Raw genomic sequence first — 63,009 nt, forward strand, 5'->3', positions numbered from 1 at the left:
TGACTCACTTGGTGGATAAATGAGCCCACATATGTCTCTTTGAATCCTTTATAGGAATAATAGAGATTCAACTCTAATTTTAGAGGGAGATACTCTGATTACTAATTTGTCTTGTGAACAGACGGTGCAAAAATTTTCACTAGACAAAAAAATTGTATGATTCTTTACTGCATGTTCATGTGAATTTTTAATAATTCTATGCATCATTGTAGATCCTAGGTGACCTAAATGGTTATACCAAAGTATAAAGATTTTTGGATCAGAGAACTTCTAGTTTGATATTGCGTAAGTTTTAATTACTTTTATGATTGTATAATATAATTTAGATGATAAAACGAACAATTTTTTCTAACACATGCCTTATTTTGAAGGCACTATTAGTTATACATAGATATTTTGTACCATTTTTATTCATGATTCATCATCATAACCATTATTTCTTATATTTTTGAAACTAAGTTGATTTCTTTTCGATCTATTTGAATATAATACATCATTGATGTTTAATTTAGTCTCATTTTTTAGTAAAATTATGACTTTTTCGAAGTCTTCAATCAGATTTATTGATCTCGGTATAGTGTTTATTTTAGCTTCAATTGGTGATAAAATTAAGAAGAATTTATTTTCTATAAGTGTTGTGTGCGTTGTTGCACTATCCATCAGATACATGTTTTTATCATCATCTTTTGAAGTTAATATTTTAATTTTGAAATCCATTTCCTTTCATTTTAAAATTTACATTAGTAATTACAAAATTTGAAAGGAAAAAATACATAGTATAAATTACATAACATAATATACATGATTTCTTAGTTTTGAAGGAATTTTGAAATTTGAAAATTCACCATATCAATATGATCCAAATTGTTAACATAATTTGATTCGATTTTCTTATCAATATATTTGATAGACGCTTGATATAAATCCATCAAATGTTTAGGTGTACGATAGGTCCGTGCCCAATGATCTTTGGAGCCACATCTATAACATTTACTTTCATGAAATATAGAAAAAATTTTCTCTAACATAATTTCTTCAGTTATTTTTTTCCCACATAATCTCATTCGAGAAACTATTATGAATATTATAGAGTTATATTCACTTACAGATCTAAAATCTTGTAAGCATAAATGAGTCAATTCATATTAGGTCATTGACAATGTTATTAACCTATAATGATCAAATCTTTCTTTCAGGTTTCTTTATAACTCTAGTGATTTCATAAAATTCACGTATTCTACTTATAATCCTTAGTGAATGTGGTGACGAAGGAGAATAGTAGTTTTGGATTTATCCAACTAAGATGTTTTATTTTCATCTTTTATTATTTCTCTAAGACTTATATATTCTAAATGGAGAACCATATCCAAAACCCATTCAGTGTAATGCTCTCCATCCAATCGAAGGGTAACGTATTAAAGTTTTACGAAGTTTGTCATTTTCACTATCTACAGATTAATGAAAGTAATAAAAATTAGTAATATGATGAAGAAAAAATCATGTTAGAATTTGAAGTTCATATTTATCTCATATTTACAAAACTTATAGTTTTGTAATTAATATTCAGAATATTATAATACATAAAACTTTAAATAATATTTCAAACTTCAATTTCATACTTTTCATAACTTATGCAAACTTCAAGTTACAAATGAGATATAGTTATAATAAATACTTTGATGAAACTTGAGACTTTGAACCTATATATATATTTTCACAATTTTGTAAACTTCATGTTACAAATGATATTTAAGACTTCGAGTCCAGATTTATGATTTTTGCAAACTCTAAATTACAAATAAGATACAATTATAAATGAAAAATTAAACAGTGGAATAACATAATTTAAAATATGTATAGTTTTTATTTTACAAACATGACAATATCATAATTAAGATATCTATATTTGTAACATATAAACAAAAATAACAACATAATTAAAAAATTATAATATATTTGAGTGATTGATACCGATAACATGTTATGAATATATTTATAATGCTTTATGATTGCTGAATGAAAGATAACATATATGTAATTGAAATTGTTTTGAAGCTTGAGAAGAAATGGAAGTAAGGAGCTAGGCATTAAGAGAGAAGAGAATCCACAAAAATGTTACAAAATGGATTTTTTTTTTTAAATTAAATCATTTCTTGACAGTTAAAATTTCATAGCCACTATTTTAAATAAAAAATAAGTTTAATATCAACATATTTGTAGATATTTATTATACATTTTATCATTTCTACATATTTTTAAATATTTATTTATTTTATCGCTGAAATGTTAGAACAAAGTTCAAAGTAAAAAAAGTATAGGCTCAGCCGTTTGTGTCAGTAGATTAGATCAGAAAGCACCAACGGAAACGTACGTCTGAGATTCAATCTTGGAATTTCACGCCTTTCACCCCAATCATAATTCACCCTTTCATTAGATCGCCTTTTCGCGAACCTAAAGACCACGTTTCCATCTCTGCATACGTATTCATCAGGCCTCTACTCTACGTCAAGTCGTCTGCCACCTCTGTAGCATTTTTCTTTGTATTTCTGTTTGCCCCTAACTTTTCAATTAATTACTCCATCGCCCATTTCCTTTAAATTTCAGCTAAGGAGGTTGGTAATGGTTAGCCAGCGGAACATTATTCTGATTTTTCGAAGTTATAATCATTGCAATTGCTTTATCTTGCAAGCCAAACAACGTGCTCAAAACAAAAATGGAAAACGTGGTTTTCTTTTTAAATAGAATAAAATGATATGTATAAATAAATTGTATAATTTTTTTTTTATATAATTTGAGATGACAAAAATTATTATATGGGTGATATAATTATTTATTTTTTATTTTAAAATTATTTAATTAAATAATAATATATTATATTATACATAAAAGGTTATATAAGCTATTTATACATATAATATTTCTATTTATAATAAATTGGGTTTAAAATTGGATTTAATTCTAATAGTTTCATCCTTAATTAGTGGAGTTGAGTTTGAGTATGAAGGTAAATTTGTTTTTTCGAACCGTTTTAAATATATAAGTTTGAATTGGTTTGAATGAAAGATAAAGTTAAATTATTTTTGAATTTTAGTGGGTAGTTTCGCATTGTAACTTATTTAGTCTTAATTAATTTATAAAATTTGTTCCTATAGAATCACCCCAAAATGGACCTACTCCTTTTATTACTTTAATCACTATCCAATAACAGTATGAAAAAGACTTGAATATTTAATTATTTATCTTACCCAATTAATAATAATAATAATAATAATAATAATAATAATAATTTATAATCATCAAATTTAAAAAATTGGGCAGTTATGAGGATAAAGGAGCCTCCTTACATTTCAATCATAGGGTTAAAACCCAATTTTGTAATTGATTATATCATCCATCATGACTGTCTAAGTCATCATAGAGAAGTTTGGTGAGAAAATTGAAAAGTGGTGAGAAATTTTCTTGGAGGTTTTGTAGGGAAAACTAGGCATGTTCATTCATAACTTTCACAAATTTGGTAAGTGTTCTCATTTGCATTCAACTTTTTCTTCTTGTTCTATACTCTTGCCTTATCTGTATTGTCAAATTATCTGTATTATCAAAGATAAATCAAAGATAAAGTAATTCCCAATCATATGATATTATATTATCTGTATTATCGAATTGTATATCAAAAGTGTATACACATAATATTACTTTTATTTCAATTAAAATATGAGTTTTTCATTATTATTATAAGAGTAATACTATGCGTACTTACTTTAAATATACAAATAAATATGTTATCATATGATATAATGTTCTTTTATTCTTTATTTAAAATAATCAAATCATATGATGATACACATCAAGTATATATTTATTTGTGTATTTAAAGTGAGTAAACATAGTTTTATTGTTATTATAATTATTATTTTAAATTTAGATAAATACCAAATTATTTTCTATTTTCTTTTTGATTTACAATCACCTACAAATCTTGACTATTTCAAAAAAGTGAAGCCACTATTTGGAATCTTTAGCTCCACTCACATAGCCACTTTAGGAATTGCCTAATGCCTTTTACATTGCAACCATGAAAAGGATGAACTGAAAAAAAAGAAAAAGGGTAAAAATCATTAATTTCTTTTGCCTGGAAAAAAAAAATCACATTATTAGTGTCTTTTTAGAGGTTTAGGCAGAGCAATATATATATATATATATATGTATGTATGTATGTATGTATGTATGTATGTATCATTGTTTACTATTAGTTGATGCTTAAAGAAACATTCTTTTGTGTTTTATGTGGAATTTCAACTAAAATTTGATCTTTAATGTTAATGAAAATGATGGTTTAGAAATTTTGATTATTTGTATAATCTTTTATTAGATTTTTTTTTTTTTTTTTAAGTATGATGATGCAATTTAGAGTTTTAAAGAGAAACCACTTAAAAAAAATCTAATTTTATTAAAGTTAAACAATATTAATCAACATTCTATAAATTATACGAAAAGTAGCCATGATCACAAATCAATACTTGTTTTCCCTCGTTTCTAATTTTAAGAATCCCAACCTATCAAACACTTTTTTGTTTAAATATAAAATTTCATCTAAAATTCATTTAAAAATGGAAAATAAATTAATAAGAAAGCTAGTAGTTAGTTGATGGAAATTGATTATTAGTTTTATTAAGATATGATTTATGTGTTAAAATTGTTTAATTTTGCTACAAAATAATAGATTTTTAATCAGTAGAAACTTTAAGGTTTAGGGTGAAATTTTTTAATTTTGATTAATATATTAAAAGATTTTTTAGTAAAAATTGATTGTTATATAATAAAAAAATAGCTCCTTATTAGTTTATTAATTAACTAGTTGAGTGAAACGATGATTTTGAAAAAAAAATAAAACGATTTTTCATTAGTTGGATGTGAAAAACCCAACAAGTGTAATTATGTGTATTTATTATTTATCACGCACTATATATTAAAATAGGGGGATAACTAATAAACGGAGTGCCTATAGGGGTGCAAAAATCATAGACATGATTCCTACTTAGGGAAAATGGATATCGATGACACACACAATTACTATTCATTTTTATGAATAATGATTACATGAGAATAACCGTAGCACGGTGGTACCTACTAGGTTTTTCATGTTTGAAGAAGGAAAAATAGTCTTATTTCAAAAAGTCACAATATTGATTATAAAAATTAGATATTTTAAAGATAAATGAAAATATTCATTAACTTAGTAACTCATTTTGGAGATGAATTTGATTGATAAATTAAAGAAAAATCACATATTTTGGAGTTGAATTATCTCGATAAGAGTGATAGACGTTTTGAGTTGAGTTAACAATAGTTAAACTAGTTTTGTATACTTGGACTATTTGGACAAAACATATATTATAAGTTGTGTTTGTATAATAATCTTAGAATGATGATTAATATTGTTTAACCTCAACAAAATTATATTATTTTAGTTAATTTCTGGTTTTAAAATGGGCTCTTTGTGAAATGATTGTGTTTTTCATTTTTTGAATTATGTAAAAAAATTATGAGATAATGGAGAAGGGAAAATTGAAATTATGATAATAGTGGGTGATTCAGTGAAAAATAAAAACTAGAGGGAAATAAAAGAATGCACAAAAGACTAAGGGACTGAAGAAATTAATCGTTAGTTAGAAGAAGAAGACAAAAACAGTGATATGGGCACCTAATGTAGCTGCCTTGCGGGTGCGCCTTTCATATTTAAAATAATGAATAAATCAAAGTTATAAAAAATAAAATTAAAAAAAAAAAAAGAAATCAGAAAAAACCAAAGAAATAAAATAATAGTTATATGGAGGACATTGCATTGCAGGCAAAACCAAAACCAAAACAGAAGAACCAGACCTTCCTTCCATTCAATGATGCCTTTTGAGTTTCTAGAGAGAGAGTTGAATGATGAGAGAGACAGCCAAGCCATAGAGTGAGAAAGGAAGTTTGTTTAAGATTGAAGAAGAAGAGGAGGTTTAAGAGAGGGTTTTAGGTCCACCAACTGGTGGTTAGAAGATTGAACTCTTAACCAAACATATCTCTTCAACACCACTCACAAATCATCAGCTAACAACACCAAGGAAGAAGAAGAAGGAGAACCAGAAGCTACTTGAGCAACAACTGGTTCAAACTACAACTGGGTTTGAAGCAAGAACCAGATAAAAACTAAGCAAGCTCATAAAAAAGTGAAAAGTCTTTCAAAAGAGAGAAACTTTTTGAGAAAGCAAGAACTGTGTTCGTGTTAATCTTTCACGTGAGGATTGATGGAAAGGGAGTAAATGATTAGGAAAAAGGATCAAAAGTGAAAATTGAATTATTATTTCTGTTATTATTACTTAGCTTGTTCTTGGAACCCAAAGACAACACAAAAAAAAAAAAAGGTTTTATTTTTCTTCTTCGTTGTTGTTGTTGTATTATGTTCAATATTTTCAATGAAAGGTGTTGTGTTGTGTTGTTTTACTGGGTTCTTGGGATCAGAAAGCGTTTTGTTTTGTGAAGATTGTGTTATCAGCGGATCTGGTGGTGTCTCCAAGCGTTTCTGTTCCCCACATCACCCACAACGGTTGCTTGTTTCCAGGTAATTTTTTATTCTTATTTTCTCAACTCTTTCTTTATTATCTTTGCTTACTGCTCATGGATAGCTATTTATTTATTTTTCTCTCTCTCTCTCTCATCTTCCCTGGACAAGATGATGCTGAATTTGATGGTGATCATAATAAAGTAAACTTCAGTATTTTTAAAAATTTTCAAAATCCGTTAGGATTTACTTACAGATTATCGATTTGTTTTTCTTTATTGTTTTCTCTTTGTTCTATTATTTCCCTGGAGGATGTTTTATGTTTTTTTCATATGATTTGCTTTCAAAATTCCAACTTTTTCCTTGTCCTTTTTTCTTCGTAATTCTGTTTTAAGGAGATTTCTATTTTTGTTTCTAGTTTTAATTTGGTACAGTTGATGAAGAAAAAAGATTCATGGAGAACTATTAGTTCTGTGGGCTCAAATTAACTAAAGAAATTATTTATATTATTAACTTGTTGGATGTTTTCTCTTTGCTGATGCATACATGAAGTATTTTCTTTCTTTTGATCATGTATGTAGTTTTTTTTAATCATGCATACCAAGATTGATCTTTTACTCTTGTTTCTCAGTAGTTTATAATTATAAGCTTGAGATTATGAGCTCCCTTAAGCCACTAGTTATAATCTCCTTTTCATGATAATGGATATCAGTGGCTTTATTTGTATCAGTTTGGGTTAATTTGTTTTGTGTTCAGGAATTCCAATATTGGAATGAGTTTCTCATTTTAGAAATTTGAAATGGCTCGTTTAAGTTTGTTTAAATGGCAGATAATTTGTTATGCAAAATCAGATCTTTAAAAGTTGTTTATTTGATTGTCAAAGATATTCATAATTATAGATGACTGGAAATCAATTTAATATCCATTTTTAGCTCCCATAGTTAGCATCTAATCTGAGTTGAACACTGTTGCAGGAACCTGTTGATATAATACAAATATGGCCACTTATTACACTAGTTCAAATAACCAAAGGGAGTCTGCTCCAATGATCTATTTAAGGGATTCTTTGCCGGGTTCTTATTCAGAAGCACCAGTTCTTCCTGGTAATGTTATGATGTACATGAATTCAGGGTCATACCCGGATTCGCTAGTTTTAAGTTCTCAGCAGCAAAATAACTGCATTGATATTCAATCTGTGGAAACTTCAGAATCAACTCCACAGCAACAAGAAATCTTCTCAAATCTTGGTGGTTCACGAATTGGGGAGCATGAATTCAATGCATGGAGGGACCATAGAAATGAGATACTAGTTATGCACCCAATGGGCGGTCCTACCAATATTCTTCAAGGTGGACAGAATTTGCAGGGTCAAGGATTATCCCTTAGCTTGGGGACACAAATTCCATCTGGAATCCATATGCCTTCCATCCCCTATAGAAATCCCAATTCCGGCTTTGCTTCATTTTTAATTTCTAATTCATCCATTACAGGTGAGGGTGGCAGGAATGGCTCTTCTAGAGATGAACAAGCGAGAAATGTTGAATATTTGCCACCTACTTTCTCTGGTGGCAACCAAGAGAATAAAGGTGATGTATCTCCCTATGGAATGCCAAGTGTTGCGAGAGCCATTCCCAATTCCAGGTTCCTGAAAGTGGCACAACAACTTTTAGATGAAGTTGTTAATGTTCGTAAAGCTCTGAAACAGCCTGACGGTGAGAAAAGCCAAAGCACACATGAGCAGCGGATGAGAAGTTCCAAGGATGGGGGTTCAAGTAATACAACATCAAACCCTCAAGAATCCGCTGGAAACACACCGAATGAGCTTTCACATGCTGAAAAACAAGAATTGCAAAACAAGTTGACAAAGCTTTTGTCCATGTTGGATGAGGTAAGATCAATACATAGTAGTTCTGTAAGCCTTCACTGAGGGAAGATTTTCCCTTCCCCTTGTTTGGTGCCTTGGATATGTGCACCTTTCCTGAAAATCATCAGCTTTTCAACCAAATCCTTTTAAGAAGGTTGGAAAGCTGATATATTGACACTGGAATTTTAAAATTTAATTTAAAAAAGTGAGAACTCAGTGCATAGATTGATAGAAGAAAGAAATTTAAGATACATGGTTGCCTGTAAGTACTTTTGTTGTTTACTGATGCTGTTGAGGAAATAGAAACCGCCACTTATTAAAGCCAATACTATGGAATTTTCCCTAAGATTGTAGATGGTTTTCATTTGGATGACAGAATTTCAAACTTCTGAGTTTCTGATTGAGAGCTTCTTATTGGTAGTGCTTTGATAAGGGAGTTGAAGACTACCTCTTATTAGGCCCAATACTTCTATGACTTCTATCAGAAATGTTTGATTTGATTTTGTTTTGGTCTATTTTTATTTGGTGGATTGTTACAATTAAGCTACCACATCTCATGTATTTTTATTTTTCTGCGCATTGCTTTTGTGCTCTTACTTCTATGAGATCTTATAATGACCACCCTATCGTGACAGGTCGACAAAAGGTACAAACAGTATTGTCACCAGATGCAGATTGTGGTTTCTTCGTTCGATTTGATTGCCGGCTGTGGCGCTGCTAAACCATACACTGCATTGGCTTTGCAGACTATATCTTGCCACTTTCGGTGCTTGCGTGATGCTATCACTGGCCAAATTCAGGCAACCCGTAGAAGCCTTGGAGAGCAAGATACTTCAGAAAACAGTAAAGGTGTTGGAATAACTCGCCTCCGATATGTGGATCAGCAGCTCAGGCAACAACGAGCACTTCAGCAACTTGGTATGATGCAACAACATGCTTGGAGGCCACAGAGGGGGTTGCCTGAAAGCTCCGTTTCAATTCTTCGTGCCTGGCTGTTTGAACATTTCCTTCATCCGTAATCCCCACTCAAACTTTTCTCTTATTTTCTATTTCATGGTATGCTTGTTCCTGCACAGATCTCTTACTACTTCTATGTACTAATTGCTATGTTTGATGTCTGCCAGTTACCCAAAGGATTCTGATAAAATTATGCTGGCAAGACAGACAGGCTTGACTAGAAGCCAGGTAAAGGAGCCTAATCATCTTATAATCAATATTCAAGGCAGACTTGAGAATGTGTTGTCCAGAGGGAGTTTAGTTTTAATTTGAAAAGGCTTTTATTTGACTATGTTGATTATTGGTGCACGGTGAATGTTTAGTTGTTATTTATTGATGCAACTTAGAAGCACCAAAATCTGGTTAATCATGCTGAGAGTATCATGGATTCAGAGTGAAAGGGAACATTGTCATAATAATTTCATTAGTTCAAGAGTATATCATGCATATCATTGGAAGATTTAACGGACATCTTTGTAACTTGATGAAGTATGTTGTCTTGCTTAGGTTTCAAATTGGTTTATAAATGCACGTGTTCGTCTTTGGAAGCCCATGGTTGAAGAGATGTATAAAGAAGAATTTGTCGAAGCAGAGATGGACTCTAATTCATCGTCTGAAAAAGCAGCCAAAGCAAATAAAGGTGATATGATGACCTCCGAGGACAGGGAGGAAGATTTGCAGCAAAGTGGGAGTTCAACAGCAACTGAGAGGTGCAGTACTGGACAAATGACAGATTCCAAATTTGACCATGTTCCCGATGTAGAAATGGCAGGTTCCAGTTTCCATAATGGGACACGTGGACAGGCTGAAACTGAGTATGGGTTACTGAAACTGAGGGATGAACAAGGGTCTGGTGTTGATGAATGTAGTCTCTTTCCGGATCCAATGGTTCATTCAGAAGGGGGCAATGATAGGTACATGGCAGCTGCTGCTGCCGCATATCACATGTCAGAGTTGGGGCGGTTTGGGAGTGGAAGTGGAGTGTCTCTCACATTAGGATTACAACATTGCGAGGGTGGTAACCTACCCGTGTCAGGTGGAACCCATCATAGTTTCGTTGCAATGAGAGGAGACGACATATACAGTGCTGCAGCATCTTCTGTAGGGGCTGAATCAGCAGAGTATGAATGTATAAATAATGGAAACAGGCAGTCCAGGTTCAGTTCTTCTCATCTATTACACGATTTCGTAGCTTGAAAAGCTATTGCTTTCATGCTCACACGGAGGAAGAAAACTCAGGCTTTTGACTGTATATTTAGGTTCGTCAATCTTTGCCTTTGTGAATGGAAAACCAAAGATTTGTAGTCTTCTGGATATGGAGACATAGCACAGTCGTAATATATGAAGAAATTGGCTGGTTAGCATATTTGTAAAGATAATATACATAATTTTTGTTCAATATGTGGGAGGTAAAGGTGTACAACTAGTTATAACTTTGGTATTGGATTTAAAAAGGAACAGAAAAGAAAAAGATTCCCTGATTTAAAATAAAATTGTTTAAGGTCCACTTATTGTCATTCGATGTTTGATTATAACCTCTAAGATACTATAATTGCCTGATAGTGTTTATAGTTTTTTAATTTTTTATAATTGAGATTTTCTTCTAATTTGTTAAACAGATAAATTTAAAATATAATGATCGGATTTATAATCATTATATTAGATAAGATAAGGTTTTACAAGTATAATAGAAGTTTGAATCAAACTTTCACCTTGGATAGAGTCTAACTATGGTTGGTGTTCATAGTTGCCTAGTCAATTTCACAACCAGTGACAGAAAGAGAAAGGAGAAGGAGACAGATTCCATTGGCTTTTATATTAAGTACTGGAAAGTTTTGAAGCTTTCTCTTCAAGTGTGAATGCTAGAGCTACTCCGGCTTCCTATCTTACCTACTTTGTTAAAATAAGCAATGTTTTTGCTTGTTTTTCACAGCTTTATTATCAATCAAGGTTGTTAGTTTTATAATTTCATCTTCTTCGTCAAGAAGGTGCCGTTTCCGCGTCCTCCAAGAAAATAATTTCAGAGGTGGAGGAAGGAAGAACTCTCAAAAATAAGAAACTTCCCACTTTGGCGTATTTCTGAAAGTACTAACATGGCTGAGACTTTGTGAAAATTGTAGGCGATAACAACCAACACAAGCAAACTTTTCTCAGGATTTTCCTTTGGCATAGCCCCTTAAGGACAAATGACAGGAAAGTGGAGGCTAAGCCATGTATATGTTAAAAATGGTTTTGGGTCCCAAATACTAAAAGCTGACAACATGTCAACTGTTTCAATTTGGAAACACCAATTTTTTAGGCCAAAGAGCTATTTCCCACCCAAGTTTAGGTGTGATCCAAGTCAGACCCATGAATTTTGAAAAATTCGAAATCTCATCTATTGACCAACTGAAGTTAAAATTTTCTATTAAAAGTAGAGGTAAAATCGTTATTTCACTAATAATATTAAAAAATATAAAATTTATTATATTTTTTTCTCCTAAATTTTAAAAACTAACATTTCACCCCTCTTAAAATTTTTTAATTTTAAAAAGTTATATTTTTCCTCTTAAAACCTTATAATTTTTTTCTTCCCCTCTGACCACTTTCTCTAACTATCTGGAAAGGACGATGACAAAACTTCTTTGTCAACAAAGAGATCTAGGTTCTAGATCTCTTCCTCAACAAAGAGATCTGGGTTCTGGATCTCTTCGTCTCTGACAAAGAGATTTGAAATCTCTTTCCCTAGATCTCATTGGATCTCTTCGTCTCCGATAAAAAGATTTATTTTAAATTTGTTTACGTGCATCAATCAATGGTTTAGGTTAGAGAGGGGAGGTCGTTGACGCCAGAGATGATGGTTGGAGAGGTGAAAAAAAAAATTTGAGGGGAAAATGTGACTTTTCAATGTTAAAAAACTTTAGATAGGGTGAAGTTGGTAGTTTTTAAAAGTTAGGAAAGAAAATTAATGAATTTTATATTTTTTTTAATATTATTAATAAAATAACAATTTTACCCTTGTCTCTAACAGAAAATTTTAACGGCAATTACATTATCGGTGGGATTTTAGATCTTTTAAATCTCGTGAATGTAACTTTGAAATCGCACCTAAACTTGGGAGAAAAATAGTCCTTTGCCCATTTTTTGTATGTGGGTTCCCTATCCTTCAAATGGCATTTAAAGATGGACATTAAATCAGGTCTAATTAAAACATAACCTTCCACCCAGTTATAAAGAATTAAAAAAATGAACAGAAATATTATTCTGTCAAAGTCATTACAAAAATTGTCAAAATAGTATTTAATATTTAATATTTTAAAGATGATTCTGTCAAAATTAGTATTTAATATTTTAATTTAACATTGTCATAATTTGCTTGTTTGCTAGGTTGGATACATCAAATTTCTACCATGAAAAAACTTCCTACTTCCCATTTCTCTGAGTAAAGTTTGTACCTTCCCTGTGTACAGGCACTGTTAATTCTAACAAACAATGCTGAAATTGGCTGAAACAAAACATTTTGACTAAGCAGTTTACTAAAAGGCTGCAGACATTTTCAAGCTTCCAGAGTTATGTAGCAGTTTTTTTTTTTTTTCCTGACGGACACATAAAAGAGTTCTTGATCTACCATAAAAAATGATCATCTCAGAAGTATCTAATTACCTGGGTTGTTGACTTGTTCTATGAAACTTGCTTACCTATATTTCCAAATTGTAAAAATTTTGATGGGGTATAAATTCTGATTGTTACTCTCCCTGCTGTTTGATCCTATGATGCTAGCATCTACCTGAAAGATGTAAAAAAAAAACTGGACTCAGAAACAATTTTGGGAACTGACTGCAGCATAGAAAAAATTGAGAATACTAACCTTCTGTATAGAAGTTTTATATCTTCCCTTAAGAGTGGACTTTCCAAAAAAGGATCATCACAATTATTCACATCGACAGTCTCCAATTCAAAGTTCCTACGACCACAGAACTCATTCCACTCAAACCACATCCTTGAAATCAATTCTTTCTTGAAGCAAGTGGTATGGTCTTTCTCTTCATGAGTATCAGCAGACACCAATCTATACGCATATACTTTCTTTTTCTGGCCAGGTCGGAATGCACGGCCTATTGCTTGGCGGGTAACTGATGGATTAAGATGAATATCCAGAATGATGATGCGGGATGCGCCCACCAATGAGATTCCTTCGCCACAAGCCTTGATTGATCCAAAGAAAACTCTTGAGTGAGTCGAGCTGTTAAAGCACTCCATGGACCACTCTCTATGCTCAGCACTTGAATCACCTGAGATCGCAAAAATTTCATGCCCTAGACTCCAGCCCTTGGTTTTTACAACCAATCTCTCTAAAAATTTCAAGGGCTGCAGGTACTGACCGAACACAAGTAACCTTTCACCAGCTGACTCACATAAGCTCAACAAATTAAAGAAGAACTTAGCTTTCACACCTTCTCCTAAATCTAGTTTCTCTAAAATCTCATCCATCTGATAATCTGTTGGGACACAATCTTCAGGGAGAGAATTTAATTCCGGATGCAGAAAAACAGAACTTCCAATAGCAGACATCTTAAATATCTTGCCCTTTCTGCCCAAAATTTTCAACTTAGGAAGCTCACTCTTCTGTCTGGAACTCAGGTTCAGTACCACAGTGAAATCAACAAGTCCAGGAAGCTCATCCAAGACATCACCTTTATAATAATGAAGAACCTTACTGGTCATCTCACGTAGGTCTTGTATGACACTCAATTTCCTTTTGAAATCATCTTCCTTGAGAAGTGAGTGCTCCACTGACTCACAGAAAGCTGTGTCCACAACTGCTTTGGATTGCTTCCTTGCAGGTATTCTACTCATTATGCGACTCACAGCAGCTCGGGAGGTATCCAGTTTCAGAAATTTTGGACGAACTAGATTCAAAATGTTGAACACCTCTTTCACATGATTTTGGTAGAGGGTTCCTGAAAGTACAACTTTGCGAGGAGTCTGTACTCTGGCAAGGGATTGCAATACATCTGTATTGTCATTCCTTGGAGTATGCCCTTCATCCAAAATCAGAATTGAAGGCTTTTTGAGCAGTATCTCTTGACAAGTGGTTGCTATCTCACTGGTTTCAGAGTCACAAACAATAGTGGAAAACTGTTTGTACCCTAAGAAAAGAATGCTCTTCTGCTCTACCCACTTTTTCAACACTTCCAATTGCTGAGCCCGACTATCAGCTTTCACAGTGTAAAAATCAAAAAGTGGAAAATCTTCTATTTGCCATGTCTTAAACTCCTTTTTCCATGTAGATAAGATTCCTTTAGGGAGCACAACAAGCGGTCTAGCCTGTGGGTATTTGCCTAAGAAACTTTGGATGAAACTGATTATCATAAATGTCTTTCCAGATCCAGGAGCATGAGCCAAAATGCAGCCACCAGGATTTTCTGTCAACAGATTATTACGAAGAAAATTAAAGCCTTCCACTTGATGGGGTTTCATTTGCTTCATATGTCTTGGATGAGTAGTAATGTCAGTCTCCAAGAAAACATCTTTAGACAACTTAACTACAGCAGTACTGCTTGAACCTCTGCCTTGGGCATTCCGTGATTCATACATGTAAGTTCTACTGCTCCTTTTGACCTATTAACAAATAAAATTCAAAACCCAAGGCAATACAATTTCTGGCAGGGATACTGAGCTTATAAGCCAGTACAAAATTGAAGCAATAGTGTACATTAAAAGGTGCAGGTGTGTAAGACTAAATGATAAACAAAAATAACTTACCTTATTGAACTGAACCTCAATGATGGTCTCAATTGCTCTCTCAATAATTCCACAAATGCGACAAACATAGCCAAGGTCATCCTTCAAAATGAATGAATGATCACAGTTGTCTTCATCTTCACCACTATGTTCCTTGCATGAAATATCTTCGACCACATCCTACCAGAAACAGCATAAAATCACAGTAAATATTGCAGCAACGTTGCAAAGAATGAATGGTTAGGATAATGTAAATATACAATTGGAAATATATTATTCAAAAACGTTAGTCAAAGACCCAAACAATATAACTAAATTTAAGAAAATAGCAGAACCTACTTGTCTGCACACAATCCTTGAGGAGAGCATACCTCGCACATCCCTTTGGATACTTACCATCAACAGTAAGGATGTCAAATATCAACGTTAATAATGAGTTCTTAGTCATCTCTACAGAAAATTCTAAGCCTAATTATATGGAAATTTGCACATAAAAAGAAAAAGAATTTATGCAATCTATCCTTAAGAACATAAATAAGCAGACAGGTCCTTTAGTTGCAAAATGATTATAAAATATAAAAAGATAAAACATTAAGAAAACTGCAAAACAGAGTACCTTAGAAAACTCTAATGACATATACATTTGCTGCCAAATTTCCCCCAGACCATCATCTTCAATCTTGGTTTGGTTATCCTCATCTTCTTCAACGCCGACATAAACACCCCTATCTTTCTCGATGGCAATTTCACCATCCAAACTTACTTTATCGTCTCTTTGCACTGTTTTCTCCGCACAAACCTGGTCCTATGTTTGGTAATTACGATATCAGAGTTTCAGATTGGATATAAAGGACATTGGATCAATAAAATAGATTAACTAAAACTAAGGAATGGTGCCTCCTTATACTTCAACAAGCACAGACAAACATATAATTTTACAATTTTCATTCTCATATTACTTCTTTAGAAAATAGCAAAATTTACATGTTACCTTATTCTCTTCAACACCAACACTGTTATCTTTCTCATTATCACTTTCACCAGTCAAACTTACTATTTCTTCCACTTGAGTGGATTTCTCTGCATGGCCCCTATCCTAAATTTGGTAATCACACAGATGCTTTCAGATTGGATGTAGAAGATATAGGAACAATGAAATATATAAAAAAAATCAATGAACTAGTGCCATATAATTTCACACTCAGTGTTCTCATGGTTACTTTAAAAACTAAAGTAAGAAGTCATATTCAAATTTATCTTTTGAGAGAATAATTTGGGATTCATAATTTCAGTGCTCATAGTTAAGTGACGTAATGACTTATTGATGCTTGTCTGCATTCAAATTCAAAGGAACAAGATTTATACTTACAAGAGAAACATACCACTGCGTCCTCAGTATGAGATTGCCCAGCAGAAGGCTGTACCAAGACAACCTCACGAAGAGGACTAGAAGGTCTCGTTTCTTCCTCATCTTTATCATCAGAAAGAATGATTAATGGAACATCAATAGCCACACACTCATCCTCCAAATCAAACACATTAGGACGAGCTTGTTCAATTGTCAACTTTGACACTGGTTTGCTTAAGTTCTCTTCATCAATTGCAAACAACTGGAAGAATAAAGGATTGTTTCTGAAAAGCTGATCCCATGTCCGAGCCTTCAGATCCATAAGATCTCTTATGTCTTTTGTGACACTTCCGAAACAACCAAAATCCAAGTAGTTCAATCCAGAAATGGCCAATCGATCCGAGTAATAGTTAACTTTCTGAGAAATCTCAAGTGTCTTCCCTTTCGCTTCATCTTCCGACGTAGTAGAGGAAGCCGTTACACTGAAATCTTTTGCATCTTCAGAGATTTTCCTTCTCTTGAGTACCTTGGAATATGACTCTATCAACAAATTTGTAAATTATATTTGAAAGATTAAGCTTCAAAATATTTGAAAAATACCGTGACACTTATCGTAAAAGAACAAACAATCAGAAACAGCAACACTATACATGAAAGTATCAACTGATTCTGAAGCATATGGAAACAATTTCCACAGCCAAACGGAGCTCTAGCATGCATGCCATATAACATGCAAACATAAAATAAAGCACCGAGCGATGCCACAGTACCTGTACCGCTACCGGTACTGTTACACATATTTTGGCGGGAAATTGAAATTTTTAGCACTATTTTATTCCGTCTATACAAAATTGCCACCTATCCTAAAGCTTTCACAAATATACCACAACAGTACTCACCTTCCCCAAAATACCCCTCTTTAATCTTTCATGCATAGATTCTCTCTCTTCTTCTCTGCAACTTTTTTCTCTTTTCTTCCTCTTCTTCCAAAGTGATAAAGGAATCACTCTCACTTCTTCTTTATCTTAACAAGCAAAAGCAGGAAATTACTTTGAAGAATTCTTCAGATTAAGAATTCTTCAAAGTAAGGATTTAAAAAAAAAAAGATCAACCCACAAAAAAACTCAACCACATCCATTTTATATCTTAGAAGAAATGACCATCAAGAAAGATCATTTAGTAAGATTTAACTGAAAAAAAAATTAACATTTAAAGATTAAAACTGAAAAAAAAAATTTACGATTAACCGAAAAAAAAAGCAAACGTAGGCGTGAAATTCTGGAAATTATTCCTCTGCTGTGTATTTAATATATTACTATATTAATTTTATATTATTATAATATATTATAATATTATATAATATAATATTATAATAATATATATTATCTTATATTATTATATATAATAATATATAAAATATATATTATTATAATATTATAATATATTATACCCAAGGTTGGCGATTCCACCAACCCAGGCATATTTTATATATATATATATATATATATATATATATATATATATATATATATATATATATATATTATATAATTATAATTATATTATATATTAATTATATTATATTATATTTTTAATTATAATTATATTATTTAATTATATATTATATTAATTATATTATATTATATTTTTAATTATAATTATATTATTTAATTATATATTATAATATAATTATATAATTATAATTTATATTAATATAAAATATATTATAAAATATAATATTATAATTATATAATATAATATATTTTTTATATATAAAAGGTTGGCGGAATCGCCAACCCTTGGCGTCGCCAAGGGTTGGCGATTCCGCCAACCTTTATATTAATATATATAATATATTAATTTTTTATATTATTATAATATTATTATTATTTATTATAATATTATTATATTATAATATATATAAAGGGTTGGCGGCCGCCAACCCTTTATATTATATATTATATATATATATTATTATATTAATATATTAATTTCAAATATTATTATAATATTATTGTAATATTAATATAATATTATAATATAATAATATATAATAATATAATATATAATTATAATATTATAAATAATATATTATATTATATAAAATAAATTATATATTAATATATAATATAATTATATATAAATAAATAATATTATTATATTATATTTAAATAATATATTATAATATTATATATATTATTATAATAATATATTATATATAATATTATAATAAATAATATATATATATATATAATATTATTATATATAATTATATATTATAATATATTATATATAATAAAATATATATTAATATATTATTATATATTATAATATATTATTATTAATATTAATATATTATATATAATATTTATATAATATAATATATGTATATATTATTGCTTGGGTTGACGGAAACCCTTATCAGTTTATTTTATATATTAAATTATATAATATTATATTATATTATAATATAATATAATGGGTTGGTGCCTGGTGACGCCAACCATTTGCTTGTAAAAAGGTGTTATGGGTTGGCGGAAACAAAAGCAGGAAATAAAAATGTTGAATTCTTTTGGAAAAAAAATGTTGAATTCTTCAGATTTCAAAAACAAAAGCAGGAAATAAAAAATTCTTCAGATTAAGAATTCTTCAAAATAAGGATTTAAAAAAAAAGAGCAACTCACAAAAAAACTCAACTGGAAAAAAATGACCATCGAAGAATATCACATTCAGTAGGATTTAACTGGAAAAAAAATTAGTATTTAAGAATTAAAACTTAAAAAAAAATTTGCGTTTAACTTAAAAAAAATAAAAAAAGCTTGACGTGAAATCTGGGAATTGTTAACGCCAACCTAGCCTGTACATAGAAGGGTTGGCAACGCCAACCCTTATATGTATATAATGTATTTATATTAATATATATTATTATATAATATATATTATATTATATAATATTATAATAATATATATTATATTTTAATATTATTATAATATTATATTATATATTATAATAATATAAATAATATATTATTTTATATTTATATTAAAATATATTATATATTATATTATTATAATAATATATTATATTATTAATAATTATATAATAAAAAATATATATAAAATAATATATATATATAAAACCAAGGTTGGCGGAAACGCCAACCCTTGGCGACGCCAAGGGTTGGCGTTTCCGCCAACCTTGGCCTGTACATATATATATATATATATATATATATATATATATATATATATATATATATATATATATATATATATATATATATATATTATATATTATAAATATATATTATTTAATTATAATAATATTATATATTATATTTAATATATTATAATATATAATTATATTATATTATATTTTATATAATATATTTTATAATATATTAAATATAATATCATTAAAGATAATATATTATATATAATATAATTATAATTATATAATTAATATATTACATAATATTATTATGTAATATACATATAATATTATTATTTACATTATTAATATAATATATACATTATATTAATATAAAATATTATATATAATATATTATATATATTTTATTCTCTGCAATATATAATAATATATATTAATACATATTATATATTATAATATATAATATTATTAGATTATAATATTATAATATATTTATATATATATATTATAATATATAATATTATATTATAATAATATTTAAATTCAGGGGTTGGCGTAAAATCCAACAACTTTCATCTTTTTAATTTGTTAAATTAATTTGAAATTTGATACAAATATAAATTAATATTATATTATATATTAAATATTATAATATTAATATTACTATAATATTAATATTAAAATTAATATTATAATTAATATATATATATATATATATAATTTTGTTACCAAGGGTTGGTGGCATCGCCAACCCTTGGCGTCGCCAAGGGTTGGCGATGCCGCCAACCTTTGGTTTATATATTATATATATAAAATGACAGCCTTGGTTTATATATTATGTATATATTATATTATAATATAATACTGTAACCTTTTTATTGATATGGGTCCCATCTCTTTGTAAAAGATAAAATGCAAGCATTGACATACGCACCTTTTTATGAAATAAAATAAAATATATTATATATTATATAAAATGGCAAATAATATATACATATATTATATTATATAATATTATATATTATAATATATAATAATATAATATAATTATAATATTCTAATTAAAAATATAATATAATATATAAAATATATTATATATAATATTTATATTATATTTTATAATATTATTATTATATTATATATTATTATAATATAATATAATATTATATATATTATTAATAATATATAATATATTATATATTATATAATATTATATTATATTAAATATTATAATATAAAATATTATATATATTATTATAAAAGTATATATATAATATAATATATTATATATTATACTGTTGTGGTATAATATATATAATAATATTATTATATTATAAAATTATTATAATATAATATAATATTATTATATTGCACGCCAGCTCTTCTCCTGCTTTAATATTGCTTTAATATTTATGGGTTGGCGTGCGCAAACCCTTCCCTTGCTTTTTAATATTTTATCAGTTGGCGTACGCCAACCCTTTACCTATTTTTTAAATATGGGTTGGCGTAACGCCAACTCTTGGCGTTACGCCAAGGGTTGGCGTTACGCCAACCTTCAAAAATAAAAAAAAAGAATTAATTTTTTTTTTTCAGTTAAATGTTTAATTTTTTGTTTTTCACTTAAATCTTTAAACGTCAATTTTTTATCTTTCTTCAGTTAAATACTACTACATCATCTTCTCTGATCATCATTTTCTATAAGGTATGTACAGTGGATATATTTGAGTTTTTATAGGTTATTCTTTTTTTTTTAAATCTTTACTTTGAAAAATTCTTAATACGAAGAATTCAGTTTTTTTCTTCTTGTTTTTGTTTTTGAAGATGAGGAAAAAGTGGGAGTGATTCTTTTATCACTTTGGAAGAAGAGGAAGAAGAAAAAAAAAATTGCAGAGCAGAAGAGAGAGAATTTATGCATGAAAGATTGAAGAGGGGTATTTTAGGGAAGGTGAGCACTGTTGTGGTATATTTGTGAAAGCTTTAGGATAGGTGACAATTTTGTATACACGGAATAAAATAGTGCTAAAAATTTCAATATCCCTATTTTGGCTACCAAGTAAAGGATCATTTGGTCAGGGTAAACAATAAGCTTACACAGTTTACAGTAACGTTACCGTAGCAAATCCTAAAAACAATAATGTGCATTCTAAAAGTCAGGTAACATAAAAAAGAGATGAAGACAGTACCTTCTGGAGATGCTGAACCCAGCGGAGAAACCGTCAGTGGCGGCACCATCTCTAAACAAACTTAACCTGCAGTAACGAACTACACAACAGGAGCAGTAAGCAAGTTAATCTTTTAGAAATCAAATGTTGAAATAAAGTCGTAAAAGCCCCTTGTTTCTTGTATACATATATGATATATGTAGAAACACTGACGTGAAACCTTGACGGCTTCTTTTTGTTCCGGAAGAGGAAGCTGGAGAGACTCAGGAGGGTGACAAAGTGAGTTAGAATAGAGGGAAAATGTGAAAACATTTTTCTCTTTTAGGACACAATTTTTTTCACTTTCAGAGGAGTCCCTAAAAGTAACAGACGCATGAGCTTCCATTAGAGGGAATAGAATCTTGAGTAAGAAGAAATTGTCCCTCCTAACAACAGTTCCTCCGCCGTGTATGGAAAACGTACGGCAGGCCCAAGAATTTCATATAGTATAAATGGATTACTTTACCACAATACCTTTTATCTATACCCAAAAGACTTACTCCTACTTTATTTCTAAATTCCTATCTATAAAGTTTTAAAAATTCAAATATTTATCTATAAATTATTAAAATTAACAAAATTTATTAGTTGTAAAGACAAATTTGTTATTTAACCAGTAAAACAAAAAAAAAAAAATAAAACTTTATTTTATTTTTCTCTATAACCTTAAAAATTAACAATTTCTTTAAGATTAAATTTTGAAAAGTTACATTTCCCCTTGAACAATTTTTCGACAAATAGTTGGCTTCTCTGACATTCTCTATCCCTTCTGGTGATGTTCCTCCCTCTCTAGCAACTTGAAAGTTGTCTCTCTCCACATGATTCATTTAGACCAAGACTCATCTTCTCCAATGAAGATGAGTCCAAAAGAAGGGAGAGAGAGGTTCAAAAGGTGCCAGTTGCCAAAGAGGGAGAGGTTTTGCTAGAAAATTGAAACCTTAGGGGAAAAATGTAACTTTTTAAAACTTAATCCTGAGAAAATTGTTAGTTTTCCAAACCAAGAGAGAAAAATGTTATAAATTTTTATATTTTTTTAATATTACTGATTAAATAACGATTTTACTCTTAAAATTAATGAATTTTGTTAACTTTAACCGCTCAATTGCTCATGCCTGGGTATTTAAAATTTTAAAACTTTGCAGGTGAAAGTTTCAAAATATACTAAACCCTTGGTGGGAACAAATGTTTTGGCCTTTATCTAATTATAAACTTAGGTGAAGTATAATAAGATAAATAATACTAAATTCATTTTAAACAAAGTTTCAATTTTTTAATTTTTGGTTTTTCAATTTTAATATATTTAAACTACAGCGAATATATGATTAGACAAAGTCTTTAAATAGTTTATGTTTAAAATAGATTAATTTATCCTTATTATTGAATTATAAATTAAATAATTAATTATAACTTATGTAAATAATCTAAAGGGAAATTAAATTAAATAACCTATCATACCTTAAACTAAGCAAAAATGCCCCATTTTCTATTTCCTAAGCAAAAATGTTTCCTTTTCAAAGCCTCAAGCAAAATTTCAAATTTTTTTTAAAATATCAAGACTACCCTTCACCACTTTTATATAAACTCTCACTTTTATAACTTTTTCACATCCTTCAAACTCTTACTCTTACATTCATTCTTACTCAATATTTGATATTATAGTTTCATTCAAAAGGAAGAAAATTCATATTTCTGAATTCGAATAAAAGAATCACTTCATGAGAACAAAATATTCATATAAATCTTAACTCAAAACTTAATTTTATTTATTAAATCAAGTTTTTATATTATATAACAGGGGGTATTTTGATATTTGATAATGTATTAGGGTCTTCAATGAAAGTTAGAAAAATATGAAGGTATTTTGATATTAAACAATGTATTAAGGTTTTAAATGAAATGTTAGAAAAATATAGAAACATTTTGATAAAATATAGGACCATTTCGAAACAAGATAATATATGAGGGTGTTAAATGAAATGTTAGATAAACATGTAAAATAACTCTAAATTTCGTTGACATGATTGTTGAATATATAATTTACTCTTATTTTATTTTGGAGATAAGTGTTAGTGATTATTACAATTGAAATATTACCAAAGATAAGGAAAATTTGAATTTTGGAAAAGATTTAAATAAATTTAGGATATTGATATGAAGTAAAATTTGATAGGATATATTACCCATTAATAAGATAATGTAATTTGAATATTATCGGATAAGACAAAATTTGATTTTGAAAAAATCTAAATAGATTTAAAATATTGATATAGAGCAAATTTTGGCATAGTGTAATTTGAATAACAAAATCGAGGAATGACAAAAAATTGAAATTCATAAAACATTTACAAATTTTGGATATAAAATTTATAAACTATAAGTCAAAAAACCTTTGAATAAGAAAAATTGAAAAAATAGACTCATATTCAAAAACTTTACGTGAAAAAACTTTCAAACAGGAAAAAACTGATAAGAAATATGAAAAATATATGTCTAAAAACCCTAGATTATGAAAAAAATATTCATTTGCTCCTTAACAAATTTCAACCCCCCACTAGTTTCCATTGGTAGCATTGTTTAAAAAATAAAAAAATTTTCCCTCCCCCAAGTCTCCAGGAGGCTCCCCTAGGCTTACTGTGCAACCTAGAGGATTTTATCCACCTTGGGGTATCTTGGCCCCCACCCCCCGAGGTTGCACGCCAAACAAATTAATTTATTTTTTCCAACCCCAAAATTATCATTTATTTCAACAACAATTAAATATACACATATTATAACACAATAGTCCTCAACAAATTCAAACAAAACAAATAGAAATCGGCACATAAAATCCATTGTTTAAAACCAAAAACCCTAAACTAATAACAACCAAAATTTTCATCAAATCGGTAAAATCTAAACACTAAAATGATTTAAATAAGATAAGAGACGACATACTCACATTCTTTGTCATTTCTGTCATTGGAAAACACAAAAAATGCCAAAGAAAATCCAAAGAAATCGAGTGGCCGCTTAACGCCTTGGGGGAAAAATGGTTAGGGATATGAAATTTTTTTGTTTATATATGAGGGTAATTTTGCTATTTCAAATTAATGAGGCATTTTGGCTTAATGTTAAAATTTTGGGACAATTTTTATAGAACCCTAATATTTAGGACAATTATTTAGTTTCCCTAATCTAAATGTTGATTTCAACTATTATCTAAGTTATGATGATTAGCTTTTTTAAAAAAATTTTGAATTATTGACTTATTAGATTTAACAAAATTTTTACATTTTTAATTGTTTTTTGATAAATTTTAAAATTTCAATTATATCATTTATTTTAAAAATAATATTTTCTATTAATTCTTATTATTAAAAGAATATAATTGATTATTTAAAAATTAAATGATAAAAGTGGAGTAGATTAAGTTTAATATTATCACATATTGAGTGTAAACATTGGATCAAATATGTAATTAAAATTTTAAATAAAAATATAATTATTAAAATAATTTAATTATTAAAATATTAAAAAAATTTTAAATAATATTTCAATATACAATTTGAAAAAAAAAAAAAGTGAACCCCTGATCTCTTTTCAATTTTTAAAAGTATTACATAATGATTTTGCAATAGAAATTATTTTTTCTTAAATTGAATAAGTTGTATGGAGAAAACCCTTAGATTGTAATATATTTTTGAACAATGTTACACGTACCTATTTTAAATACATAAATAAGTATTCATATGATGTGTTATTATGTAATTAGACGTTATTTTATTGAATCTTACCAAATATGCAAGAATTAATTTTCACATGATCATTATTTAATCATCACAAGATTTTTTAAATTAATACATAATAAAATAATTAGTTTTTGAATTATTTAAAACCATGAAAATTTTGGATGTATTTGATACTTTTTCCAGAGGAAAATTTATAAACCCTTTGGACTGGTGTGAAGGCACTAAGGGCCTTTGATTTAAGTTCATTAAATATTATTTTAGTAATTTATATTTTATTATTAATATTAATTTTTAATTTATTAGATAATAAATTTTTTTGATAATTTTCATTACAGTAATGATTCATCAGTTAATATAAGAGATAAGGCCAAAGGACTATTTCCCCCGTAAATTTTAGTGTGTTCTCAAAGTCACATATATGAAGTTTAAAAAACTAAAAGTTTTATCCATATACTAACTTCTGTTAAAAGAGGTAAGAGTAAAATTGTTATTTTATTAATAATATTAAAAATTATAAAATTTATTATATTTTTCCTCCTTGGTTTTAAAAAATAATATTTTCACCTATGCCTAAAGTTTCTTTTTTTGTTTTCAAAATTATCGTTTTAATATATGTTGGTTAAAACGACGTCGTTTTAATATATATTGGTTAAAACGACGTCGTTTTGTAGCAAAATTTTTAATTGAAAAATTTGACGAGTAGCTCGAGCTCGTATAGGACTGGCTCGTTTCGGGCTCGAGCTCAAACGGTTTTGGTTCGAATCCAGCCCAAATCATGAGGCCAAATAAGTAAAAATAAATAATAAAATTGGCAAAGCAAAGCAGGACAAATATTTTATCAATTGGAGCAGGTGAATCATGATATAATATTCAACTCATCTGCTATTCAAATTAATAATAGAAAAATGACAGTTGGTCCTGGCACATCCATCAAACATTCAAAACATTAACACTTACAAGTTTTCTGTGGTTAGAATGTCATTTTCAGATTTATACGACCAAATATATGATTTTTGTTCTCTTCGATTTCATATGTTGAGTGATTTCAGAATGTTTTGGCGAGCGGTCGCTTTACTAGTTTTGCTGGACGTTGCTCTTTCAGCTTCTATCATCGAGGAATTACCAGGATTTCACGGTCATCTTCCCTTCAAACTTGAAACTGGGTAGGCCTTAAATTTTAACCTTGTATATATTTTCCTTGATTTCTTCTTCATTAATTTATATGCATGTTAAATTTTCAGGTAAGATAGATAATAATAATAATAATAATAATTGTTGTTGTTAATTTTAAGTGCAGGTATATTGGAGTGGGTGATCTTGATGAAGTACAGCTTTTCTACTACTTCATTGCTTCTGAGAGGAGCCCAAAACAGGATCCTCTCCTTCTGTGGCTCACTGGAGGTCCTGGTTGTTCTGCTTTCTCTGGACTTGTATATGAAATTGGTACGTATCTAAATCCTTACTATTTTATCTTTGGCCAAAAGACAAGGTTAGTTGAAAGGACAAATTCTCACCCTTTAAGTTTTAAGAAGGCCAAAGGTCTATTTCTCACCTAAGGTATGTTGTTATTTTAAGTTTTCTTTTATTAATTTTGAAAGTCCTATTTATCCATCCATGAACGGTTAAAATTAATGGAATCTTAACCCCTTAAAATTTTATCTCTTTTCCCCCCAAACACTGAAAACTAACAATTTTCCCCCTTGGCCAAGTTGTAAAAAATGGTATTTTCCCCCTAAGGTTTAGTTTTCAATCCCCGATGCCAAATTCAATACCATCGTATGTGACGAAGCTTTCCCATCGCATTACCATGCTCCGACAATATCTCTTCCCTCCTCTGGAACGTCGACTGATGCAAATCCGGTTTGAAAAGACGAAGACGAATTCCTCATCTTCATCTAGGAAGACGATCTTCTTCCTAGACGTCTTCTTTTGGGAAGGCCTCGATTTCATTTGGGAAGACCTTATTTTCATCTCTTCGCCTTTTCAAGCCAAATTTGCATTGACTGACACTCCAAAGGAGGGGAGAGAGACAACTGGAGCATGGTGATGCATCGGGGAAGCTTCGTCGTCGATGATGACATTGAATTTGGTGTTGAGGATTGAAAACTAAACCCTTGGGGGGGGGGGGGGAATGCCATTTTTTAAAACTTGGTCTATGGTGAAATGGTTAGTGGGTTTGGGGGGGGGGGGGGGGGGGGGGAAGGAGATTAAATTTTAATTTATTTTTAATATGTTTGATAAAGTAACGATTTTACCTTTGAAATCGTTAATGTTAACCGTCCATTGGTGGGTAAATGAAATTTTCAAAGTTAATAGGGGAAAATTTGAGATAGCAACATACTTTGGGTGGGACATAGTCCTTTGGCCTTTTGAAAAACTAAATTTTCATCCATCATCTACTTTTACTAGCAAATTTCGTTTAAGTGAAAACAGATGTAGGTCATTTTAAATAGATACTTTTATTTTCTCTGTATTTTCTTTTGTTTTTCCCTTCTTTTTTTATTTTTCTTTTCTCCTAATTTTCTGTCTCCTTTTCCAAAAGTTTAGAGGATAAACTATAATTTTATAAAATCTTCGAACTGTTAACGACATTAATAGGGGATCTTTGGGAATTCAAAAAAATATAGGGGTATTTTTGAAAATTTTAAAATTTTAATATATTTCTCAATAATTTAAAAAATAACAGTTGCAACCCAAAAGCTCACTAAAATATAACATTTTAAAGTTAGTTAAACTTTTTATATTTTTATAAGTTTAAGTGATAAATTTTTTAAATTTGTCATTTATATTAAGTGTTAACTATAGTTTTGTAGTTTTAAAAAACAAAATAGACATTTCTAAAAAAAATTTAAATTCATCAACAAAAGTAAATGATATGCAAGATTTTAGTTTTATGAACTTAAAGGGTGGGTATTTGTCATTTCATCTAACCTTGGGTGGGAAACAATCATTTGGCCTTTATCTTTTCCTTGAACATGAAGAAATTATTTCTTTTACAAGTATACATTTGAGTGGGTGACAGAATTAACTAGGAGTTCAAGAGGGTTGAAACATGGCCATTAATAATGAAGAGGCCAAAAGACTTCTTCCCAACCAAGGTTTAGTCTATTGACAAAGTTTGCCCCTTTAATTTTGTAAAATCCAAATACCTTGTCTTTAAATATGTGTATAAATGTCGACAAAATAAAAAGTTCTCCCTCAAATACTATATCTAATAATATATGAGAGAACTTATTTATCTACTGATGTCCTTGATTAGACCTATATTTTTTGTAGGTCCATTATCTTTCAACTATGTAAATTCTAGTGGAAACAAACCACAATTTTCTTTGAATCAGTATTCATGGACAAAAGTATATTTGGATCACCCACCAATTATTGTTTTTCTTTTTTAAATGAAAATATATATGGTAAAGTCAAGTAATTGATAGATACGATGTTTCTAAGGTTGCCAATATAATATTTTTGGATCAACCTGTTGGTATGGGATTCTCTTATGCAAAAAATTGGAAAGGATATAGTGTCATCAATGATACACTATCAGCCACATACACATACAATTTCCTGATAAAGGTAAGACGTTATTTGTTCCAATAAAAAATTAACAGTGTTATACATGCACACTTTTGAGTTTACAATTAAATAAACTTTAAACTTTTAGCTTTTGACCATTAGACTCTCCACCACTTGCTCTTTTTTGGGTTATGTTTTATAGTGGCTCATGGCTCACCCAGAGTTTCTTGCAAATCCCCTTTATATCTCTGGAGATTCTTATTCTGGAAAAATCGTTCCAATAGTTGCCAAGAAAATATCGGAAGGTAATTTATTGATATGCATGTCTATACTGTTGGAAACACTCTATATTATTAAACTGTTTTTCATTCTACTGCAGGTAACGAGATCGGAAGCGAGCCAATGATGAATCTAAAAGTAATAGTAATGATCCGATAATTTAATTTTTTTTTTTAATCATTGATGCAAGCTTTATGTTGCTTTAAAACTCAGTTTCTCATTGATAATAATTAACTGTCAAGTAAATAGTAAAAATAACAAAACTATATCCTCAATTTAGGTATCAATAATGTTGAATTACTATATGGTTAGTTATTTTTAAATTAATGGTAAAATAAAAGTTAATGATATAATAATATATTATTATTAATATCCAAACTGAGGTACGATAAGCAATATTTAAGCTAATTTTCCTACATTATGACAAAAGAATTTAGAGTGGATATTGATAATTTTGATGGTGTACTCAGGGATACGTGCTTGGCAACCCAGCTACAGATGTTAAAAAAGACTTCAATGCAAGAGTTCGGTTTGCTCAGCTGAAGGCACTCATATCAGATGAACTCTATAAGGTGTCTTCTCCCGTAAATGGTCTTAGAATTTCTTATTTTACAGTATACACGGCCGTAGTTTTACAGTATACAACTCTCAAAATTTTCAAATTTATTATTTTGGAAGTCGACAGAAAGAAATTGCAAGGGGAAGTATGTTGATGCAGATCCAAACAACACACTATGCATCAAAGATCTTCTACAAGTCTATGGGGTAAACTGAAATTAGTAGGTCTTATAGTTGTTTTATTTTCTAAAGATATAGAGATAAATTTTTGTGTTTGAATTTTTTAGTGCTTAGAAAAAGTGAAGATGGCACAAATATTGGAACCTCAGTGTAGTACTTTATCCCCAAAACCAAAGTCGACAATAAAGTGGGATTCAAGCATTCTCATAGAGGATTCTGAATATTTTCTATCCTTGCCTCAACCTCCTCCTGAGCCATGGTGTCGGGTAAATCTCTTACTTCCATTAATCTTTTAATCAAAACAAGTAATCTACATTACTTCTAACTAACTTTCTTATTTTTTCAGAATTATAACTATCTGTATTCTTATATATGGGCTAATGATAAACTTGTCCAAAAGGCTCTTCACGTAAGAGAGGTACAAAAATTCAACAACTAATCTATTGGTTAATTATAAATATGTAAGTATAAACTTAACAGTGAAAATTACAACTATCAGGGGACTATAGAGAAGTGGATAAGATGCAATGATTCCTTAGTTTACACAGAAAATGTCATATCTGTCTTCGATTACTATCGATACCTTATCAAAAAGGGGTATAGGGCTTTCGTTTATAGATAAAAATAATTTGCAATTTTATATTGGTAATTGGTAATGTTACTATTAAGATTCAACCACATAAAACATTAATTTACTTTCTCCAAGCACATATATGCAGTGGTGATCAAGACATAGTAATACCATATGTGGGTACACAGGCTTGGATAAAATCTTTGAATTTGACAATTCAAATATGATTGGCAACCATGGTTTGTCGATGGCCAAATTGCCGGGTTAGTTGTTTTGTCAAGCTAATTTTTTTGTATATGTAGTATTACTCTTTTATATAAAACTATGCATACATATTTTTTCTATATAGGTACACAAGACAGTATTACGAAATTCCATCTAGCTTCACATTCACGGCTGTGAAGGCAAGCATAATCTAGAGGAGAATCTTATATATGTTTTTAATTATAATTTAGTAAATTAATTGTTATTTGAATTATGAAAATATTTTGCATTTGACAGGGAGGGGGTCACACAGCTCCAGAGTACAAGCCTAAGGAATGTTTGGCTATGATTAGTAGATGGTTGGCGTATTTTCCCATCTAGTTATCAATATTGATGGGTGTTTTTTTCGGTCCTAATTTAATTAAATATTATACCTTATAAGGGTGACAAATTCAAATTTAAAATTTTTTAAGAAATAAATAAATCTTATACATTGCTACCTTCTTTTTACTTTTAGTTCATATTTCTTCTTTCTTTTACCAATAATTTAGCGTTACTTGAGTTTGAAAATTAATTCTTTAATTAAATGATTATGCTATTTAACGGTTGATGAAAGCGGTCCATAATTAATATGATCATCTCTTTGGCAATTACATTATTAATGAAAAGATGTGTATGAAGAACAAGAGCCGTGTATAGAGTCCCATGCTCAACATTCAGAGGGCCAAAAATATGCAGTCATTGATATGTTTGTAGTTTCATTACTCATCATTTATTCAATAATAATAACCATTTTCATGTAAAAACTAGAATCTCAGGACTCATAAATTCAATAAAATAACTCATCTAAGACGCAGGCAATTTAAAGATTTATAAGATTTGCCTCGCAGGTGCAGATTTAGATAAATATTCAAGATTGGCAACTAGGCCAAAGGACTAGTTTCCACCTAAGTTTTAATACAAATACAAATATACATTTGTGGGATTTCAAAAACCCAAACACCAATCTATGAACTAATTTTTATTAAAATTTTCTGTTATAGTCAAGGGTAAAATCATTATTTTAATAATAATATTAAAAAACATATAATTTTATCTCATTTTCCCTCTAAAATTTTAGAAACTAGCAATTTCACCCTTGTCTAAACATTTCTAGTTTTAAAAAGTGTCTATTTCCCCTTACCCCTAGTTTTTTTTCCCTCTTTGACCACCACCCCATCTTTGGCTACTCTTCCTTTTTCCTCTGTTTAACCAATTGTCTCTCATTGTCAAAATGGTTGGCTGATGCATGGGGTGGATGAAGATACACTCCAGAGATCTCTTCATCTAACTAAGAGAAGAAGAGATCTTTGTCTCTATGTCGAAATGAAAAGATCTCCAGGAGATCTGGAAAGAAGCATTGCATCATCATTGAAGGCAGCTTGAGCATTGGAGAGAAGCAAAAGTCGACAGAAAGAGAGGTCATCGGAGTAATCTAAAGTTGAAGAGGGGGGTTAAACTAAAGTTTTCAAAAGTTTGGGGGGGTGACCGAAATGGAAAAAAGATGGAAACCCTAGTTTTGGAGGGGGGATGTGACTTTTTAAAATTAAAAAATTTTAGACAGGGGTGAAGTTGTTAGTTTTTAAAACCTAGTGGGAAAAAAAACAATTATATATATTTTTAATGTTATTATTAAAACAACAATTTTACCCTCCACTTTAATTGAAAATTTTAATGGAAATTGGCTCATGGTGGATGTTTGGATTTTTGAAACTCCGCAGGTATGTACTTGTCTTTGTATTAAAACTTTGGTGGGATATAGTCCTTTAGCCTTGACAACTATTAATTAACTATTGTCTCTATTGAATCATTTCCATGACCAAACCAAAAGAAAAATTATTATATTCTTTCAGTGGAGAGTCCATGGTTTCCGCAACTTTTGATAATGTCAAATAACAATTGGTAAATTGCATAGAAACCGTCCTAAGTAGAAGAGGCTAGCCACTAGCTAGTTGTTCATCACTTCTGATATGAAACTTCCATCTCCTGATTTTATTTACTGGATGGCTTTACATGGTAAATGTATATGGATATATAATATATGTATATATTATAGGCTAAAAGACTTATTTTTAACAAAGTTTAGTGCATTCCCAAACTTTTATCTACTAAGTTTTAAAAACTTAAATATTCAACTATCTATTAAATTTTGCAGTTAGTAACAGGGGTAAAAATGTTATTTATTGATTTTATTTAAAAAAAGAAATCTTAATCCCTTTTCCTACCTTAGTTTTGAAAACTAACAATTTCTTTCCTAGCTTAGTTTTAAAAAGTTACTTTTTCACCCCATCACCTTCTAGGGTTTACATATTTTAAGGTTGAAATTGCCCTTAAAAGTTCAAAACAATGCACTTACACTCCTAATAAATGCATTCTCTTTTATTATCTGTGATTCGTCATAATGGATTTCCCAAGACATGTTGGTAGAGGAGGTTAACGACTCGCACAAGCTTGATATCCCAAGACATGGTGGAAAAGGAGACAAGCAACCACCCCACAAACCAGATTTCCCAAGAAACTGTGACAAGGGCAACAAGGAACTATAGAAACACAGACATTGCATGGACACATGTTGGAAGAGGAAGTTGAGGACTCACACAATTTAGGTATCGATAATGTTGAATTATTATATGGGTAGTTATTTTTAAATGAAGAATAAAATAAAGGCCAACGATATAATAATATATTATTATTAATATCTAAATTGAGATATGCCAAACAATATTTAAGCTAATTTTCCTACATTATGACAAAAGAATTTAGAATGGATATTGATAATTTTGATGGTGTTCTTAGGGATACATACTTGGCAACCCAATTACAGATGTTAACAAAGACTTCAATGCAAGAGTTCCGTTTGCTCAGCTAAAGGCACTCATATCAGATGAACTCTATAAGGTGTCTTCTGCCATAAATGGTCTTAAAATTTCTTATTTTACAGTATACATACAGCATAAATTTTCAAATTTATTATTTTGGAAGTCGACAGAAAGAAATTGCAAGGGGAAGTATGGTGATACAGATCCAAACAACACACTATGCATCAAAGATCTTCTACAAGTCTATGGGGTAAACTGAATTTGATAGGTCTTATATTTGTTTTATTTTCTAAAGATATAGAGAGACAAATTTTTTAGTGCTTAGAAAAAGTGAATACGGCACAAATATTGGAACCTCAGTGTAGTACTTTATCCCCAAAACCAAAGTCGACATTAAAGTGGGATTCAAGCATTCTCATAGAGGATTCTCTATATTTTCTATCCTTGCCTCAACCTCCTCCTGAGCCATGGTGTCGGGTAAATCTCTTACTTCCATTAATCTTTTAATCAAAACAAGTTATCTACATTACTTCTAACTAACTTTCTTATTTTTTCAGAATTATAACCATCTGTATCCTTATATATGGGCTAATGATAAAACTGTCCAAAAAACTCTTCACGTAAGAGTGGTACAAAAATTCAACAACTAATCTATTGGTTAATTATATATATGTAAATAGGGTTAGATTCGAACAAAGCCGATCCCAAACTTAACTGAGTTCAAACTCAGCTCAGTTAATAAATAGTCGAGTCTAAGCCCAAGCCCGAGCTCAAGCTTGACAAGCCAAAAAAATGGTTGTTCAAACTCAAGCTCGTAAGCAAGCGAGCTACTCGCGAGATCAACTTGGCGCTCATTGGAATGAGCCGATTAGATATGCAACTCAGGCTCAATTCGAATTCATTTATATTGATATGTAAAGCTTGAGCTCGGGTTCGAGCTCGTTCATGTCAGACTCATTTCGGGTTTATTCGAATTGAGCTCGAGTTTGAGCTAGAATAAGCTCGATTAAAATTCAGTCTTATATGTAAGTATAAACTTAACAGTAAAAATTACAACTATCAAAAGACTATAGAAAAATGGGTAAGATGCAATAAATCCTTAATTTACACAGAAGATGTCATATTTATCTTTGATTACCATCAATACCTTATCAAAAAGGGGTATAGGCCTCCCGTTTATACGTAAAAATAATTTGTAATTTTATATTGGTGATTGATAATGTTACTATTAATATTCAATAACAGAAAGCATTAATTTAGTTTCTCCAAGCACATATATGCAGTGGTGATCAAGACATGGTAGTACCGTTTGTGGGTACACAAGCTTGGATAAGACTTTGAATATGTTAAATTTATTGGATTATTATTTGAAAGAAATTTAGATACTATTGTTATGTCAAATTGAATTATTTTAGAATAAAATTATAGAAATAAGTAACATTCCAATTTGTATGAGTTTTGACACCAGGGTGTTACAAGAGGGTTGTATCGCGCCAACCCTAGGGCTTGATTTCCAAGTGTGAGCATGACCTAGAAGACTTGCAAGCCTAGAATAGCCTGTTACAGTAACGGGTTGTGCACCCGCAAGCCATGCCAAAAATGGGGATGGCTAATATTACCTTTTAAATTTTTTGGTTTTTTTAATTTTTATATTTTAATTTCAAAATTTCAGAATTTTATTTTTCATTTCAATGTCATTGTATTAATTTTTTTTTTGAAGTTTTTCCAATTTTTTTATTTTTAGTTTTTTAATTTCAATTTTCACATCATTGAATTGTTTTATTTTTTAGATTTTTCATTTTTGGACTTTTTATTTCAAATTTTTAGAATTTTTTTGTTTCAACTTGTCAAACTACTTCAATTTTAAATTTTCAGTTTTTTTTTTGAATTTTTTGAGATTTCCTAATTCAATTTTTGTGTTCAAGTTCCACAATTATAAGTATGTCTTTTTCTTTTAAGTTGATCCACAGAAAGAAGAAGATAAACCGATAAATGACAATTCCTTTAAACCTAAAAGTAATTGTATAATGGTTTCTTGTACCACAGGGATGTAATTGAAAATTAGAGAGGGTTAACAATCTCTCTCATATACAAAAGGCCAAACGACTATTTCCCACTCAAGGTTTAGTGCAAACTTAATTTTTCACTCAGTAACTATTAAAAATTCAACTATCCAACTTACTGTCAGAAATAAAATTTTTATTTAATAAAAATATTTTAAAAATTATAAATTTATTACATTTTACCCCATCAGATTTCAAAACTAACAATTTTATCCTACCTTCCCTTACCCAAGGTTTGAAAAAGCAAAATTTTTCCCCTAGGGTTTTTGCAGTAGCTACGGGCAGCCAGACACAATGACATTGGCAGCGTTCTCCATCCCTCTCAGCTTCTCTCTCAATTGTGCACCATTTTCGACCATCTTCTCCTCTCATTGATTGCGTGACTAAGAGACTCAAATCTCATCTCTTCGTTGCACTATCGGTGAGGGGAGAAAACCATTGATGATAGTAAAAAATGGACTACGCTTGAGACAGAAGCCATGAGGGAGGGAGAACGCTGTTGTCTTTGACTGCCAACAACTGTTGTAAAAACTCAGAGGATAATGTAAGTTTTTCAAAGTTTTGATAGGGTCGACTTGGTTAGTTTTTAAACCTAGGGGATGGAAATGTGATAAATTTTTAGTTTTTAAAATATTTTTATTAAATAACAAATTTACCCCTATCAGTAATAGTGAAATTTAGCAAAAGGGTGGGTATTTGGATTTTTAATAGTAAACAAATAGGAAGTTGTGTTTGCACTAAACCTTGGGTGAGAAATAGTCATTTGGCCTATATAAAAATAATAAAATTATGTGGATAAATGATGACATGTCATTATGTGATTGAATATTATTTTATCTTTAATTTATAACTATCTAACCATATAATAAAACACTATTATTTGTGTATATAATACTGTTTATATAAAAAGGAAAATTAGCAAGGAAATAATATTAACACTTTCAAAATCTAATGAAAACAGAACGAGAAAGATGTCCTTCTCCCCACTAAATAGGGGTAATTTAGTCATTTAACTATTTTATTATCTTTTGTACATTTTCATGTTAAGGGTGACACAAGTGGGAAGAGGTCAACAAATAAGAATGCAAAACTGGACGGAATTATATGGAATTTTCGAGAGTAATATTATGCTTATATATTTTAAGTATATAAATATATACATATTTATAAGTGTCATTACATAATTAAATATTATTTTATCTTTAATTTAAAATTACTCAATCATACGATGATATATATAAATATATTTTCATTATACCGAGGTTGATATTCAAAATTGGCAATGCAAAGTAGAAAAAATATGTATCAGTGGGAGCACGTAAATCACGATATAATATTCAACTTATCTACTGTTCAAATTAATGATAGAAATGACTTGTTATTGAGCAGTTGGTCCTTACGCATGCAACTAACGTTCATGACAGTAACAGTTTAACAAGTTTTCTGTGGAGAGAAATGTAATTTCTAGATTTATACAACCAAATATAAGATTTTTGTTCTCTTCGATTTCATATGTTGAGTGATTTCAGAATGTTTTGGCGAGCGGTCGCTTTACTAGTTTTGTTGGACGTTGCTCTTTCAGCTTCTATCATCGAGGAATTACCAGGATTTCACGGTCATCTTCCCTTCAAACTTGAAACTGGGTAGGCCTTAAATTTTAACCTTGTATATATTTTCCTTGATTTCTTCTTCATTAATTTATATGCATGTTAAATTTTCAGGTAAGATAGATTATAATAATAGTAATAATTGTTGTTGTTAATTTTAAGTGCAGGTATATTGGAGTGGGTGATCTTGATGAAGTACAGCTTTTCTACTACTTCATTGCTTCTGAGAGGAGCCCAAAACAGGATCCTCTCCTTCTGTGGCTCACTGGAGGTCCTGGTTGTTCTGCTTTCTCTGGACTTGTATATGAAATTGGTATGTATCTAAATCTTTACTATTTTATCTTTGGCCAAAAGACAAGGTTAGTTGAAAGGACAAATTCTCATCCTTTAAGTTTTAAAAAGCTAAAATTTTATTTATCTTCCACTTTTGTTAATGAATTCTGTTAAATGAAAGGAGATATAGGTTATTTTACATAGAGACTTCTAGTTTCTCTGTATTTTCTTTTTTTCCCTTATTTTTTTATTTTTCCTTTTCCCTAATTTTTTATCTCCCTTTCCAAAAGTTTAGAGGGCAAATTGTAATTTTTTTAAATCTTCAGTGTTAATGACATTAGTAGGGGATTTTTACTTCTCAATATTTTAAAAAATGACAATTACAATCTAAAAATTGACTAAAATGTAAAATTTTAAAATTAGTTAGATTTTTTTTATTTTTATAAGTTCAAGTCTTAAATTTTTTAAATTTATCATTTATATTAAGTGTTAACTATAGTTGTGTAGTTTTAAGAAACAAACAAAGCAGACATTTCTAAAAAAGTTTAACAAATTCATCAACAAAAGTAAAAGTTGATGATATGTAAGAAAACTTAAAGGGTAGGTATTGTCATTTCGTCAAACGCCTTTACCTTTTCCCTGAGCATAAAACACAAAACTTTATATTACTTTGGTGAATGAAAATATTATTTCTTTTACAAGTATACATTCGGTGAATGAAGATATTAAAACACAAAACATTTATATTACTAGGAGTTCAAGAGGGTTGAAACACTGGCCATTAGTCAAGAGGCCAAAACACTTATTCCCACACAAGGTTTACTCTATTCATGAAGTTTCCCCCTTTAATTTTAGAAAATCCAAACACCTTGTCTTTGGATATGTGCATAAATATCGACAAAATAAAAAGTTCTCCCAAAAATACTATATCTAATAATATATGGGAGAAATTATTTATCTAGTTGTGTCCTTGATTAGACCTATATTTTTTGTAGGTCCATTATCTTTCAACTATGCAAATTCTAGTGGAAACAAACCACAATTTTCTTTAAATCCGTATTCGTGGACAAAGGTATATATGCATCAACCACCAATTATTATTTTTCTTTTTTAAATGAAAATATATATATGGTAAAGTCAAGTAACTGATAGATAGGATGTTTCTAAGGTTGCCAACATAATATTTTTGGATCAACCTGTTGGTACGGGATTCTCTTATGCAAAAAATTGGAAAGGATATAGTGTCATCAACGATACACTATCAGCCTCTGATACATACATTTTCTTGAGAAAGGTAAAATGCTATTTATTCCAATAAAAAATTAACAATATAATACGTACACATTTTTTAGTATACAATTAAGTAAGCTTTAAACTTTTACCACTCTCCACCACTTGCTTTTTGTTGGGTTATGTTTTATAGTGGCTTATGGCTCACCCAGAGTTTCTTGCAAATCCCCTTTATATCACTGGAGATTCTTATTCAGGAAAAATCGTTCCAATAGTTGCCAAGAAAATATCAGAAGGTAATTTATTGATATGCATGTCTATACTGTTGGAAACACTCTATATTATTAAATTGTTTTTCATTCTATTGCAGGTAACGAGGTTGGAAGTGAGCCAATGATGAATCTAAAAGTGATGATCCGACAATTTAATTTTTTTTGTTTTTTTAATCATTGATGCAAGCTTCATATTGCTTTAAAACCCAGTTTCTCACTGTTAATAATTAACCGTCAATAAATAGTAAAAATAATAAAATTATTTCCTCAATTTAGGTATCAATAAGGTTGAATTATTATACGGTAGTTATTTTAAAATTAAGAGAAAAATAAGGGTTAATGATATAATAATATGTTATCATTAATATCCAAATTAAGATATGGCAAACAATATTTAAGCTAATTTTCCTACATTATGACAAAAGAATTTAGAATGGATATTGATAATTTTGATGGTGTACTCAGGGATACGTGCTTGGCAACCCAGGTACAGATGTTAACAAAGACTACAATGCAAGAGTTCCGTTTGCTCAGTTAAAGACACTCATATCAGATGAACTCTATAAGGTGTCTTCTCCCATAAATGGTCTTAGAATTTCTTATTTTACAGTATACATGGCCGTAGTTTTACAGTATACAACTCTCAAAATTTTCAAATTTATTATATTGGAAGTCGACAGAAAGAAATTGCAAGGGGAAGTATGTTGATGCAGATCCAAACAACACACTATGCATCAAAGATCTTCTACAAGTCTATGGGGTAAACTGAGATTAATAGGTCTTATAGTTGTATTATTTTCTAAAGATATACAGATAAATTTTTTGTTTGAATTTTTTAGTGCTTAGAAAAAGTGAATACGGCACAAATATTGGAACCTCAGTGTAGTACTTTATCCCCGAAACCAAAGTCGACATTAAAGTGGGATTCAAGCATTCTCATAGAGGATTATGAATATTTTCTATCCTTGCCTCAACCTCCTCCTGAGCCATGGTGTCGGGTAAATCTCTTACTTCCATTAATCTTTTAATCAAAACAAGTAATCTACATTACTTCTAACTAACTTTCTTATTTTTTCAGAATTATAACTATCTGTATTCTTATATATGGGCTAACAATAAACTTGTTCAAAAGACTCTTCACGTAAGAGAGGTATAAAAATTCAACAACTAATCTATTAGTTAATTATATATATGTAAGTATAAACTTAACAGTGAAAATTACAACTATCAGGGGACTATAGAGAAATGGATAAGATGCAATAAGTCTTTAGTTTACACAGAAGATGTCATATCTGTCGTCGATTACCATCGATACCTTATCAAAAAGGGGTATAGGGCTCTCATTTATAGGTAAAAATAATTTTCAATTTTATATTGGTGATTGGTAATGTTACTATTAAGATTCAATCACAAAAAGCATTAATTTACTTTCTCCAAGAACATATATGCAGTGGTGATCAAGACATGGTAATACCATATGTGGGTACACAGGCTTGGATAAAATCTATGAATTTGACAATTCAATATGATTGGCAACCATGGTTTGTCGATGGCCAAATTGCCGGGTTAGTTGTTTTGTCAAGCTAATTTTTTTGTATATGTAGTATTACTCTTTTATATAAAACTATGCATACATATTTTTTCTATATAGGTACACAAGACAGTATTACGAAATTCCATCTAGTTTCACATTCACGACTGTGAAGGCAAGCATAATCTAGAGGAGAATCTTATATATTTTTTAATTATAATTTAGTAAATTAATTGTTATTTGAATTATAAAAATATTTTGCATTTGACAGGGAGGGGGTCACACAGCTCCAGAGTACAAGCCTAAGGAATGTTTGGCTATGATTAGTAGATGGTTGGCGTATTTTCCCCTCTAGTTATCAATATTGATGGGTGTTTAATTAAATATTATACCTTGGAAGGGTGACAAATTCTAATTTAAATTTTTTTGAGAAATAAATAAATCTTATACATTGCTACCTTCTTTTTACTTTTAGTTTATATTTCTTCTTTCTTTTACCAATAATTTAGCGTTACTTGAGTTTAAAAATTAATTCTTTAATTAAATGATTATGTTATTTAACGGTTGATGAAAGCGGTCCATAATTAATATGATCATCTCTTTGGCAATTACATTATTAATGAAAAGATGTGTATGAAGAACAAGAGCCGTGTATAGAGTCCCATGCTCAACATTCAGAGAGCCAAAAATATACTGCCATTGATATGTTTGTAGTTTCATTACTCATCATTTATTCAATCATAATAACCATTTTCATGTAAAAACTAGAATCTCAGGACTCATAAATTCAATATAATAACTCATCTAAGACGCAGGCAATTTAAAGATTTGTAAGATTTGCCTCGCAGGTCCAGATTTAGATAAATATTCAAAATTGGGAACTAGGCCAAAGGACTATTTTCCACCTAAGTTTTAATACAAATACAAATATATATTTGTGGGATTTTAAAAATCCAAACATCAACCCATGAGCTAATTTCTGTAAAAATTTTTTGTTATAGTTAAGGGTAAAATTGTTATTTTAATAATAATATGAAAAAATATATAATTTTATCTCATTTTCATTCTAAAATTATAGAAACTAGCAATTTCACCTCTGTCTAAACATTTTTAGTTTTAAAATGTGTCTACTTCCCCTTACCCTAGTTTTTTTTTCCCTCTCTAATCACCACCCCGTCTCTGGCTACTCTTCCTTTTTCCTCCGTTTGACCAGTTGTCTCTCATTGTCGAAATGGTTGGCTGATGCATGGGGTGGATGAAGATACACCCCGGAGATCTCTTCATCTGACAAAGAGATGAAGAGATCTTTGTCTCTTCGTGTCTTTGTCAAAATGAAAAGATCTCTAGGAGATCTGGAAAGAAGCACCGTGTCATCATCGAAGGTAGCTTGAGCACTGGAGATAAGCAAAAGTAGACAAAATGAGAGGTCATCAGAGTAATCTAAAGTTGAAGAAGGGGGTTAAACTGAAGTTTTTAAAAGTTTAGGGAGGCGACTGAAATGGAAAAAAGATGGAAACCCTAGTTTTGGAGGGGAAAATATGACTTTTTAAAGTTAGAAAACTTTATACATGGGTGAAGTTGCTATTTTTTAAAACCTAGTGGGAAAAATAAATGAATTATATATTTTTTTAATGTTATTATTAAAATAACGATTTTACCCTCCACTTTAACTGAATTTTAATGGAAATTCGCTCATGGTGGATGTTTGGATTTTTTAAACTCCACAGATATATATTTGTCTTTGTATTAAAACTTTGGTGGGATATAGTTCTTTGGCCTTGACAACTATTAATTAACTATTGTCTCTACTGAATCATTTCCATGACCAAACCAGAAGAAAAATTACTATATTCTTTCAGTGCAGAGTCCATGGTTTCCGCAACTTTTGATAATGTCAAATAACAATTGGTAAATCGCACAGAATCCGTCCTAAGTAGAAGAGGCTAGCCGCTAGCTAGTTGTTCTATCACTTCTGATATGAAACTTCCATCTCTTGATTTTATTTACTGGATGGCTTTACATGGTAAATGTATATGGATATATAATATATGTATATATTATAGGTTGAAAGACTTATTCTCAACAAAGTTTAGTGCATTCACAAACTTTTATCCATTAAGTTTTAAAAACTTAAATATTCACCTATCTGTTAAATTTTGTAGTTGGTAACAGAAGTAAATATGTCATTTATTGATTTTATTTAAAGAAACACTACGTCATCACTGGAAGGTAGCTCAAGCACTAGAGAGAAGCAAAAGTCGACGAAGAGAGAGGTAGTCAAGTAATCTAAAGTTGAATAGGGGGTTAAACAAAGTTTTCAAAAGTTTGAGGGGCAACTGAAATGGGAAAAAGATGGAAACCCTAGGTTTTGAAAGGATATAGTGTCATTTATTGATTTTATTTAAAAAAAGAAATATTAATCCCTTTTCCTATGTTAGTTTTGAAAACTAACGATTTTCTCCTTAGGTTAGCTTTAAAAAGTTAGTTTTTCACCCTACCACCATCTAAGGTTTACATATTTTAGGGTTAAAATGGCCCCTCAAAGTTCAAAACATTACACTTGCACCCCTAATAAATGCATTTTCTCTCATTATGTGCGATTCATCATGATGGATTTCCTAGGACATGTTGGTAAATGAGGTTAAGGACTGGCACAAGCTTGATATCCTAGTACATGGTGGAAACAAAGACAAGCAACCACCCCACAAACTTGATTTCCCAAGACATGGTGACAAAGGTGAGAAGGAACTATCGAAACACAAAGCACCGCATGGGCATATGTTGGAAGAGAAAATTGAGGACTCATATAAGGCTAATTTCCTATGACATGGTGGCAAATGAGAAAAGCAACCATCAAAACACAAGCCACTGTATAGACACATGTTGGAGGAGGAAGTTAAGGATTCACACAAGCCTAATTTCCTAGGACATGGCGGCAAGGCAGAGAAATAACCATTGAAACACAAACCAACACATGAGCACATTTTGGCGGAGCAAGTTGAGGACTCACATAAGCCTAACTTCCTTGGACATGGCAAAGGAGAGGAACAACCACCATACAATGTAAAAGCCCTTAACTCTTGTGGAAGATAAGGATATATCCATATAGGCCACCCAAGAAGCTCAAGCCACCAACTTCTAGGAAGAAGGAACCAAAGCCCTATACTAAGCCACCCCATAAGCCACCATCAACCAACTGATATATCAATAAAAGTTTAAATATATCTAGAAATAAGAGACCTTGCACTGTGCAAATCATATAATAATTTCTTGAGAGTAGTATTCTATTTTATGTATCAATTACTACTCTATAGGAGTTTTATTTGTTTTGCTTTGGTCACTAGAATGTTTATTGTGACTTGACTCTTACATGATGTGTTAAAAGAGAGCACTGCCTCTCTCTTTCTCTCTCCAGAATTTTCTACACTGTCTCCCATTGCAACTTGCAAGTGTTGTCGCTATCCAAAGCTCCAATTTTTTCCTTGCATATTGTTACCTCTAAAAGTTTGAAGAAATATTAAAGTCAATTAATTTACTGACATTAAATTAGTATATATATGAGTCAAGTGTTGGCATTTGGGTGTGCAATAAAAGCAACCAATGAGTGTGCAAAATAAAATAGTTGTGAGTATGTAGATAAGTAAAGAGTGGTTATGTGTAGTAAAATAAAAGTGTGTTATGTACGCAAAATATTAGTGCGGGTGAGTTAGCGATGTAAGTATGGGTTTGTACAAGTTCAGTATTAATAATATTATCATTTTATAATCACCACTCTTGTTCAACAAGTGGTATCAGAGTAGGCGGTCAAGGACCATGATCAGAGAGATTTTAAAAGTCATCAAAACTGTGATCATGGAAGTTATGAAGGAGTAACACGTTGATAGGGTAATTAGTAGTTAAGTCATATAGAAACTCTACTAGTGTACAGTTTAGGACTGTGAAGCTAATTGGTTAAGGACCAAGCTTGATATATTGTTAGGCATTATTACCTAGTCATTATGGCAGATTTTTCAAGTTCACTCGGTAGAATCGAGAAGCCCAATAACTCCAATTATAATAGTTGGAGTGCTCGTATTTGGTTTTATTTATTGGGACAAGATTTATGGAATATTGTTAAAGGTGGAGACACCACACCACCCATGGATGCCAAGGAATTAAAGGAATGAAAGATTAAAGCCAGCAAGGCTTTGTACGTTCTTGCGGTAACTGTTAAAGATCAATGGCTATAATACATTAAGAGTGCAAAAACATCGAATGAGGCTTGGGATATATTAATAGCTATATTTGCAAGAACAAATTATGCAACATTACAATGCTTGGAAATTAAGCTTTAGTTGATCTCACAATAAGACATGATAGTAAGCCAATACTTCTTGAAAGTTAAATTTCTTTGTTATGAAATTTTCAAATTAGACCTTCAAAATATGATCATTGAGACAAGGAAGAGGAGAATTATTATTCATGGTTTGAGGTCAAAATATAGTGGAATAGTTACAACCACTCGTGGATGGGTGAAAAAGCCAACATTGTTAGAGTTGGAAAATTTATTAGCTAATCAATAAACTTTAAATAAACAAATGTCCAACATTGTCAGAGTTGAAGAATTTATTGACTAATTAATAAAATTTAAATAAACAAATGTCTAAAGTCTCAATAAAAGATGAGGAGAATGTTCTTTTTAATAATAAAAGAGGATACAAAGATTAAAAAAAAAAAAAGTCAAGGAGATAGGCAAAAATAGTTAGATGGAAGGAGCTCTCAACTAAGGGGAGCTCGTCAAAATTGTGATGGAAATCTCAATCAAGAGAAAAGCAGTTAGAGGCGTAACAACATTTGCTATAATTATGGGAAGAAAGACTACTTCGCCAGAGATTGTCAATTTAGATGAATAGAAGGAAATACAGTAACTTTGACCATGAAAGAGAATGATAATGAAGAAGAATGAGATTTTCAAACATCATATGTAGCTAAAAATTCAAAAGAGCTTGCAACCTCCTGTGTCGCTGAGTTAGATGATGATGCAACAATCTTTATCTTGGTAAAAAATGAAATTAATTATAATAATGATTGGATAGTAGACTTAGGCTGCTTTAATTATATGATTGGAGATCAAGACAAGCTTTCAAGCATGTCTGAATATAAGAAAAGATGAATAGCTGTCACTCTGGACAACTCAAGGTTGCCTATTACACATGTAGGCCAAATAGTGATAACACTTCGATTCAGCTCATAGTAGGTCAAACTACAAAATGTCTTCCATGTGAAAAGATTAAAGAATATCTTATTGTTGGTATCACAACTCATAGCTTTGAGTAACTATATCATGTTCAACCCGAGTGATGTTAAGGTGTACAAAGTTTGAAGCCTACAAGTACACTGATCATGAAGGGACGTCGGTTAGAGTTTTTCTATGTAATGTGAACATAAACAACATATGTAGACAAGATAAGGAAAAGTGAGACACCAGATTTATGACATGCTAAGATTGGACACGTGAGTTACCATAAATTTAAAGTGATGATGAAGAAAGGTATGCTTAAAGGTCTAGCACAGTTAGACATAAAAGAAGACATAGTGTGTAGCGGATGCCAATATGAGAAGGCTCATCAACTTCGATATGAGAAGTCAACATACAAGAGTAAGGTATCTTTTGAGTTGATACACTCATATGTATTTAGGCTAGAGAAGCATGCATGGATCAGTAGATTCAAGTATATGATAACCTTTGTCAATGACTTCTCCAGGTATGTCTGGGTTTATTTTTTGAGAGAAGAAGTAGAAACCCTTTCCACATTCAAGGAATTCAAGGAGAATATTGAAAAAGAAGTAGAGAAAGATATAATGTATATGTGCAAACAACAAGGGAGAATACACATCATATGAGCAATTTTCTTGTCCAAACATATTGTGACAAAATAAAGTTGTTAAAAGAAAGAATCGCCACTTGGTAGAGACTTGTAGAAGCATGTTACTTGCAAAGAACGTCCTACCTTGTTTTTAGGCTAAATGTATGAAAACAATAGCACATGTGATTAATAGGATACCACAAGCAAAGTTTGGTTTTAAGTCACCTTTTAAGAAGCTGTGGAGTCTTAAGCCTAGGTGAGTCATTTTAGAATATTTTGATGTATCTATTATATGTTCATGTCTAATAATCAACAAAGCAAGTTTGATAAAAAGGTTATCCATTACATATTTGTGGGATATGATAATCAGAGAAAAGGCTAGAAATATTATGATCCAACGACAGGCCAATGTTACATATCAAGGAATGTGGTATTTGACAAGACATTCTTATAGTGGTCACTAAAGGTAGATTTACTATTAGATTCCAGAGAGATTAAAGAAAAGCTCTGAGAATAGGTAAAAGAAAATGATAAGTTTGAAAATAGGCAACTAAGTGAATAAGAGCAACAAATCGTAGAACGCCAAAAGGCTAGGCTCAAGTCCTTTGAAAGATTAAATAGTCCATGGCAAAGTCTAGTACCTCTATGGGCAATGAAATAACTTCAATTAATAGAGCAAAAACAGTAATCATCTTAACTTAGGAGGTCAATAATGTTATGCAAACCAAATCCCAAATATGCGAATGCAACATTAACAGAAGATCTTAGAATAGTAAACAACTCAACATGGCCACATATGAGATCAATGATACATAAGAGTAAGTAGTGAAGGGGAGTGTTAAAATAGAGCACCACCTCTCTCTTTATCTCTTGAGAATTTTCTACACTGCCTCCCATTACAACTTATAAGTGTTATCGCCATCCAAAGCTCTAACTTTTTCCTTGTATGCTACTGCTTGTAAAACTTGAAGAAATATTAAAGTTAGTTAATTTACAAACATTAAACCAACATATTTATGAGTCAAATGTTGGCATTTTGGTGTGCAATAGAAGCAGCCAGTGAGTGTGCATAATAAGAGAGTTGTAAGTGTGCAGAGAATCAAAGAGTGAGTGTCTGCAATAAAATAAAAGTCTGTGTGTTGAATAAGCAAAATATTAGTAAGGGAGAGTTAGCGGTGTAAGTGTTAATGAGTGAGTTTTTGTGTAAGTGTGCAGTTGTGCAATTTTGCAATTGGGTTTAAGTTTTCCCCAACCTCTTCTCATCAATAGACTTCTGATGTATACGAAGGAGTACAGTTCGTTCGATAAATTCCTACTCTCTATCTATCTCTGAGATGTTTGGATTTTTCAAAACTCAATGGACATGTAAAAGAGAAATGTTATTCTCACTTGAACCAAGACATAACTTTTACTTGTTCAAATAACAATTAAAGTGCAAAATATTAGTAAGGGTGAGTTAGCAATGCAAGTGTTAGTGAGTGAGTTTTTGTGTAAGTGTGCATTTGTGCAATTTGGCAAATGTTCAATATTAATAATATTGTCGTTTTATAATAACCACTCTTGTTCAACATGATGAGCAACACTTTTCTCATCTTATGTGGTCATGTAGACTTTTCAGCTCGTCATGATATATTTGAGATTTTCTATTGTTCACTGTTTTATATGCTTTTTATTTTTATCATTCTTTTAACTTTTATCAATTAAGATTTTATCTATCACAAATAACATTCAATCTTATTTTATTAACCTCTATATAATGAAAATAAATAAATAATGGAGAGATAGAAAAATTCATTAACAATTCACATAATTACATCAATTAACATTAATGTGTAGATAGGCTTTTATAAGGGATATTTTATGTTTTGCCTTTAAAATTAACCGCTTATATAAAAATACCATAGTTTTCACACACTAAGCATTTTTACCATAAAGTTTGCTAAAATATCTAAACTACTCTTGTCTTCAACCTTATAAACACAAGGGAGGGAGAGTTGAGCTTTTCACAACAAAAATCACATATCTTCGAAATATTTTGCTGGAAAATCATCCAAATTCAAGTCAATGTTGATGGATACCCCTTATTTTATATGTTTTCTTATTTAACAATTGAAAATCAAAGAATGTATAGTAGATTCATATTGTAATTTCATGTGAAATATAATTTACTATTGTTTCATAATGTTTTATTGTTTAATGTTGTTAAAATGTAGTTGGATTATTGATAGTTAAACTTGGAATCAGTTGACAAAGATCCAGATAAATTCTAGATCAAAAACAACATGAAGAACTACTTGGCTTAAAGCCAACCCTTGCTAGTTCTACCAACTTGTTCTTCTAGACCCATAAATCCCAAATGTTGTTATCTGATGTGTTTTTGGGTTGGCATTTTTGTTAACCCAAAGGTTGGATTTATGTTAAGGTTTGATGTAAATGCTAACTTGTTCAATGCAAATATCCAAAAATAGAAAACAAAATACTCATCCAACACTTAATTCAATCCATAAATAACTATCCATTTAACAAATCTATATGAAGAATCCATTCAATATCTCGAACAAAAGTGAAACAAACTAACTTGTCGTCCTACCATGGCATCGAAAGACAACTAATCCTTGAAGATTCATCCTCATTGTCTACTGTAATCGATGAAGGTTATCCAATTGTTAACTGTGAATCCTTGAAATTATCGATGAATGTCTGCTTCAACCAAGGAATATTGGATTTATTTAAATCCAATATTTTGCTTGCTTTTTCAAATATTCCCTTATAAGACTGTGAAGTTGAATCACAAGAATGGTTTTTTAGATATTCCCCTACAAGGTTGCTACCAATGCGTCATAGGAGGATACTCGTCCACAATGAAAGCAAGGGTATTTTAGGGTTTTTATACCTTTGGTGGTATATTTGTTAAATCTTTGAAACATGTGATAATTATGTATAGATGGTTAATTTTAAAGATAAAAAATTTAATATCCCTTTTTCATAAACTTAATTGAAATCTCTATTATAATTACAAATATATATATATATATATATATATATATATATATATATATATATATATATATATATATATATATATATTTCAAAAATGAAATCTATATTGAAATAGAAGAAAAGGAAAGTGTGCAAACTTAAAAAGTTTTTCTATGGCTTTAAGTAGTCTTGAGAGCGTGGTTTAAAAGATTCAACACTACATTTCATTAACATGATTACAAGAAAGCAGAGGAATGCTTAATTGTTTATATGGGTGATGTATATCATAATCATAGGTGATAATAACTAAGAAATGGAGAATCTCAAAAAGAAATTGAAGACAAAAATTTAATTTATAAATCAAGGAAAACTAAGATATTTCTTACGGATGAAGGTGGTTAAAAGTAAGAAGGATATTTTCAATTCTAAAAGAATAAATTATTGACCTTTTGAGAGTGTCATGGTAAGCTTTAGAGTAAACCCAATGGCACATTTTTAGAGAAAAGTTAGATAGGGCAAGAAGCTGAAAGTAATTTAATAATGGATAAAAGAAGGGATCAACAATTAGTAGTTAAGGTAATTTACTTATCTTATACTTGACCAAATATTTCACATATTGTAAGTATAGTGAATTAGTTTATGCATCAAACACATCTTGATGTTGCTAACCATATCTTGAGATACCCAAAGAAGACACATGGGTGAAGACCTACTGTTCAAGAAAAGTGAAGAAAAATGAATTTTACAATTTGGTAATGTAGATTAGGGTTGGTTCTAGTGAAGAAAATAGGTTGATGTTCGACTATTATACGAAGTTATGAGCAACTAAGTAACTTAGAGAAGCAAAAGCCAGTTTGTGGTAGCTCGTAACATTGTATAGATTAAGTGTAAAACCATCATTTACGGAAATTTTGAAGCTAATTGGTTGGAAAGATTGATGAAGGATTTGCAAATCCCTTTATCCATTCTATCAAAACTGTCTGATCCAATATAATCGAATGAAATATGTCAAAATTGACAAGAGTTTTATCAAACAAGATGTCAAATGAGGCATCAACTTGTCCTATATCCTTGAAAAATCTCAAGAAGTGGATGTCCTTATCAAAGCTACTTCATCATAGGCCTAGATACGAGTCGAGTCGGCGTAATCTTGGGGCCAACTCTGCTCAGTATAACTCAGTTTGAATTCATTTTTTGTGAATTCAAACTAAATTCGAATCATAGAATATGGCTCGTTTTGAAAATGAGTTGAATTTGAAACCAGATTAAATTTTGTTTGGTTTGGCTCATAAGCCAACCATTAGCTCAGCTCAAACCGAGCCAAGTTATGGCTCATACGAGCTGGCTCAACTATGTAATAAATATTCAACTTTCCAAAATTCAAAAAACTAATAAATATCTAATTGCACTCCTACTTTCGTCTCACAACTTCTCATGTAAATTCTAACATTTCCATTTTTACACTCCACTTAACTTTTCAAAACAGAATCTCTTTCCATCTAGATAAAATTTCTCACTATCTCCACGTTTGTTTCCCTCCTCTTTATCACTGTCTCTCTTCTCCACCATTTTTTTTTTCCTTCCTTTTTATCACTTTCTCTTCGCTAGGGCTGGATTCGAGTCAAGCCGAGCTTGACCTCGAGCTCGACTCGATTTATATATAGCTGAGCTCGAGACTCGAGTTCGAGCTTAGGCTTGTCGAGCTCATGAAAGCAAAGCTCAAACTCAGCTCGAATTTGGCTCGACTCGTTTTTTGTTATTAAAATGACGTCATTTTAATACATATTGATCAAAACGACGTTATTTTATATCAAAATTTTTAATTGGAAAATTTGGCGAATAGCTCGAGCTCAAGTGAGCTCATATAGTGTTGGCTCGTTTCGAGCTCATTTGAGCCGAGCTTGAGTTCAAGCTTGAATGGGCTCAGTTCGAGTCTAGCCCTACTCTACGCCACCATTTCTTCCTTCTTCTTCTATCACTCTCTCTCCTTCACACAAACAAGAGACAACAGAAAGAAAAAATAGTTCATTAAACTTTGGTATACTAATGAAAGAGAGAGAGAATTTCTGAGAAAGGAATCTAATTGGCAGAGAGTACGAGAGAATCATTTTCTCTCCATATCTCTCCCATCACTTTCTCTCATTTTCTTTGGACTTTGGTGTGGCTATCATCGGTAGATTATAAATATTTCTGATGAATTTAGGCTAAAAAATTGAGCTACGAACCTCAAATTTTTCTTTCAAGCTAAACTTAAATCTTCATTTTGATTAGCTCAATGAACTTGAATCGAACTCGAACTACCTCTAAAATCATTCGAGCAACCTATGTTTGAACTCGATTTGGTTCGAATCCACCCCTACTTTATCATGCAAAGTGGTAATTTAGTCATTAACACTTAGGAAATCTAATGAAAATATGAGAAAGATAGTACTTCTCCCCACTAAATAGGGGTAATTTAGTCATTTAATTCTTTTATTACCTTTTGAACATTTTCATGTTAAGAGTGGTAGAAGTCAGACAAGGTCAACAAGTAGTTATGCAAAATTGGAGGGAATTTTGCGAAATTTAAACAAATTTTTTTATAGTATCCTTAGCATGACTATGAGGTCTAGTTTAATTGGTAACATGGTAGTCAAATTATATATTTTATTGTATATCAAAAAATTAATAATCTATATCGTATCATATTATAGGATTTTTAAAATAAAATGATTAAATATTAATAAAAATACAAAATTTAATTGATTTGTCATTATTTTGAAAAATATCGCAAACATTTTTAAAATTTTAAAATATTTCATATATACTTTTACTATAAATTTTTTTTTTTCTAAAAATATGTATCAGTCTATATCAATAATATATATTATACTGTAGTCTTATATAGCAAGATAGATCTATGATTGGCATTGCAGAGTAGGAAAAATATGTATCAATTGGAGCACGTGAATCATAATATAACATCAACTCCTCTCTTGTCATAGTGGTGTTGGCCATTCAACTCATCTGCTATTCAAAATTAATAATAGAAAAATGACCTGTTATTGAGCAGTTGGTCCTCACGTTTCTAACATTCAAACATTAACACTTTTCAAGTTTTGTGCGGTGAGAATTTACTCTGTTTATCATGAGTCTGGCATCCCCTTTTTTCATTTATTTTGTGTTTATTTAAACTAAGAAGAAGTCTAAATTTTCAGTAAATGTCTGGAATCATTATAAATAAATGTATTTTTTACATTTATACAACCAAATAAATGATTTCACAATGTTGTGGCGAGCAGTTGGTTTACTAGTTTTGTTCGAAGTTGCTCTTTCAGCTTCTATCACCAAGGAATTACCAGGATTTCCCGGTCATCTTCCCTTCAAGCTTGTATATATTTTCCTTAATTTCTTCTTCATTCATTTATGCATGTTAAATTTTCATGTAACTCGTATAATAATTGTTGTTGTTTTAAAGTGCAGGTATATTGGAGTGGGTGATCTTGATGATGTACAGCTTTTCTACTACTTTATTAAGTCTGAGAGGAGCCCAAAACAGGATCCTCTCTTCCTGTGGCTGACTGGAGGTCCTGGTTGTTCTGGTTTCTCTGCACTTATATACGAGATTGGTATGTTCGTATCTAAGTGCTCGATATTTAATCTTTGGCCAAAGGATTATTTCCCACCCAAGGTTTGGTTAAATGACAAATTTTCACTCTTTAAATTTTAAAACATCAAATTTCCACTTATTATCTATTTCTATTAATGAATTTCGTTAAGTGAAAAAACATGGAAGTCATTTTACATAGATATTTCTATTTTCTCTCTATTTTCTTTTTCTTTCTTATTTTTTATTTTTCTTTTCCCTTTTTTTTTTATTTTCTTTTTCAAAATTTTGGGGGTAAATAAAATTTTAAAAATATTCAAAGTGTTAACAAAATTTATAAGGGATTTTTCCTAAATCAGAAAATATAAATGAATTTTTTTAAATAATCATTTCTTAAAAAATTTAACAGATTCATTAACAGAAGTGGTTGACAAGTGAGATTTTAGTTTTGTGAAATTCAAACGATAAGAATTTATCATTTGATCAAACCTTGGATAGGAAATAAACATTTGACTTTTATCTTTTCTTTGAACATAAAACACAAAACATTTATGTTACTTGGGTGAATAAAGGTATTATTTCCTTTACAAACACTATATCTAATAATATATGGAAGAAATTATTTATCTAGTTATGTCCTTGAGTAAACCCTATACTTATATTGTAGGGCCGTTATCTTTCAACTACGCAAATTCTAGTGGAAACAAACCACAAATTTCTTTGAATCCGTATTCATAGACAAAGGTATATATAAATCACCCACCAATTATTATTTTTCTTTTCTAAATGAAAATATATATGGTAAAGTCAGGTAATTGATAGACTTGATGTTTTTGAGGTTGCCAACATAATATTTTTAGATCAAACTGTTGGTATGAGATTTTCTTGTGTAAAAATTTGGAAAGGATATAATGCCATCAATGATACACTCTCAGCCACAGAAACATACATTTTCCTGCAAAAGGTGAGACAATATTTGTTCTTATAAAAAAAATGAGTAATATTATATGTACATATTTTTTAGTATACAATTTCTAATAAGTTAATACAACGTGGACTTTAAACTTTTAGCTTGTGGACATTACACTCTCCATTTGTTCTTTTTTTGGTTATGTTTTGTAGTGGCTTATGGCTCACCCAGAGTTTCTTGCAAATTCCCTTTATATCACTGGAGATTCTTATTCTGGAAAAATCGTTCCAATAGTTGCCAAGAAAATATCGGATGGTAATTAATTGATATGCATGTCTATCTAAGTATCTCTTTTTAATTAATTAATTTTCTACCATTTAACTTTTCATTCTTTTGCAGGGAATGAGGTCGGAGGTGAGCCAATGAGGAATCTGAAAGTAATAATCCGACAATTTAATTTTTTGATAATTAATGCAAGCTTTATGTTGTTTTATTATCCAATTTCTCATGGATAATAATTAACTATCAAATAGATAGTAAAAACAATAAAATTATATACACGTATAATAAGAATCAATTTAGGTATTATTTTTAAATTAAAAATAAAATAAAACTTAATTATATGATGACACATTATTATTAATATCCAATTGATGCTAATTATAAGTGCATATAACGTTACTTTTAGGAAAGGCCAAACGACTTAAACCTACTCAAGGTTTATTGGATTCACAAATTAATGCTTGTTAAGTATGACAGTGTCGGAAATATTCATCCAAGACAGTGTCGGAAAAGGCAAAGAGATGACGTCAGAGGGAGAGAAAAGCTAGCTGGAGACGATGCCAAAAAAGTGAGGGAGAAAAGAAAGAAACCCTAGGAGAAAAATATAATATTTCAAAATTTAATTTTGAAGGAAATTTTTTGTTTTCTAAACCTATGATAGAAATAGATAATATTGTATTCTTTTAATATATTACTAGTTAAATAAAGACTTTATCACTTGAACTTAATTAGTTCTATTAATTTTAATAACCTATAAATAAGTGTATGAGTTTTCAATGTTTAACAGTTATTAATTTGAAAATGTAACAAACCCTGGGTGGAAATAACTCCTTTGGCCTTTAGGAAAAATACTACTATACATAATATACAAGAATTTAGGAGAATTGTTTTTTTTAACTTGTGTAAAAGGGTGAAGACATTGATAATTTTGATGTACTCAGGGATACGTGCTTGGCAACCCACTTACAGCTGCCAACAATGACTTTAATTCAAGAGTTCCGTTTGCTCAACTAAAGGCACTCGTATCAGATGAACTCTACAAGGTGTCTTCTCCCAAATATTATCTTAAAAATTCTCATTTCACAATATACATAGCCGTAATTCTATTTCAAATTACGTATAAATTACAGGCTTGGCTAAAATTTCTGCTTACAACTCTCTTACAATAAAAAAAATTCACTCAAATTTTTTTAATTTATTATTTTTGAAGTCGACAGAAAGAAATTGCTACGGGAATTATGTTGATGCAGATCCAAACGCACTATGCATGAAAGATCTTCTACGAGTCGAGGAGGTAAACTGAAATGTGTCCTATATTTGTTTTAAGAGCAAGGGTACGCGCATCCATTTTTTACGCACAAATACATATACACGTTATGGGTCATTATATAAGTAAGTATTACTTTATTTTTAATTCAAAATTATCAAATTACTTAATAACATATATTAAATGTGTGTTTATGTATACATAGTTTTATAGTTGTTTTAATTTCTTAAGATATTTATAGACAGAAATATGTCCATAAAAATTAATTTTATTGTTTAGCGCTTAGAAAAAGTGCATCTTCATCATATATTGGAACCTAAGTGTAGTACTTTATCCCCAAAACCAAATACATTAAAATGGGATTCAACCATTCTCAGAGAGGATTCTGAAGAACCATGGTGTCGGGTAAATCTCTTACTCCCTGTTAATCTTTTAATCAAAACAAGTTATCTACATTATTTCTAACTAACTTTCTTATTTTTTCAGAATTATAACCATCTGTATTCTTATATATGGGCTAATGATAAAATTGTCCAAAAGGCTCTTCACGTCAAAGAGGTATAAAAATTCAACAACTAATATATTGGTTAATTATATATGCGTAAGTATAAATTTAACAGGAAAAATTACAACCATAAGGGGATTATAGAGAAGTAGATAAGATGCAATAAGTGCTTAGTTTATACAAAAAATATCATATCAGTCGTCAATTACCATTAATACCTTATCGAAAAGGGATATAAGGCTCTCGTTTATAGGTAAAAATAATTTTCAATTTTATACTAGTGAAGTTCATATTAGTCGTCGATTACTATTGATAACTTTATATATGTAGATTTGGTCATTTATGAAGTTCATATGCTCCCTTATTTTTTAGGTTTATTAACGTGGTCAACTCGAAAGTTGAATCCTTCATCTTCTAGGTAAGACTTCCATAAAGATTTATTAAACTCTAGAAATGAATACAGGTTTGTCAAAAGGAATACGCTAGGTAATTTGGTTATTTGGAAAGGACCACTCTTTTTCTTTTTTTTAAACCAATACCCCATGAATTCACACATGTTTTTTTGCAAAGATTTTAGAAAATTTTCTGTATGTTATGTACTTTCAGAGTGTAAAGAACAAATTTTCAGACTTCAATTTTCCCGTTTTTCACACTTCCCTGCAAATCCGGTCGGCCCATATTATTAAGTTCATAGGCATCTGAGTAATATTATATATATCCATTTTTTATATACAATTTATATGCATTATGATACACCATTATATAATTTATTATTATTTTATCTTTAATTTAAAATCATCCAATTATATGATAACATATCGATTAAATATACGAATTTTGTACGAAAAGTTGATACACATAATTTTTATTGCTTTTTAATTTTTGTAAGTTAATTTTTTGCCTTATTTTTCATATTATTATTGTTTTTTCCAAATTGCACAAGATTCAGCCAAAGTAATAAGATTTTAATGCTCCATTCAACTTTAAACTTTTGTTTGTACAGAATGATTGATGATAAAACATCTAATAACCTTATTTTAGGTTGAGACTTTGTTGAATAGTATAAAATGGGATGAGAAAGGTACAGCTCAAAATGTAGGTATTTTGCTTAAACAAAAAAACACGTGTAAATTGAGATTAAGAAAGCTATTTTTTTTTTTTTCCCAGATCTTCAATACGATTTCAGTGACATCTTATGATTTTGTTTCCAAAGAAAGAAGTTCAATTTTTTAGACTTTACGTCAGAGATATTATTTTTTATTAGCATGCAACGAGACATGGATTTTTGATTTGGACGATTGGAGTAATAAGACTATTTATATGATAATTCTAATCAATTTTATTGTAAATATTTATATATTTTACTTGTATTAGAATTTTAATTAAATTTTAAATTTGTGCCGAATATTTTTTTAAATTATAAATAATATAAACACTTTTGATAAGAATCCTCATGGGTTTTTTACTCTCTTTAGATTAAAGAGATTTTTTCCATATAAAAAATTACTTGGTTATTGTTTTCTTTTAATATTAATTCTTTTGTTCAATATTTTTATATTTTTTTCACTAGTTGATTGATAAATAATATCAGAGCTATAGGGACTCCTCTTTGATAAAAGTCTTCAATCTATCGCTAGTGGTAGAATATTTATATCGTTAATTTGACAAAATCATAGATGGGCATGTACTCTCTATACACAATCATTCAATGGGCTAAAATCACATTTTCGTCCATACTTATCTATTATTTAATCCATAAACATGTATCAACTATAAAAATGATTAAAATAGTTTTACAACGTACTTATGAACATTACAAATTTGATAGTCGATGATGTCCGACATACAACTCATTAAGGATGAGTCCTACCCAAGAAACAACCATGATTTAACGTTTCTGGGTTTTTATTAAAAATTTAAAGGCATCAAATTTTAATGTTTTATCCATTAATATGCCTTTTTTTTTTTTTTTGTATTATTTGGCTCTAGTATGTATTAATGGCCTGAAATACTCATATAAAGGATCTCAACTCTAAGGCTGTGAGTGTCTTATGCACGAAGAAAGTGACAACAACGTGAATGTATGAAATGGGTTCGATAATTGAACAAAATGTTCGGTCTAGAAAATGACAGTGCACCAGGTTGCCTTCTCATATATGGGATGAAGAAGCTTCTCTTGTAATATCACATTGCAATTTAAATACTCAACAGATTCATTGGTAAAAATAATAAATGCTCGCTGAAAATTCAATCCCTGTAGTTCCATTAACATCTCTGTTCAATGTGTTGATCTGCATAATGTTCACCAGCATTTCAGACTTTTCAGTTTCCTCCTCCTTGGCTTAAGGATTGCAGTTTGAATTTACACCCTCATTAAGATAGCTTTCAGTAATGAATAACATATCATTTGTGTAATTATGTATTAATAATGTACCCAGATAGTTTTAGTGTATTGATTAGTGATGGAGGAGACGTCCAAAACTCTGTACAAGATTGCAAAGAGAGTGTTTTTTGGGATATTAATTATTTTAGTCAATTTTTTTCCCTTGCTTTTATAGATATATAGATGTAGTCACTATTTTTTCATTATCCTTATAGCCTAAAATATAAAAAATCTAAAATACCTTTTGAAATGCAAACTCACCTAACCAAGAGAAATAAAACTCACCTAACAGTTAAGAATCACAGCCACAGCCGGCACCACCAAATCACTAGCCGTTCATAGACAAATCAACGAGTCCAGGAATTTCTTCTGATGGTGAAGCGCTCTTTTGGTCAAAATTTTGCGAAGTTCTACATTGACCAGTTGCGAAATTTCCCAAGAACCCATTTCTTCCTCCTAATCGTACATTTATGGGGAATGTTTCATGTTGAAATCATACACAGGACAGTTAAAATCCAATGAATCTCTATTTTTTCATAAGAAAATTAAGAAAGTAAAACTCCTACTTGCATATGGATGATGTATGCACACTTGGGCGATTGGCCAATCTATTTGACCAAGTCCAAAACTTAAAATCTGACGCACTTTCGTATGTATTTAACTAAAAATTAATTATGTTTGTATAATTGAAAAAAATAAAAGATAATTACATATATTTATGAAGCGAAATTAAATTAATTCCCTAAACATTAAGGTTCTAAAAAAATTGCCTCAAAATTTTAACATCAAGCGAAAATGCCCTATTAATTTGAAATGGAAAAAATGCTCTCATATAAAAAAATTTTCATATCTCCAACCATTTTTCCCCAAGGCTCCCACGGGTTCAACGACTGCTCAATTTCTTTAGATTTTCTCTGGCATTTTTCATGTTTTTCAATGACAAAAATGGCAAAGAATGTGAGTACATTGTTCTTTGTCTTGTTTAAATCATTTTAGTATTTAGATTTTACCAATTTAATGAAGATTTTGGATGTTATTATTTTAAGGTTTTTGGTTTTGAATAATGGATTTTATGTGTCAATTTTCACTTATTTTGGTTAAATTTGTTTGGAGCTATTGTGTAGATTTGATTATTGTTAAAATGGGAGACTGAAATGACAATTTTGATCCAAAAAAATGGATTAATTTGTTTGGCATGCAACCTCAAGAGGGCCTCGATATCCCTCAGGTTGCATAGTAACCCTTGGGGAGCCTCATGGAAACCTTGAAGGAACTCAGGGGAGAGGGAAATCCCATGGGAACTCTTGAGAGGGGGAAAATGTGAGTTTTTGAAAGTGTAAGACTTGTGGGAGAGCAAAAATTTGGTAATCTAGGGTTTTTCAACATATAGTTTTTAAATTTTATATCCATTTTTCTTGTTTTAGGGTTTTTTTTTACTAGTAATTTTTTAATATGAGGTCTATTTTTTTTCTATTTTTCTCATTCAAAGGTTTTTAACGTGTAGTTTTCAAAGTTTAGGTTCATTTTTTTGTTGTTATCATTCTTAAGTTTTTTGACATGTAGTTTATAAATTTCAAATCCAAAATTTGTAAACTTTTAATAAATTTCAATTTTTTGTCATTCTTCGATTTTTGTTATTCAAATTACACTATGCCAAAATTTGCTCCATATCATTATTCTTAATTATTTAAATTCTCTCAAAATCCAAATTTATCTTATCTGATAATATTCAAATTACACTATCTCATTAATGAGTAATATATCCTACCAAATTTTACTCTATATTAATGTCCTTAATTATTTAAATCTTTCCTAAAATTCAAAATTTCTTTATCTTTGCTAATACTTAAATTGTAACAATCACTAACTTTTATCTCCAAAATAAAATAAGAGCATATTATATATTCAAGAATCATCAATATTTTTTTATTTAGATTCTCTCAAAATTCAAATTTGTCTTATCCAATAATATTCAAATTATACTATCCCATTAATGAGTAATATATCCTACCAAATTTTACTCTATATCAATATCTTAAATTTATTTAAATCTTTTCCAAAATTCAGATTTTCCTTATTTATGGTAATATTCAAATTATAACAATCACTAATTTTTATCTCTAAAATAAAATAAGAGCAAATTATATATTCAACAATCATATCAACATTTCATTTAACCCTTTCATATATTATTTTGTTTCAAAATGATCCTATATTTTTTCAAAATATTTCTTATATTTTCTTAATATTTTATTTAAACCTTAATACATTATTTAATATCAACATATCCTATTCTTATGAAATGATTTTTTCAATTCGAATTTAAAAATACAAATTTTTTTCTTTCTGAATAAACTCATAATATCAAATATTGAATAAAAATAAAGGTGAAAATGAAAGTTTAAATGATGTGAAAAAGTTACAAGAGTGAAAGTTTATATTGAAGTGGTGAAAGATAATCTTGGTATTTTTAAAAAATTTTAAGATATTTTAACTTGAAATTAAAAAAAAAAACATTTTTACTTTAAAAAAATGAAAAAAAAGGTATTTTTGTTTAATTTACCATAAATTAGGTTATTTAATTTAACTTCCCCCTTATAAAAGACAAAATAATTGACGTCCCGTGCTTTTCTGCAATGCAGTTAGTCCGAGTGGAACTAAGTGGCGAAAAATGATTCACGAGATGTTGAGTAACAACAGCCAATGAGAGAGAGAGACGTGGAGTTGGACTTAAAAAAACGTGTCACCGTCCTACTCACGCTAAGACTAAAAGGGTGGGCCGTTCCCAGGGGGCACTACTCTGCCGGTCTTTTGTTTGTTTGTTTGTTGATGCAGTGTAATCATACCTAGGAAATAGATGATCCTACTCCCCCCTTATTTTACAAACATGAGTAACTAATCATAATTAAATAATTAATGCATCCAAACAGTCTAAACAGATTTTTTTTTTTTAATATGTATAATTTTAACAATAAAATTAAATAATTTTATTTTAAATATATAAATAAATATATATTTAATATATACCTTCATATAATTAAATAAATATATAATAAAAATAAAATAATAATTACTCATATAATAACACATATAAATATATAATTTATTTATATAATTTAATTATAAATGGATAAATTTTAAATAAAATTAAACTATCGGATCATTGAATCACGTACAAACACTTTAGTATATATGACCACTTTAGTATGATTTGTAATAGATATTTTTCAATTTAATAAAACTATGTGTACCTATTTTTGGTACATAATTTATATACACAAATGAGGTGTTATCATATAATTAGATATTTCTTTAACATATAATGACACATATTTTAAAATCAACTAATTACATGATGATATTTTATTGTGTATATAAATTATGTATCAAAAATAGGTACACATAATATTGTTCAAAACTTTAATATACACTCACACAGGTTCGAGTAAAATTTATGAAATAGAATAAGGCTTTTTTTAATTTTAATATTTTAATAAACTAAAAAAAAAAGTCACCGGAAAAGCTCAATCTACGAGCTTTTTTCGCAACGTGTATATAGTTTATGAGCAATACTATGTATATCCACTTTAGGTACACAAATGTATATACACTCATATGTGTCATCATATGATTGGTTATTGTTTTAGTTTTAATTCAAAATCATCCAATCACATGATGACACATATAAATGTGTATACATTTGTGTATCCAAAGTGGGTACATATAGTTTTACTGATAGTTTATTTAAAATATTTTTTAAACATTTTTTTGTACAGTCAATAAACAAAAATTGGCCCAATGTTTATTTCTTATCCAAACTTTGATGAAATCACAATTTCCCATCTTAAAGTTTGCAAAGTCCATTTTTCTATCATCTATAAAATTTATTAATAAAATCTATTAATTTTTATATAAAATTGATTAAAAGACAAAAATACTTTTTTATTTTTGCTAAAACTGTTCTCCACATGTTATAAAATTTGGATCCACCCGTAATTGATAATTATAAAAACTAAAAGTTGTTGCATTGGAACCCCCGTTTTATCTTAATTGTGTCATGTGTTGACCAATAATAAACCTTACAATCCGTTGTTGATAAAACCAAGCTAATGACACAAAAATCACAAGACACTAAAAGAATCACAATTCCCAGTCTTGCAATTCAAGACTATTACTTACAAATTCATTTGAATCGTTTTAGTAATATTTGGAAACAATATACAAAGATTATTATCTAATTATAGGTGTTTTTTTAAACTTACATAGGAGCAAGGGAACTCACTTTCATAAGTTATGTAATTTATCCACAATAAACACAAAATTTTAATACATAAAAGAAAAAATCAACCGAGAAGATAACTAAATTGTGATACTTGACAAGCTTGGTCATGGTGGTGCTTTCACCGCTGTGAATGATAGAGAGCTCACGCTATGAAGTTGCCATAATATGAAGTTACATTTTTTTTTTGGCCAAATGACTATTTCCCACCCAAGTTATGCTAAATTCTCAAAGTTTCACTCTTTATCTATGGAAACAC

The 63,009-nt window shown here is 29.8% G+C and overlaps 4 protein-coding genes and 1 long non-coding RNA gene across 8 annotated transcripts; 4 read left to right on the forward strand and 1 right to left on the reverse strand.

The window, feature by feature from the left end:
• The first annotated feature begins 5,814 nt into the window (after nucleotides 1-5,814).
• LOC123213944 (BEL1-like homeodomain protein 6) lies at nucleotides 5,815-10,908 on the forward strand. 3 transcript variants are annotated; one of them, XM_044633586.1, is made up of 6 exons: nucleotides 5,815-6,601; nucleotides 7,516-7,890; nucleotides 8,032-8,429; nucleotides 9,041-9,420; nucleotides 9,530-9,590; nucleotides 9,909-10,908. In XM_044633586.1, the coding sequence occupies exons 2-6, from the start codon at nucleotides 7,539-7,541 to the stop codon at nucleotides 10,596-10,598; spliced, it is 1,881 nt and encodes a 626-aa protein (XP_044489521.1). In that variant the 5' UTR covers nucleotides 5,815-6,601; nucleotides 7,516-7,538; the 3' UTR covers nucleotides 10,599-10,908. The 3 variants fall into 3 exon arrangements, with proteins under 3 accessions (XP_044489521.1, XP_044489519.1, XP_044489520.1); XM_044633585.1 differs by having other exon boundaries at nucleotides 5,816-6,601; nucleotides 7,516-7,644; nucleotides 7,750-8,429; XM_044633584.1 differs by having other exon boundaries at nucleotides 7,516-8,429.
• A 1,973-nt stretch (nucleotides 10,909-12,881) lies between these two features.
• On the reverse strand, nucleotides 12,882-17,271 carry LOC123214278 (protein CHROMATIN REMODELING 35-like). Its single transcript, XM_044634046.1, has 8 exons — nucleotides 17,244-17,271; nucleotides 17,074-17,142; nucleotides 16,508-17,013; nucleotides 16,117-16,221; nucleotides 15,742-15,930; nucleotides 15,147-15,305; nucleotides 13,249-15,002; nucleotides 12,882-13,167 (listed from the first exon to the last, which is right to left on the reverse strand). The coding sequence occupies exons 1-8, from the start codon at nucleotides 17,269-17,271 to the stop codon at nucleotides 13,164-13,166; spliced, it is 2,814 nt and encodes a 937-aa protein (XP_044489981.1). The 3' UTR covers nucleotides 12,882-13,163.
• Nucleotides 17,272-26,598: 9,327 nt separating this feature from the next.
• On the forward strand, nucleotides 26,599-31,083 carry LOC123213085 (serine carboxypeptidase-like 18). The gene is made up of 12 exons (XM_044632445.1): nucleotides 26,599-26,737; nucleotides 26,872-27,017; nucleotides 28,851-28,927; nucleotides 29,022-29,147; nucleotides 29,290-29,392; nucleotides 29,467-29,504; nucleotides 29,837-29,938; nucleotides 30,045-30,131; nucleotides 30,212-30,370; nucleotides 30,451-30,522; nucleotides 30,604-30,938; nucleotides 31,025-31,083. The coding sequence occupies exons 1-11, from the start codon at nucleotides 26,607-26,609 to the stop codon at nucleotides 30,724-30,726; spliced, it is 1,164 nt and encodes a 387-aa protein (XP_044488380.1). The 5' UTR covers nucleotides 26,599-26,606; the 3' UTR covers nucleotides 30,727-30,938; nucleotides 31,025-31,083.
• Nucleotides 31,084-37,285: 6,202 nt separating this feature from the next.
• On the forward strand, nucleotides 37,286-41,181 carry LOC123213084 (serine carboxypeptidase-like 17). 2 transcript variants are annotated; one of them, XM_044632442.1, is made up of 14 exons: nucleotides 37,286-37,443; nucleotides 37,575-37,720; nucleotides 38,676-38,752; nucleotides 38,849-38,974; nucleotides 39,104-39,206; nucleotides 39,281-39,318; nucleotides 39,648-39,749; nucleotides 39,856-39,942; nucleotides 40,022-40,180; nucleotides 40,261-40,332; nucleotides 40,414-40,532; nucleotides 40,634-40,747; nucleotides 40,834-40,888; nucleotides 40,985-41,181. In XM_044632442.1, the coding sequence occupies exons 1-14, from the start codon at nucleotides 37,313-37,315 to the stop codon at nucleotides 41,066-41,068; spliced, it is 1,413 nt and encodes a 470-aa protein (XP_044488377.1). In that variant the 5' UTR covers nucleotides 37,286-37,312; the 3' UTR covers nucleotides 41,069-41,181. The 2 variants fall into 2 exon arrangements, with proteins under 2 accessions (XP_044488377.1, XP_044488379.1); XM_044632444.1 differs by having other exon boundaries at nucleotides 37,575-37,678.
• A 12,626-nt stretch (nucleotides 41,182-53,807) lies between these two features.
• Nucleotides 53,808-54,564, forward strand: LOC123212851. Its single transcript, XR_006501625.1, has 3 exons — nucleotides 53,808-53,868; nucleotides 54,247-54,349; nucleotides 54,434-54,564. It is a non-coding gene; the product is annotated as an uncharacterized LOC123212851 (long non-coding RNA).
• Nucleotides 54,565-63,009: the final 8,445 nt, after the last annotated feature.

Source organism: Mangifera indica, chromosome 4 (genome assembly GCF_011075055.1).
Source record: "Mangifera indica cultivar Alphonso chromosome 4, CATAS_Mindica_2.1, whole genome shotgun sequence".
Taxonomy (NCBI): domain Eukaryota; kingdom Viridiplantae; phylum Streptophyta; class Magnoliopsida; order Sapindales; family Anacardiaceae; genus Mangifera; species Mangifera indica.

Coding starts and splice junctions, on each gene's coding strand:
- LOC123213944 (XM_044633584.1), top strand. CDS start 7,539: ATGGCCACTTATTACACTAGTTCAAATAACCAAAGGGAGTCTGCTCCA. Junction 8,430..9,040: donor TTTTGTCCATGTTGGATGAG/GTAAGATCAATA, acceptor CTATCGTGACAG/GTCGACAAAAGGTACAAACA. Junction 9,421..9,529: donor TTTGAACATTTCCTTCATCC/GTAATCCCCACT, acceptor GATGTCTGCCAG/TTACCCAAAGGATTCTGATA.
- LOC123214278 (XM_044634046.1), bottom strand. CDS start 17,271: ATGTGTAACAGTACCGGTAGCGGTACAG. Junction 16,222..16,507: donor CTCATACTGAGGACGCAGTG/GTATGTTTCTCT, acceptor TACCAAATTTAG/GATAGGGGCCATGCAGAGAA. Junction 15,306..15,741: donor TGTCATTAGAGTTTTCTAAG/GTACTCTGTTTT, acceptor TGTTTCTGGTAG/GATGTGGTCGAAGATATTTC.
- LOC123213085 (XM_044632445.1), top strand. CDS start 26,607: ATGTTGAGTGATTTCAGAATGTTTTGGCGAGCGGTCGCTTTACTAGTT. Junction 26,738..26,871: donor CCCTTCAAACTTGAAACTGG/GTAGGCCTTAAA, acceptor TTTTAAGTGCAG/GTATATTGGAGTGGGTGATC. Junction 29,505..29,836: donor AGCCAATGATGAATCTAAAA/GTAATAGTAATG, acceptor TGGTGTACTCAG/GGATACGTGCTTGGCAACCC.
- LOC123213084 (XM_044632442.1), top strand. CDS start 37,313: ATGTTGAGTGATTTCAGAATGTTTTGGCGAGCGGTCGCTTTACTAGTT. Junction 38,753..38,848: donor ATCCGTATTCGTGGACAAAG/GTATATATGCAT, acceptor GATGTTTCTAAG/GTTGCCAACATAATATTTTT. Junction 40,181..40,260: donor CTCCTGAGCCATGGTGTCGG/GTAAATCTCTTA, acceptor TTATTTTTTCAG/AATTATAACTATCTGTATTC.